Here is a 72,089-nt window from a genome sequence, read left to right on the forward strand (position 1 = left end):
GAATATTATAACTCTATTTCACTAGAAGTAAACAGAATATTCTTAAACAAATATAAGATATATTTTAGTTTCTCCTTTTTGAGATTTTAGGAGAATTCTTTTTTGTGTGTGTGTCTCCTGACCTTAATGTAAAGAAAATCTGTTTCTCTTTTTGAGCAATTGGTATGCTGTTAGCAGTGTTATGTAAAAAAATCAGTGAGAACACAATCAAGTTGGAAGAGACTTTAGTAATTTTGCAGAAAAGTTCTTCAATTTATATTTCAAATACCTAAGTTTTCTAAGATGTTACCTTCTGTATGCTCAGATTTTATTACTTAATTTTTTTATCCTAAAACATTTGTATATCTTACTTAACTACTTCAAATCATTTTTGTAATTATTATGTTAAATAAATACATTTACACGTGTAGGTATTATTAATAGTTTTCTTGGTGGTACTAATTGAACAAGGAAACAAAACACTGACAAAAGAGAATATTTCAGTCTGTTTGTAGTTTGCATATGTCAACTACAATTATATTTATATCTTCTACTGGCTTAAATAAATAGAATAAATAATATGTGCATACTTCTAAGCCTCTGGGAAAATTATACATTTTGATTTTGCATCTTTTTACATCATCAACATGTTTACTCAAATTGAAGAAACAATTTGTTTAAAGAGGTCTAAGTGAGGCAAACTATATTTTCTATGGGAAGTATCAAGTTTGAAGAAAGTAGTAACTTAAGAACTTATTAAAAATTATAGAAAGTAGTTCCTATATCTAACGGGCTTTTAATTGTATAATCAATCACATCAATGTAGCTAAAACCTGGTATCCCTGGTTCCATTTAGATTAGATAAAATAATTTTAAATCCAAGATTATAGATTCTCCCCTTAAGTACTTTTGTGACTGTTTTGATGTTAATTATCTACTTCACTCAGATAATTACAACCTAACTCGTTTGTACAAGATATGCTATAACTTTAACCTCAAGGAAGCTTAAGTGGTCCTTTTATTATGGCCAGGGAAGTTTGTTAAATGGCTTAATTGTATCAGAGAAAATCACTAGAATAGTATGTGAATTCATAACAAGTTAAATATTATCAGATGAGAGCAATAATTTAAAGGAAAAATTACATCAGCTTAAAATTTCTTCTTGCACTTTTCTAAAGCAACACTTGCCAAACTGGTAATCCTCAGATCACTAGGGCTGAGATATCATCCATTAAAACAATTCTTGTGGCCAAAATTTTGGGGAAAGTCAGGGAAATGACACGAAAATTAGTAATTTCTAATACGAATACATATAAAACAATAGAAATCACAGACTCAGAGACGATCTGCCTTTAAGAAAACTTACATTTTGTTTCTCTAACTTGTTTAGCTATTGAATTATTGCTTTTAACCTTCCCAATAACAAAGTTTTGTAAACTTTTTCTACAAGGGATGAGATAGTAAACATTTCAGGCTTTGTGGGCTATATGATCTTTGTAGTAACTACTTAACTCTGCTTTTGGATATTATATAAAAAAATGATTGTGGCTGTGTTTCGATAAAATTTTGCCAAAATATCTGGTGGCCTCGATTTGGCCTGTGTGCAGTAGTGTGCCAGTCCCCGCTAATATGATGCAGAGGTGCTTTGGAAATCTTTATTCTTAAGATCCTTCTTTTTTTCATACAGACCAATCTCTCTAAAAGTTAACTTTTAAGTTTCAAGCAAAGTTTCCTCTTTGCTGACCATCATTTTTGATAAGTATGTAACACCAAGGAAGGGCATGCTGGAGAGAATCACTTTTTACGGAGAAGTCAACTCTATTAATTGGTACTTATGGCCGACACACCAATATCAGTAGTGTCTGTGCTAGGTACTGCATGGCTAAGGAAAATGAATCACATACTCTTCCTGCCCTCGTGAGCTTTATGGTCTTCTGGGAGTGATGGTGATAATTTTGCAGGGGGCAGAGAATAGAATTAGCACTTATAAAAGAATATAATAAAATATGTGATATTAATATCACATGAGCAGTAAAATGTTTTCCAAGGAGATTAAAAGGAAAAAAAACTTTCATTATAGGTTATCAGGGAAGGCTTCATATAAGATATACTATTGTAAATAAACTTGGAAATATTATACCTAGACTTCAACAGACAGTGTTACAGAAAAGAAGATAATGAGAAAGCATTGTTGCTGGATTGAAGAGCATGAATAAGGGAAAGGTGGTGGCAATGGGAAAGCATGTTCCTTTTGCAGCAAATAGTCAAAGTGGCAGGATCATACAGTGTAAGACGGAAAAGTAAGTCTGCATCAGCAAGGTACTTAATTCAACAGAAATGCCAAGCCCCAGAGGATATTATCGTGGTAGAAACCAATTTATTATTCTATTAAGGGATACCCATTTATCCTCAGGCAAGAGTGATGCATACTTACATTGTCTGATGATGCTATTTATATTGTCTGTTCTAAGTTATGGCATAAAGCATACCTTACATGCTTTAAGTAGTTTTGAGAGTTTCAAGGGCCAAAAAAGGATTATCTGAATATTTTAGGGTTGAATGAATATAAGTACCAGTAAAATCTACAGTAACCCCACCCCCTCACAGGAGAACAAATCCCAAGTTTGGCAGTCGTTAGCACATTTTCAGCAGTGCAAACATGTCAGGGCTCAGGGCTACCACTTCTGATGGTCTTAATGTTTCCTTTGTGGTAGTAGGACTGGTACCGATTTTGCAGCCAGTGTGCCCAAACTTAAAGGAAGATGGGAGAGGCTGCTTCAAATGTCAGAAAGCCAGAAGCACCAACCAGATTTTCCCACTTATACTTTGTGGCCCATAAATGTATTTTGACAGCCACACCTTGCTGCAAGGGAATAAGGAAAACAAATATTTGTCTTTCTTCCCTTTCATCTAGGAAATTAAAGGATGTAAGAGGATTCAGAGAAGCTTTAAAGGTGTACACAGACAGCTGTAGGAATTTTTAAGTATTTTATAAGAATTTTCCAAAGATGATTTTAGCCAAAGTATATCATATTTATTTCCAAGATTAATAGCTATAAGCTAATACATTTATTGAGAGGGCAAAGAAAATTAAGCTGTTTTTTGAAATAGAGTGCATAAAGATATATTGGATCTAAGCAATACAACTGGAACCTATTAGACTGGGATGTGACAAAATATTCAAAGTTTTTCCATTTGAAATTTTATTAGTATCTTTTTAGATTTAATATTTATTGGTGTTTTTTATGAGTGGTGTATTATACCATGGAAATGATATAAAACTTTTGAGAATTTTCAGTGAGCAGATCTGATATATAATCCTGAGTATACCATTTACTAGCTATTTGGCTGTACTAAAGTCATTTAGCCACACAGGACATCAGCCTCCCTTTCATCATTTCTAAAATGAGGATAATAATAATTGCCCTTCACACTGTGTAGGTTTGTTGCAAGAGCCAAATGAGGTGATATTTTAAAAATTGCTTCATCAACAGCAAAACACTCTAAGACTTCTCTCTCTCTCTCTCTCTCTCTCTCTCTCTCTCTTTTCTCTCTCTCTCTCTCTCTCTCTCTCCTCCTTTGCTTCCTCCCTCCATCTTTCACATATGTTTTCAGATATAGCCCCCCACTCCCTGCCAAAACCCTTCAGATTATAAATGCCATCATAGAGATATATTCTGTGCCTCTCTGATAGTTTCTGTCACTCAGTTTTTTTTTTCTACTTATACCAAATTGAATCTCACTACTAGTTGCTGCTTCTTTACTGATTATATGTATTTCTCACTTTGAAAACTTTTCTCTCTGACTCTGAAAGCCTGTCAGATATAGTCAACTGTTATTCTGTTTTTCTGAACCTTGAATTCATATATCTAAATTAGGGATACTGGTACCGGAGTCACTTCTGTCTTGGAATATAATTAATGGCCAGAATGACTTTTGAGTTATTAAGGATGAGGAGGTTTCCCTTTACAAAGTAACTGAGGAGTTATGAACCTTTGAATGTATAAGGCTAATGATACTTCTTCCCCTCCCCAACTTACTCTAGTCTTACATCTGTATACACCTATCACATCAGTAAAATCCCGAAGAATTAGTATTTATATAACAGATCAGAAATCTGATGATGACTTCATTTTAAGATAGGCTTGCCTCATGATCTCAGTCTAACCTATCCACTTTAAATGTCTTGTATGCTTCCAAATTCATATCCATAGCATTCTCAACAAAGTCACTAATGTCCTTCCATTAGCCCAGCTTTGTCACATACCTACTTCTAAACCAACCCATTACGATGGATGTCGCTATTGATTTAGCTTGGTTTATAAACTCCAGCTCTGGAATAAGGTAACTCTTAGCATGCCCAGATCACAGAGACTGAATCTCTTGTAAACAGAAGGAAGGATGCCAGAATGACAATAAGTAATGTGCATTCTATTTCTATAATATGAAAATTAATTTTAAGTGTGCACATAGGTATATTTAATGTCTGCATTGTAAGTCCTGAATAGAGAATAAAGACAGATATTCTCCACGAGCATACGAAATAATTTTGTTGTCATGACCTATTATGTTGTACTAAATGAAGTTGCCACTTGGAGGGGTAAAAATGGTAAAAAATAAAAATAGTGACTTTGTACAGTTTAACCATATAGAAAGCAGCTTTAAAAGAAAACTGGGCATGGTTGTGTCAGCTGTTCCAAAGATCATAGTCATCAATGCATATAATATCTTCCAGTATTTAGCTAGTTTACTTAATATACCTTTATAACAATAAATCTCATTAATATTCTTAGAGATATGTTTTTCCTTAATGTATTCCAAAACTTTTAGCAAGAATGGAACTTGTTAAAGTTAGATATTCATTGGATACTTTATTGGAATGTTTGAGGCTCAAGGCTGACCTAAAGAATAATTATCTTTAAATATAAATCCAAGATAAAAATGATTTGGCTGTGTTTATAAATTGGAGTCAATTCCTGATAATTCATTTGTATATGCATGAAATGGACCCTTTTATTTCTGGGGAAGCATTTGCTCTCTTCATAGGTTTTCTGGGTTTGTTTGTTTTGGTTATCTATGCATGAGTCCTCTGTGGACTCCTCACAGTGAGTCAGTCCTAACTTTGGCTTGGTTAGCTGCTGAATCATTGTGAATGGGCCTTAGTGAAAAATATCTATATTCATATCCCTGTTAGAAATCAATCACATCTGATCTTCATTGATGACTACATATCAAAACTTGGTTTTACAAAATATTATTTAAGGCATTTTGCCTCTTCATTTCTACAGATGTAATATGTGCACTGTGGCATCAGCGCATGCCCTCAGGGAATTGGTGGGAATTGCTGCCATCTGTGGAATAGCTATGTGTGGAGTTCTTTAAGGAAAAAGCTCCAGTTATTCATGTCATTGATTCTACCAAAGGGAGATGGTTAAAAATGTTCATTCCAACATAACCTCTAAGGTCTTTGAAAAAGATGTTTCCTTTTTCCTACATGAGGCCTAAAATAGATTTTGTTTTTCTTTCTTTTTTCTTTTTTTTAAATTAAGTTTATTGGGGTACCATTGGTTAATACAATTATATAATTTTCAGGTGTACGTTATAATTCTACATCTGTATATTATATTGTGTGTTTATCATCCAAAGTTCAGATTCCTTTAGCTACTGTTTATTTGATCCCCTTTCCCCACTTCACCCTCCCCCAGTCCCCTATATTTGACCCCCTTTACCCTGTCTACTTCCCCCCACCTCCCCCAAACCCTACTCTCTGGTAACCACTAGTCTATAGTCCATGTCAATGAGTCTCTGTTTGTCCTGTTTATTTGTCGCTTTTAGGTTTATATCTCACATAGAAGCGATATTATGTGATTTTCAACTTTTTCAGTCTGGCTTATTTCGCTTAGTATGATTATTTCAAGGTTCATCCATGTCGTTGCAAATGGCAGTATTTCATCTCTTCTTGTGGTGGAGTAATATTCCATTGTATATATGTAGCACAGCTTCTTTAGCCAATCATCTATTGTAGGACACTTTGGATGGTTCCATGTCTTGGCCACTGTGAATAATGCTGCTATGAACATTGGTTTGCAAATATCTTTTCAGATATGGATTTTCAAGACTATGGGGTAAATACCCAGTAGAGGGATTGATGGATCATATGGTGGATCAATTTTTAGTTGTTTGAGGAACCTCCATACTGTTTTCCATAGTGGTTGTATAAATTCGCACTGCCACCAGCAATGTATGAGGGTTCCTTTTTCTCCGCATCCTCTCCAACATTTATTATTACTCGTTCTGTTGATTATAGCTATTCTAAAAGATGTGAGATGGTATCTCATTGTGGTTTTGATATGCATTTCCCTAATGGCTAGTGATGTTGAGCATCTTTTCATATATTTGTTGGTCATTTGTATGTCTTTTGAGAGAAGTGTCTGTTCAGGTCCTCTTTTTTGATTGGATTGTTTTTCGTTTTTGTTGTTATTGAGTCATATGAGTTCTTTGTATATCTTGGATATTAGGCACTTATTGAAGTATTGCTTGCAAATATATTTTCCCATTCGGATGGTTGTCTCTTTACCTTGTTGATGGTTTCTTTTGCCAAGCAGAAGCTTTTTAGTTTGATGTAGTCTCATTCATTTATTTTAGCTTTTACTTCCCTTGCTTTTGTGGACAAATTCATAAAATCTTCTTTAAGTCCAAGGTCCTAGAGTTTAGATCCTATGTTTTCTTCTTTGCATTTTATTGTTTTAGGTCTTATATTCAGGTTCTTAATCCATTTTAAGTTAATTTCGATGTGTGGTGATAGATAACAGTCTTGTTTCATTCTTTTGCAGGTGGTTTTCCAGTTTTCCCAACACCACTTATTGAAGAGACTTTCCTTTCTCCACTGTATGTTTTTGGCCTTGTTGTCAAAAATTATTTGCCCATATAAATATGGGTGTACTTCTGTACTCTTGATTCTGTTCAATGGTCTGTGTGTCTGTTTTTCTGCCAATACCTTGCCGTTTTGGTTACTGTCACTTTATAGTATAATTTAAAGGTGGGCAGAGTGATGCCTCTAGCCTTGTTCTTTTTTCTCAGGATGGCATTGGCAACTTGGGGTCTTTCATGCTTCGATACAAATCTGATGATTTTTTTGTTCTATTTCTTTAAAATTTGCCGATGGGATTTTGATGGGGATTGCATTAAATCTGTACAATGCTTTAGGTAATACGGTCATTTTAACTATATTGATTATTCCCATCCAAGAACATGGAATCTCTTTCCATTTCTTTGCATCTTCTTCAATTTCTTTTGATAGAGTCTTGTAGTTTTCATTATATAGGTCCTTCACATGTTTCTTTAAATTTATTCCTAGGTATTTTATTCTTTTTTGTTAAAATTGCAAAAGGAATTATTTTTTCTACTTCTTTTTCTGACGCTTCATTATTAGAGTATAGGAAAGCTATGGATTTTGGAATGTTAATTTTGTATCCAGAACCTTTACTAATTTGCTTATTGTTTCTAGTAGTGTTCTTGTGGAGTCTTTAGGGTTTTCTATATAGAGAATCATGTCATCTGCAAATAGTGACAGTTTGTCTTCTTTGTTTCCTATCTAGATGTCTTTTATATCTTTCTCTTGCCTGATTGCACTCGCTAGGACCTTCAATGTTATGTTGAATAACAATGGCGATAGTGGACAGCCTTGCCATGTTCTTAATCTTAGAGGGAAGGTTTTTAGTTTTTCATCATTAAGTATAATGTTAGCTGAGGGTGTGTCGCATATGGCCTTTATTATGTTAAGATACTTTCTTTCTATACCAATTTTGTTAAGTGTTGATCATAAATGGATGCTCTATCTTGTCAAAGGCTTTTTCTGCATCTATAGATATGATCATATGATTCTTATTTCTTAATTTTTTTATGTGGTGTATTACATTAATCAATTTGTATACATTGAACCATCCCTGTGTCCCTGGGATAAAGCCCACTTGATCGTGATGTAGAATCTTTTTAATATGTTGCTGTATTTGGTTTGCTAGTATCTTATTTAGAATTTCTGCATCTGTGTTCATGAGAGATATTGGTCTGTAGTTTTCTTTTTTGTGTTATCTTTCCCAGGTTTTGGTATCAGAGTAATACTAGCCTCATAAAATGAGTTGATAAGTATTTTCTCCTCTTCAATTTTTTGGAAGAGTTTGAGGAAAATAAGTATTAAATATTTGAATGTTTGGTAGAATTCACTGGTGAAGCCATCTGGTCCTAAACTTTTACTTTTTGGTAGGTTTTTGATGATTGTTTCAATTTCTATACTGCTGATAAGTCTGCTTAGATTTTCCAGTTCTTGATTCAGTCTAGTAAGATTGTATTTTTCTAAGTACTGGTCCATTTCTTCTAAGTTATTAAATTTGGTGTTTTATACTTTTTCATAGTATTCTTATATGATCTTTTGAATTTCTACTATGTTAGTTGAAATTTGCCCTCTTTCATCCCTAATTTTGTTTATTTGTGCCCTTTCTCTTTTTCTTTAGTGAGTCTAGCCAGGCAGTTGTCAATTTTATTAACTTTCTCAAAGAGCCAGCAGTTTGTTGCATTTATTTTTTGTTTTGTTTTGTTTTGTTTTCACTTTCAATTATTTCTGCTCTAATGTTGATGATTTCTTTCCTTCTGCTGACTTCAGGCTTCATTTATTCTTCCTTTAGTAATTTTTTAAGTGAAGCATAAAGTTATTTATTTGAGCTTGTTCTGGTTTTTGGAGATAGGCTTTTAATGATATCACTTTTCCTCTTATGACTGCTTTTGCCATGTCCCAAAGTTTTGAAATATATTGTACTATCATTATAATTTATTCCTATGTATCTCTTGATCTCTTTTTATTTTTTCCCTGACCTAGTTATTCTTCAGTAGCATGTTGTTTATTCTCCATGTTTTTGTGGTTCTTTCTGATTTCTTTTCACAGTTGATCTCTAGTTTCAAAGCATTATGATCAGAGAATACAATTGGTATGATTTCAACCCTCTTATATTTGTTGAGGCTGTCTCTGTGTCCCAGTATGTGTTTGATTCTTGAGAATGTTCCACGTGTACTAGAGGAAAATGTATAAGCAGCTGTTTTTGGATGAAAGGCTCTGTTTATGTCAATTATGTCCAGTTGGTCTAATGTATCATTTAAGGATGTTATTTCCTTACTGATTTTCTGTTTGGACGATCTATACATATCTGACAGTGAGGTATTTAGGTCTCCTACTATGATAGTGTTTTGGTCTGTTTCTCCCATTAGTTCTGTTAGTAATTGCTTTACGTATTTTGGGGCTCCCAGATTCAGAGCATAGATTTTAATAAGCGTTATGTCTTCTTGCTGCATGATTCCCTTTATCATTATGAAGTGTCCCTCCATATCTTTCTTTACCTTTTTTATTCTGAAATCCATTTCATCTGATATTAGTATCACTACTCTCACTTTTCTCTAAATTTCATTTGCTTGAAATATCATTTTCCACCCTTTCACTTTGAGTCTATATTTGTCTTTGGAGCTGAGATGTGTCCTCTGGAGGCAGCATATGGTTGGGTTTTGTTTTTTGATCTATTTTGCAACTTTTTGCCTTTTTATTGGTGAGTTCAATCTATTTACTTTTAGGGTGATTATTGATATATGAGGTCTTCTTATAGCCATTTTATCTTTTGCTTTCTGGTAGCTTGGTGTTTCCATTGCTTCCTTGTCCTTATGTTTCTGTTTCTTTATTTTGGTTGGCTTTTGTGGGTTTTGCCTCTGGTTCTTCTTGTTTTATGTTTTATATTTCAGTTATGCATTTTTGGTATGTGCTTACCTCATACACATACATACATACATACAGCCATCCATTTTCTTCTGCACTGGCCTTATCTCCATTCCCCTTTGCAAATTTATATCTTTGATTTCTCCCCTTTTCAGTTATTGTTATCTCAATTTGTCCTTATGTATGCTGAACGTTCATTACTATCTTGCCCTAGCAATTCTCTTATTATTTAAGCTTATAATGCCCTCTTCTCAGTAAGGATTACATTCTTCTGCTTCTATTTGCCTGAGAGCCACTTTACTCCTAATTATGGGTGTGTGTGTACACACACACACACACACACACACACACACACATACACATATATATATTTGATCATTTTGTTTTAGGTGACCTGTCCCCTTTCAGTATTTCCTATAATGCAGGCCTCGTAGTGGAGAATTCCTTCCATTTTTATATATCTTGAAAGGCCTTAATTTATCCTTCATATCTAAAGGATTGCTTAGCTGATACATTATTCTAGGCCAGTAATTCCTTTCACTTAATAGTTTAAATATTTTATTCCATTCCTTTCTTGTTTGTAAGTTCTGAAGATAATCTAATGGGTTTTCCTTTATAAGTTACCATTTTCTTCTCTCCCTGTGTGCCCTGAGAATTCTGTCTTTGTTGCTGATTTTTGATAACTTTAATACAATGTGTCTTGTTGAAGGCCTTTTGGGGTTGAGATAATTGGGTGTTCTTTTGACTTCTTGAATTCCAAGCTCCAGTTCATTTCTTAGATTTGGGGAATTCTTGTCAACTATTTGTCTGAAAATGCTTTCTAGTTCCTGCCCCTTTTCCTTGCCTTTGATAATGCCCATTATTCTTATGTTTCCTCTCCTGATGGTATCAGCTAGTTCTTGTATTTCTCTTTCATTATTTTTCATTTTTCAGTTTCTCTCTTCTTTCTTCTGATTTATTTCTAGATTTCTGTCTTCAATATTACTGATCCTTTTCTCCATTTGTTCAACTCTGTTTCTCAAGTTTACTATTTCATTACAGTATGTATTTATTTTTTAATCATCAGAAGGTCTATTCTGTTTTTTTTTTTTTTTTTCGAGGGTTTCAATCTCTTCGCTCTGCTCATCTAGTTGTTTTTTCAATCCCTGAAATTGTTGATATGACTCATTTCGGAACTCACTGAGTTTTTTCAGAAGTACCATCCTAAATTCTCTGTCATTTAAGTTACATATCTCTATGTCTCTAAGCTTATTTTCTAGAGACTTTTCTCTTTTCTTTCTGAAATTCCCTGTTACCTTGGTTGTTCATGGTGTTTAATGGACTATTTCTCTGCCTGGGCATTAATGGAAGTGTATTCTGCTGAATTTCCAGAAAGGTTTATTGTATAAAGTTCTCCTTTTAGCCTGCTACAAAGAAGGCGCTTTTCTTTTGGTTTCCAGTAGGTGGCATCTAAGACTTTTGGATCCCTGCTTTATATAAAGCCTTAAAAATGCCTTTTTATTTTCTGATAGATATTTAATCATGCTTGCTACCCTCAGTTTCTGTCCCTGTCATTGTCAGAGACAATCTCGGCAGAGTTTGCTCAGATTCCCCTGGGGCTCCATGGTGAGTCTTGGAGGGTATACAGGGAGGGGCCCTTTGGGTTGGGGGTTAGGAGCTGTGGCTCAGCTTTGGTTTTGTAGCCAGGCCGGTAAAAATCAACTGTTGTTTCTCTGCAGTCCTGTCTCGCTTCTTTGTTTTCTGCCCTGGTGACTGGGTCCCACCCCGGGCTGCGTGGAACTCAAAGCATCTCTAGGCAGGGCTGTTCAAGGAAGTTGCCACACCTTCTTCCCTCTCCCTCCTCCTGCAGGGAGCTCTACAGGCTGAGAGGCAGCTTCTTTATTTCTCCCAGTTCACCTGAGATTCTGAGCTATGGTAGCTCTTATGCGCAGATTCCACATTCAGATGTGCTGGTGTGCAGTTTGGGTGAGTTTTTGTTGAGTTTTACATGTTCGGTTTATTGTTATTTCAAGGGGAGAGATCTGAGGACATCTCTCACTCTGACATGTTTTTCCGACTCCAAATTTTGTGATTTTTTTTGATCAGTGGTCAAATACTAGTTGCTTTGAATCAGGAACTAAACATTTTAATCTTCTCTAATCCAAATTTTGCAAAAAAATGATATACGAATTTTTAATTATTTTAATTAAAATTATTTTGTGGTGAGAGCCTGTTTTTATTAGTTATTTTCAAATGTATCTCCAAAGTACCATTAGTCTCCTTATTTTCTTCATGATGCTCCATTCATATGCTTATATATGTATTTATGTAAATGTAGAATTTTATGCATACATACAAATGCACATAAAATTTCACAAATAGAAGTTTTAAAAATGGATTTCTTTTGATTAATAATACTTGTTTATGCTCTAATATATCTATCATTTATTTTTATCTAGAGTATTTCTGAATAACTTGAAATATCGAAGTTTGAAAAGTTTTCATAGTTATTAAAAAATCACATGTTAAATTAAAGAAAAATAGTAATGTCTTTATTTCTCATAGAAAAATGCTATTTTAATTTTAAAGTTACTTCTAACACCCTGAAAAATAAAATTAATATTTTTTACATACTTAAGTGCTATAAAACTTAAGTATGTGTTAACAATTCACTTTAACTCCTAGTGGTTTCAGAATTTTCTGAACATATATAAAAATAATATATTTTAAACTTAAGCCAGGAATTAGGCTGTATTAAAGGAAAATTTATATAGTAGCAACTCATATAATGAGCTTTTACATTGTAATTTCTCACACTTTGTGTATAAATTGAGTTATAAATTTAGTCATTTTCAGAACTTAAATCAATTTGAAATTGTTTGAATGTGTTTCTCTCCATAGAATTTGACAACTTCTGGTTTAAGTCCATAGTTACAGTTCTTGAGATGACTTGTTTGAGCAGAACCTGACTCCTATTTTTCAGAACGGGTTCATCTTGTCAGACAGAGGCAATCCTTAGGCTATAAAGAGGCAGAATCAAGGATATTGAGTCTAGATCTTCAAATCCTTAAACCTTAAGAACTAATGCCCATGTTGCTTTCACTACATGAAACTGTTTATGAAGAAGACAAATGAAAGCGGAGTGGTTCTTAATATAGTAAAACCTATTAAGATAATATGCAACTGAAGGGTAGGTAGCACAAGGCTATCGCTGGTTACTAGCACAGAAGTGCCTTTGAGAATTCATAAAAGACCCTCCCTGAGAAGACAAATTAGTCTCCTGCACCTGAATAATGATTTCAAAAGTTCAGTCTCTGTACAAGATCAATTTAGGGAGGCAAGCCCTTACTCCAGACTGGTGCAGTCCATGCCAAGGTGTACGGATTGATAATGGAAAGAACAGGCTGGATTTTAGCCTCCTATTGGGTAATCTTATTGGACACTGGAGGTCAAGGTACAATCTGGGTAGCCTTAGGACTGTCTCTCTGTTCAGGTCCTCAGTCTTGCTCTGTTTATCCAGACTAACATTGTTTCCACTGATAGAGACATTTCAGATATGAGTCATATGTGTGGGTAATTGGGTGGAGGAGCTCTGTTAAATGATATAACAAAGATAATCATCCTTTTAAAGTAAAATATTAAAAACCAGAATTTATTACTTTGGACTTTAACCCTATATTTTTATATTAAAAAAATCATTTTTTTAAAATCAGTATGTGCTTCTCTAAGCATAAGATTAAATATTTCTTTTGAAATTAAGAAATCGTGGTAAGAGGGAAGTTTATATGTACAACTACAAATAATTCAGGGAATGTATATAAGTATTACATGACTGTATATGTACGTGTATGTATGCAGAAACATATGTGCTCGCATACACGTATGTGTTTCTTTTTCTGAGTTTTTCCACTTAAAAAATGATACAGTAGAATCTTATAGAAGGCAAAATGGCATATGTAGTTTTATTTAATGGACAGATTCTTAGCTTTTTTCAAAACCACAGTCCACTTCTCTACTTCAGAAGGATGAAGAGGTAAATAGACTGCAAATATGAAATTGGGATTCCGAAGAGCCTCAGTTACTGTTCAAACATGTATTGCATTTGCTTTTCTTAGCTTAATATTCAACAGCTTCAAAATGTAACCTACAGCTCTTGGTTTTTCATTCCTGCTGTGTAAAACGTTAACAGCAATGCGTTCACTGCTTGTATTTTCTTTCTGACCAACTTAGTAAAACTTGAATACCAGGGATAGTTAACATTTATAAAATATATTTTCTTTTTTATTTCTATATGTCTACCATCAAGGAGTCACCTCATTTACATGAAATATCTTGACATTCTCAACTTTATATTTTCTTTTTTTAATTAAATTTATTAGGGTGACAGTTAATAAAATTATATAGCTTTCAAGTGTACAGTTCAATAATACATCATCTGCATATTGCATTGTGTGTTCACCACCCAAAGCCACATCTCCTTCTCTCACCATATATTTGACCCCCTACAACCTTTTCTACAAATCCCTTTTCCTTCTTTCCTGCTGGCACCTGCTAAACTGTTGCCTGTGTTTATGAGTTTGTTCATTTGTCTTATTTGTCGGTTTTAGTTGTATAACTCACATATAAGTGAAATCATATAGTTTTCAACTTTTTCTTTCTGACTTATTTCACTTAGCATGATCATCTCAAGATCCATCCATGTTGCGGCAAATGGTGGTATTTGATCTTTTCTTATGGCTCTGTGGCATTCCATTGTACGTATATACCACATCTTCTTTGTCCAATTATATATTGAATGAGACTTTGTTTCCATATCTTGGCCACCATAACTGATGCTGTAATGAATATAAGGGTACACATATTTTATAGAGAAATGTTTTCAAATTTTGAGGGTAGATACCCAGAAGAAGGATTGCTGGGTCATATGCTAATTCTATTCCTAATTTTCTGAGGAAACACTGTACTGTTTTCCATAGCAGCCATACCAATTTACATTTCCACCAGCAGTGTATGAGGGTTCCTTTTTCCTCACAACCTCTCTGACACTTGTTATTACTTATCTTATTGATAATAGCCATTCTTATGGGTGTGAGGCGGTATCTCAGTGTTGTTTTGATTTGCATTTTCCTAATAGCTAGTGAAGTTGAGCATCTTTTCATGTGTATGATGGCCATTTGTATATCTTTTTGGGAGAAGCATCTGTTCAGGTTCTCTGCCCATTTTTTAATTGAATTGTTTGTTTTTTGTTGTTGAGTTGTGTGAGTTTTTTATATATATTTTGAATATTAACTCCTTACTGGAGGTGTCGTTTGCAAATATCTTATCCCATTCATATGGTCGTATCTTTGTTTTGATGACAATTTCTTTTGCTGCACATCTTTTTAGTTTGATATAGTCCCATTCATTTATTTTTGCTTTTATTTCCCTTGCCTTTGAGGTAAAATTCTCATTTCACAAGATATAACATCTATTTATGATTAAAACACTTAATAAAATGGACATAGAAGGAACGTATCTCAACATAGTAAAGGCCATATATGACAAACTCACAGCTTTTATCATAATTAATGGTGAAAAATTGAAAACTTTTCCTCCAAGATCAGAATGAAGAAAATGATGCCCACACTCACCACTGTTATTCAACTTAGTATTATAAGACCTAGCCAGAGCAATCAGGCAAGAGAAAGAATTAAAAGGCATCCAAATTGGGAATGAAGAAGTCACATTGTTACCTTTTGCAGATGACATGATTTTTTATATAAAAAACCCTAAAGATTGTACAAAAAAAAAAACCTATTAGAAACAATAAACAAATATAGTAAAGTTAAACAATACAAAATCAATGTACAAAAATCCATTAATTCTTATAGAGTAACAATGAAATTTCAGAAATAGAAATTAAAAAAAACTATTTTGCAATTGCATCAAAAAGAATAAAATACATAAGAGTAAACTTAACAAAGGATGTAAAAGAACTATGCATTGAAAACTATAAGACATTATTAAAAGAAATTGAGCAAGACACAAAGAAATAGATATTTTTGGCCCATGGATTAGAAGAATTGACATAGTTAAAATAGCCATGTTATCCAAAGCAATATACATACATACAGATTTAATGCAATCCCCATCAAAATCTCAATGGCATTTTTTAATAAAATAGAGCAAAAAATATCAGATTTTTATGGAGCCACAAAGGCTCCAAATAGCCAAAGTAATCCTGAGGGAAAAAAGTAAAAAGCTAAAGATATCACACTCCCCGACTTCAAATTATACTACAAAGTGACAACAATCCAAACATCATGGTATTGACAAAAAAAAACAGACACACAGACCAATGGAACTGAAATAAACCCATATACGTATGGGCAAATAGTTTCTGACAAAGGAGACAAAAACTTGCAATGGAGAAAAGAAAGCCTCTTCAATAAATGGTCCTGGGAAAATTGAAAAGCCACATGTTAAAGAATGCAACTAGACTGTTATTTGTCACCATATACAAAAATTAACTCAAATTGGATCAAAGACCTAAATATTAGGCCTTTGCAACAATAAAATGCATAGAAGAAATCATTTTTACATTTAATACTGTCTTTTCGATGTTGTCTGTTATGTAAATTGGTAGTTAACAGAATATATAATTTACACCCTTGAGTCGTATGTCAAATATATAGCATTGAATCATTTGTGTGTGGCATACCTTTATGCAAATATGTTGTAACTATAAAATAAGGAGCAAAGTGTTTCTTTGAGAGTACTCTATATCTGTATTTTAGAATTTAAATGACTTAGTATTCATCTACTGTTTATCTTGACTTCCAAATGGTCATTAAATTTTTTGGTCATTTAAATTAGTATCAACTAGCTAAATTCACTGAAATGTATTTGAGCAATATTACCTATTTTTAAACTGCTCTATTTTATTTAAATCTATTATTTTTTAATTCTGAGATAATTAAAATCGAAAGCTAAAATGGACCCTGCATTTCTACCAGGAGATAACAAAGCTCGTATTGATAACAGACAAGTTTCCCTAACTTTTATTCTTATTTAGTTTTTAAAATGTAATCACTATTTATTTTAAAATTTGGTCATTAATTACACTTGAGCTTCAAGAATTCTTGCTGAGAACCTATTGTATATGTCTTAGTAATAACTTGTTAAGATAGGCTCTTTTATAAAGATTATTTCATGGTTCGTGTGTATGATATGACCTTTGAAGATGTGTTTAAGAAAAATAACGGCTGAACTAAAACCTTAAAAAGGGTTACTGTTTCTCTGCCCTTCAATTTACTGAAACGGATTTTCCAATAAAATGCTGAAATGCATTTTCCATAGTGAAGCTTTATACGCTACCAAATTTAAAGGCTGTAATTTACTTTTAATTGTAGATCTGAAAGGTTAAATTTTAATACTAATCTTAACCAGCTACTATAAAATTATGGGGTTGATCCTGCTGAGAAGGTCAGCTATTCCCTGGGTTGTAAATTGAAATGTTCTCCATTAATTTAAATGAGTTAATATGTTGATATATATCTCTTGAGTAATGGATGTATCCTGTAAGATCTAGTTCACCATTTCTGAAAAATGTTAATACTTTTATCAATGTGGTTTAATTTTTATTTGATTTATACGCCTTGTTTTTTGGGTTCACTTGTGACATCATCTTCTGGGTCAGTTCATAAATATTCTTCTTTCATTTTGACATAATCTGTTCATAGATAGACATTAACACAGCTCACCTCAAATTAAGTATTTTGTCATTCTTTTCCTAAAATGTAATAAATAGTTTTATTTGAGAAAATCATTGAAGCAGAAGAAACAGGGATATTCAAAAATATATTTATTATATAAAAAAGAAGTAACATTTTTATGACCCAGTCATTTATGCATTGATGTAACTCAAATTCAGATTTATAGATTACATTTAAAATGCATCAAATATTACCTGTTGAAAACTTTATTATATGAAAAAAAAAACAACTTAAACTCTATGTTTAGACATATAATTTTGTAGCTATATATTGTTTTCCCACCTGGGGAAATGTTTAGGGTAAAATAGAAAAAAATAATGAATACATTAAAAAGCCAGCTACTAACAACATCATGCAGTGTCTCTTCCTACAATTTTTTGTTTTTAAATTTAATGTTTATCTTGCATACAGTCAAATGCTTAGACCATAAGTGTACAGTTTATCATTTTTGATAATTGTATCACTTATATAACTCATGCCTCTATAAGATATAGAATATTACCATGTCAATTCTCTTGCCAGGTAACAACTACTGTGATTTTTTTCATATTATTTAAATTTTGTCTGTATTAAGATGACAAATACATGGAAACATATAGTATATATTCATTTGGGTATGAATTATTTCTCAGCATGTTTTTGAGATTCATTCATCTTGCTTTATGTATCAGTAATCCCTTACTTTTTATAACTGTATATTATTTCCATTATATCAATATAGTACCATAATTTGTTTACACTTTCTTATGTTGATGGATATTCTAGTTTTTCCAGTTCGAGACTATTGCAGATATTGCTGATGGACATTCATGAATAAATATTTAGATGGTTAATTAAAAAAATTTTTTTTTGAGTCATTGTATCATAAGGTAAGTGTATGTTTAAATTTATAAATATTATCCTATAAATTTGCAAAGAAGTTGTATTACTTTACATTCACATTAGAAGTATATGAGAGTTCAGGCTGCTGTAGATCCTTGCCAGCAAATTGATTTTGTCAGTCTTTTTTGATTTTAATTTTTTATTAAATTTATTGGGGTGAACTGGTTAATAAAATTATGTAGATTTTAATTGTACAATTTAATAATACATCATATGTATATTGCATTGTGTGCTCACCACCCAGTTACATTTCTTTCCATCACCATATATTTGACCCGCTTTACTACTGTCAGCCTCCTTGCATCCCCTCTTTTCCTCTGTTAACCACTAAAGTGTTGTTTGTGTCTTTGAGTTTTTGTTTGTTTGTCTTGTTTGTTGCTCTTAGTTTTATATCACACACATAAATGAAGTCATATGGCTCTCAACTTTTCTTTCTGACTAATTTTGCTTAGCACAATCCTCAACATCCATCCATGCTGTTGGAAATGGCAATATTTCATCTTTTCTTATGGCTGAGTAGTAGTCCATTGTATATATGTACCACATCTTCTTTATCCAATCACCTATCAAAGAGCACTTTGGTTGTTTCCTTGTCTTGGCCCCTTTGGATAATGCTGCTTTGAACATCAGTGTGCATATATCTTTACAGATAAATGTTTTTATTTGGGGGGGGGGGGGATGTAAATACCCAAAAGAGGGATTGCTGGGTCATATAGTAATTCTATTGAGGAATCTCCATACTGTTTTCCATAGTGGTTGAACCAATTTCCATTCCCACCAGCAATGCATGAGGGTTCCTTTTTCCCCACAACCTCTTCAGCATTTGCTATAACTTGTCTTGATGATAGCCATTCTAACAGGTGTGAGGTAAAAAGTTGCATAGCGAAAGAAACCGTCATCAAAACAAAGTGGCAACCTACTGAATAGGAGAAGATATTTGTAAACAATGTCTTTGATAAGGGGCTAATATCCAAACTATATAATGAACTCAACTCAACAACAAAAACAAACAATCCAATGAAAAAATGGGTGGAGGATCTGAATAGATACTTCTCCCAAAAAGACATACTAATGGCCAACAGATATATGAAAAGATTCTCAACTTCACTAGTTATTAGGAAAATGCAAATTAAAACCACAACAAAATAAAATCATCACGCCTGTTAAAATGGCTATCATCAACAGTCTTTTTAATTGTAGCCTTTCTAACAACTATATAGTATAATCACATTGTAGTTTTAATTTGCATTTTCTTGATGACTAAAAATGTTGACCATGTTTTCATGTGATTATTGATCATTATGTCTTCCTTTATGAAGTGTTTGTTAATGACCAGCCTGATTTTTAACTTTTTTCTTATTTATTATTGATTGGAATGTGTCAGGTATATAGTCCAGATGCAACTTATTGTCAGGTATATGTGCTAAAAGTATTTTCTCCCAGTATGTGTCTTACCTGTGCATATTTTCAAGTTTGATCCCTGTACAACTTACTTTTCTCCTGTATTTGCAAATTTTGGATCCCTTGGTAGTAACCTGGAGCCCCAGTCTCCAGCTTCTTAACTTACCTAGCCCCTTTCCCCATGCTTTGTTGGAGAAACCTTTCCTTATGCTCCAATCTGGAAAGTATTCCAGACAGAAAGTTAAGGTTATTTTGTGGCTCATCTTATTTGTTTCTTTTTTAAATGTTCACAATATATGCTGTTGCTATCTTTTGTCTAATATTGCAAAGTAGTCATCTGATTTTTTTCATGTTTTATATTTGTTTCTGGCAGACAAGTTAGTCTGGATGAGTTTCAACCTGATGACTAAAAGCAGACATTCCTCTTTATTTTTATATTAATATTTTCAAAATATTAATTTCAAAAGTAACTATATGAAGTAATGAATTCAGTATTTTTAAAGAGCTGTATTTACTTCAAAATGTACAAATTGTTCAACTACAAATTTAATTAACTATTGGTAATTAAGAAGGTTTTTATGTATTAATACTTGAGAATATATTAAAATAAGTTTCAATATCATGAAACTTATTTTAGGCATCAACAGATCAGAGGAAAAAAATTAATGTACTATAGAATCTATAGACCTGTACTGTGAATTAAATAGGAACATTCCAAATCATCTTTTGTTCAATTTCTATGACAGAAATATGCCAATAACTCTATAAGAGAAATTCAGTCTATTTGTGGATTCTCTGGTAGAATGATTTGCAAATATGTTTTAAATGTAGGCTTTATGACTCTGAGAAAAGTGTTATGATTTTAAACCACTCCATCATTTTTTGGAGTTAATTGATATCATCAGAATGCTTGATATTTAGAGTATGAAGGCTTTATTGATTCAGATTTGTCATAGAATAGAGCATAAATTCTGTATGTTGTATAACTGGAGCTGTTATATGAATTCTCTGTACAGAAAATGAATTTTATTAATATGAAAGTATTAAAAATAACATTTTCTATAGATAATTAAGTGAATATAGGAGCTGATTATAAGTGTATAATTATTATGTTATTGCTTTATGATCATAATTATATTTAAACACAAGGTCTTCTAGTTTTGAAACCATCGAACATAAATAATTTTTAAGATGACAAAATAGGTGATTTTTAAAAGATATTATGTCTTTGTTTTTCTTTCTGGACTTTGTTTTCTCAATGTAGCTTGAAAGAGTGACTGACTTTAAATCCCTTCTTAAAACGCTGCCTATATCATCTTGCTGCCTATATCATCTTTTAAGTAACAATACATATGTATACATTGGAATAATTGTTTATTTGTAGTTTTTTGAGCCAGTGATAAATTGCTGAGAAGATTTGCACATCTCATGTCATAACCTTAATATAAAATTTAGCAAAAATATGACTTTATTTTAATAATATAAAATATAAAATATATAGAAATAATAGTAAATGTTAGACTATTATATAATCTTTTTAAATACCTTTTGGGGTTTTAATTTACTTTTTCATGTGTTTGTTAGCATTCATATATCTTTTTTAGTGACATACCTATTCAAATATTGTGATAGTTAATAAACTCTCACACTATTTAATATGAATTAATACAAGTCTTAGTCTTCTTATAATTCAAATCTTGTTACAAATTACCACTGTGTTGCAGAATAGTGTAACAGAAATAAATACAGGGGTTAAATTGAGAAATTTTATATTCTTTTTTGCTCGAGCAACAAGATACCTAAATTCAGGCTGCCACTGAGAACCAAGACTCCTCCCCTTTCATTCTACCATTATTAGACTATAACTTTCTTCCTCAGATTCATAAGGTTGCTTCTGCACCACAGGGTATTACATGTGAATTTTAGGAATAAATGTGAAAGCAGAAAGGCTAACTCTTGTTGCCAGCTGAGCCCATTCTTTTAGTCAAAAGGGACTTCTGCTTGGAATTCATTGACCTGATGAGTCTTTTGGCTAAAGTAGTTACAAGCAAGTCTAGGCTATCAGTGCTGTTAAGCAAGTGAGTGGATACCATGAACAAAAGCAGTTATTTTAATAAGTACAGGGTTATTTTAATAAGTACAAATGGTGCAATGGATAATGGTTAGAAGATAGTGATATCTGTGATAAAGAGCCCCCAAAAAGAAAACTTTTCTGTGAATCCTTGCTGTATCAGTAAGTTACACAGAGAAAAGCTTAGATATTTTATTTAGTTTGCTAAGAGAAATGGAAAAGATTTTCCTGTTTATGGTTTTATGATTTATAACTATATTTCTATTCATCTTTGGTCAGTATGTTTTGTTTAGTCTATGTCTTTCCTTTTGCTGTCTGATGATAGAGTGACTTATAGTCTTATAATTTGTAAGACTATGTACTTATTTTTAAAGAATAGTTGATTTCTTATAAATCTCAGGTATAAACATCAGGGATGAAGGTCATAAATTAGGAAAACTGTATTTTCTGTCCCCATTTAGAAAATTATTAATATCTTGGTTGAACCAAATAAGCAAACAAACAATAAATAAGTAAATAACAAGCCCTATGTATCATAAAAAATCTTAATCTTAGCTTCTGAATCCAGGATAGCTAAAAGGTTATTTTTTGTTACGTATAAAAATAACATGTAAGCCATTTATTTATCCACATATCCAGGTCAGCTGGTTATATTTTGTCTCAATCACAATTCTTTAGCTAATTTAGTCAACTAGCATATCTTTTTTTGCTTATCCTTCCATTTAAATCACTGGTTCTGACTAATAAAACCTTTAATATGGCAACTTTCCCTAATTTAAATAGGAGATTAGTTTACTGTATCTGGCTCTAGATGGGTTCTAAGTTGTATGGCTACTGTTACCTATAGGACTCTTTTCTGAGAATCTTGATGCTTTTGGAAATGTGAATAAGATACGGAAGCTAGTGAAATTTAGGCTATTCTGCATATACTTGAGGTTAAAGGGACAGTAGAGCTGCTGTATTTAGGCCATTTAGTCTACTACGTGATTCCCTTTTTTTATATATATTCCTACAACTTTTAAAAATGTGATAAAAGGCAAAAAAATAAAATTGGATTTCTTTTGAAAACTATAAAAATAGGCCTGAGATTCCTGTTAAGGTGACATGATAGATGGAAGATTAAGACATAGATTAGGTTTAGTAGTCTATGTTTCTAGAAACAAATAGATTATGAGAAGGCTTCGCACAGACTACAGAACTGTATTTCTCTAACTCAGTTTACCTAACTCTCCAAGGAGCAATCCACTCACTCGCTGATACCCAAGTTATCCAATCCATTAAGAAGTCTCAGGGATAGTGCTAATATCAGACCAATGAGGAAAATAAAGTGATCCAGCTGCAATATGCAGTCAAAATACACAGTCCAATATACCCCTCCATCTTTATGCTTATTGTTACAAGACTGCATGCTTCCAACTATTGCTATATATGTGAAAAGTGTGTGTGTGTGTGTGTGTGTGTGTGTGTTGAAGGTCTTTTTTTCTAAGAGTATTTCTTGCTTAAAAATCTTTTTCTACAAGTGCCTTTTACTTTAGTGCATGTGATAATTTAAATACGGGAACAAATTAATTTAAAAAATCAAAGCAGTTTGGGAATTCATTTCAAAATAGATCTTTTTTATACATTTATAATTAGTAATAAGAGAAAAACAAATAGTTCAAGTATAAAAATTCTCACAGAAATTCAGATATGAGACTCTACATAGAATTAAAGTTTTAAACCTTTTCAGTTGAGCATTCCAAAATGAATGTTATTGACATAACAATATTAACTCTTTTCATTTTGACAATTTTGCGATTACTTTTAAATTTAATTTTTCTAATTTGTGCATTTAAAATTTGAATTTCTAACCATCTTTTCTGTGCTATATCAGTTATAGTACATGATAAATTATTTTAACAGAGATTCATAATTATAAAAGTTTAAGTAATATAGAAGTTTACTTCTTTCTTTTAAAATGGCCCAGAAGTCCATCATATAAGGCAAGTGGGATAAACTTTCCTCCATGAGGATATTGAGAGATCCAAATTCTTTGTATCCAGTAGCTTCACCCTATCCTTGATTTGTGCCATCCACATTGTGTACAGTGAGCTAATTAGCTCATGGAAAGGAAAAAGAAGAAACCCAATCATGGGTTTGAAAGAGGTGACCTAGAAGTTGCTTCAACATTACTTCCTTTCATGCCATGTTGGCTTGACTTAACCATATTGCCTAACCTAGCTACAAATGGGCTGGAAAATACAACCCATTTACTGGGTAGCTATGTTCCTTGCTAAAACTCAAGACGTTATTATACAAGTAATCTAGACTTCACAGAAGACCAGTTAACCACTCCACTCAAAATCTGTAACCATAGATAAATCCATTTAGAACTCATTACAAGCAAGCCTTGAGGACTTTAGAATCAAGTTATGTAGGGTTTAATTCTAGCAAACATGCACTAATGCAAATAGCTATTTATACTGGTGCACTCTCACTAATGTAACTCAGCTATTCTCTGTAGGTTATTAATAATAACAGCTATCATTTATTGAATATTCACAATGTACTAGACACTATGTATACATCAAGTATTTCATTAAAACTTCACAAACCCCTATGAGGTAAGTACAAATATTGTTACTGTGATTTCTGTACCATCAAAAATTGTAATGAATTTTCCTGGAAGGAACTCAATATGGATGGAGATAGAGCCAGGACAGGCAAAAAAAAAAAAAAAAAAAAAAAGTCCTTATACTTTTTACTCTACTGGTTCTTTAAGAAATTAAGTAATTTTTGGAAATATCTTGTAAAGTAATATAATGAAGGCATTGAAAATATTATTTAAAATATTTAGTAACCAAAAATTAAAGAAAAAGCAACAATAACTATTGTACAATTAATATATTGAATAAAATGTGTATGCTATATACATAGATTAAATGCATGAAAGAACGACATAAAATGTTTACAGTGCTTATTTCTTGGTACTAGACTTGAAAACGCATATTTTTTCTAGCTTATTTCATTCTGATGAAACTTTCATTTCTTATATTAACAATATAATCTTGTAAAATTGGGAAAAGTATAATAAATATCAAAAATAAATAAAATGATCTCTTGCTGACTTTTTACTTCTATAGATGTGTATTTAGAAATAATTACTTTTGCTGAATGTCTTTATTGCTGAATGAATCAAAGATGGGAAGAACTGTAAGAATTCTACACTTTTGAACAAAAATAAAATTAACTTGCAAAGCTGAAGGAAAAGGAAGGCATATATTTACTAGACAGTGAAAAATATTTTAAGATTTTCACTGACCTCATAACCTCTCATTGTCTTGGCTAGAGTAGGATTATTTTTGTAGTAGAATGGAGAAAAATAAGCAACTTTCTATTCGTTATCGTGAGATGTTTTTGTCAATATTGATTTTTCTGTTACATAATATGCCTCAAAAGTCATCTCTAGAATTTAAAGCAGTGAAATTGAAAGGATAGCATAGAATATTTCCAAACATAATCACTTATGATAACTCAGTCATGTTATTTTAGAATTACATAAGAATTAATTTGGATATATTTTATTGAGTAAAATTGGACCATGTAAAGAAATTAGAGAGGCAAGCTATAAAAAAGCAAATGTTTAAACATTTAAGAAATTTGCAAAACAAATTTCTGAAATTAAAACTAATTCTGCAAAGTACAAACTCTCTAATTAACCTTTTGAAGTACCTATGGATTCCAGTACATAAATTTAAGTATTCTATGAATAACACACTCATTTCAAAAATAACTTAAATCTGAGTGGAGCTCACTATGATCCTAAAATCATGGAAGATTCAGTCTCTCTCCATACAGCATTGAGTGAGGGTGCAGGAGTATTAGTTTGCAACAAAACATGAAATGTCTAGCCATTGGTCATTAGTTTTGTATATTGGTTACTGATTAACACACCAACAATCAGTTTGTTCACATCAAGGACTCTGCTGTATCCATGAAACATTTGAGCATGGGAATTATCATCATAGTAGGGACTGTTATTTACTCTCTAAAATTTATTCTCTCCTCTTTCATAATAATGTGATTTTAGCTGAGCACACTGCAACATTTCTAAGCATTACTTATATATGTATATATACATACCCACACACAATGGAATATGAAAGGAAGTAGTTTTAGGCCTGTATGTATAGAGTAATCATGATTTCTCAATAGCTAAAATTTTAATTGTTATTTCAATAGGAAACTTAGACAATTAGAAATGCTTTATATTGATTAGTATATTAATTTTTAAAATGTTGAAACTTAAACTTTGGACATAATTTATATAGTTTGAGTCCCATTTCTTTTGTTAAAAACTAAAACATACAACAAATACAAAAAATAAAACATACTGTTCTGGAATAGCAGATGCCTTCTAGTCCATGTCTCTACTGATCTAGAAGATATTTTACTTAGCTGCAATTGTACCATATTTGTCTACTTGTGTTCTGCTTTTTTATTCCCCATTTTACGTTATATTTTCTGTATGCTACATGGTCTTCATAATTGCCCATTTAACCAAAAAATGTTGACTGTACTTAGAAAATTTAATAAATCCATGCCAGTAACTATATTTAAATATCAACTTTTAAACATAAATAATGCTATAATGAACATACACATACTTATTGCCCTCTATATCTTGTATAATTTACCTAGAAGCATATTCCATTCACTGAACAAGTTGAATAGGGAGAATGCAATCAGAAAGCAATTTTTTTTCACATAACTGAAACATCTGCTTTTCTCTGTTCCTATGGATTTAAAAATCCATATTTTATCTGTTATTATTCTAACATTACTTAAGTTTCTCATGTATGTTTTAATAAAATATACTGATAAGCCTATTATTAATGTTTTAGTCTTTCTTCCAACTCATGGCATTTATCACCATCTAATCTTCCATCAGCACACTGAAGCTTGACACTTGTACTCTTAGAGAAAACGGTATTGGTTAATAGATCTGTTTTCAATTAACAACCAAGGTACCGTCCAGGCCTTTAAATTCACACTAACACGGAGTGTGCTGTTAATGGTCTGTGGCCTCTAAAAGACGGTTCTTTGGATACACCAGCAAGAGGTCACCATGGAATATATCTGATAAGAAATATCTCTCTAGGGAGCCAAAGAATGACTCAAAATCTATTGCAAAGGCATAGATTTGGTGCTCTCTAAGTTTAAAAGGAATCAGTCTATTTTACGGACTAGAGATTACTCTATGTGTTCTGTTCTTTAGCAAATGTGCTAGCATGTTCTATTTTCCCTCCATCGTTTTGTATTGAATTTTTTGGGGTCAGTTAAATCGATTAGTTAACTGTGATGAGCTAAATCCATGTTCATATTATCAGAAGAAATTCACAATGAAATCCTAGTCTTAGAGATAAATTTAATGGCAATATAGTTTATGGAATTTTCTCTTTCTGTGGAGTGAATTATTATATTTCTATTGTACTTTTCTAAGTTGCATTATAGTTGAATGGCTTTTAAAAAATTACATGAGATGTATGTTCTTGTTTGTCTCATTTTTCCTTATTATATAGTTTGTTGTATCTGTAATATCCATGTAGTTTAATTTTGTCTGACAACAAAAACCCTTACTCTGTCCTAGTTTTTGCATGTAAACATATTAATCAGGAATAGTTCTGACTTGTAGCATTTACTGATACACATGGTATAAAACTCTCACCCTGGGTGATTTCAAGTTATCAAGGTTTTAATAACCAGTTTGCAGAATTCCAGAAAATTTACCAGTTAGAGCTGTGAATCAGAACTCAACCTAGGCTCCTAGAATTTCTTCTTTATATCCTTCTGGAACTATCCTTTTAACAAAAATCATCCTCTCATAGATAGATTGTATTTAAAGGAGAAAATGGAAAACTGCTTTACATTATTCAGTATTAAATTTCCTGTCACATATGTAGATAAACACACACCAAAAAGAGGTCCTTATTCTTTACAGTAGAGCCATATTAGAGTTAAAAAAAAAAAATTAGTAGGCAATGGGACTTTTTTTATGAGCTTCAAAAAATAAAAATGCCTGCTGCTTGAAACTTAAGTTTTTCAGTGAGATGAACTAAAGAGAATTCATACACCCTGTATGTGGAGAATAGCAAACCGATACTAATACTAAACACTAAATACTAGGGCCTTTAAAAATATCCTGAAACAAAAACAAATGTGGACATTGTACCCATGATGTAAAACATCTTCATTATTAGTACTGTTTACTGAAGGAGAAAATAAATGCTTGGCAAGTGATAGAAAAAATGATATATAAATAATGACTTGTGATGTAGAAATAATGTCTTGCTAAGTGAACAAAAAAAAAAATGAGAAGTCAATGGGTAATATATTGATAGTTAAGATAGAGATAAGTGAATAGCCAAGGAAAAACTTTTTTTAATTTTCAAAGTATAAAATTAAAAACAATAAAAACCTCAATTTCAGCATAAAGAAAAAAACATTGACAACAATTGTTGAATTGATAATGCAAACTAAGAAAATAGAAAAAACATGTAGGTTTAAGTAGGTTTTAAAATGATTGGTAGCTATTTACAGTGAAGGTGAACATCATAAAATTTCATGATCTATAAAATCATATTAAAATACAAAATAGAGAAATTAAAACAGAAATTAAAAATAAAAAGCAGCTGAGACTTTACATAATAGTAAATTAAATGTATGAAAATGGTACATATAATTTTATAGTGTATTATATACCAAAAACATGAGTATTATTTAATATTGATAAATCTAGCCATATAAATAACCACATAAATACTTCTAAGAAAGGTAGTTCCTTTTTTATGAGTTGTCATGAATTATACTTTCCTTTGTCCCACCTCCTTTATTCCAGATCTTGATTTCCTGCTACTGTTACAGAAGGGGCGATCCTTTAAAGTTGTGGATCCGAGAGTATGCTAGTAATTGAATAAAAAGCACAAGGAAGGAATTATGTTTAAATATATATGTATCACCTGAGGTTTAAATGTTTCTAAAATATGTATTTAACCTTTAAAGGAAACCTACATTACATTAACTTAAAAAAAAAATTAGAAACCTTAAGGGACTCTAAAAGGATTTAGGTAGTGGCCTAAATCCTTTGCATAAAACTTTCTCCTTTGAAAGTATGCTGAAAAAAGCATGTAATAGATAAAAGCTCTTTATGTAGTACCATGTCAATTCATCATTGTATTTTCTATGTAAAGGCTCTTAATAAGTACTTATTAGGTATACGGTGAATTATTTTTTAGGAAATTGTATTGAATCTGTGTTCCTTGTCTGTTTACGTCATTAAAGACATCAAACATTGCTCAAGGGGTTGTAAATTGAGGAATGTGAATTTTACCTGGAAAGATATTGCAGAATATGTGAGGAAATAATTAATTCTCTTTGCTACTTGGGTTACATTTTACTTAGGATTTGTTCCTGAAGGAATTTGTGTGTATTCAATGCCATGAATAACTGAGAAGAGTTGCTAATGAGAAAGTTAATAATAATCATTTCATTCTTTCAGCAGTCAAATTTATTTGCCTTGTTTTTCTTGCACTTCCCACTTTATTTTATGGCTTAAAAAAGTAATTTTTTTCATGGACAAAAAAATTCACAATAGGAAAGTTTATGTATATTGTGGACATAGTTTTGTTATACAAAATTAATGTTACCAGTAGATATAATTAAGAATTACTCTAATTTTTCCCTGTCGTAATGTCACGAAGAGGATACCCTGATATATCCTTCAAAAGTTGATGCCTATTGTGGTCGAAACATTTTGCATCAGACAATTAATACACAAGGTGTATTTTAGGATCACAAGTCTTTATTGTTTTCCTATAATATTACCTGTTTAGTTCATATTTTGTAAGTAATTGTGTTTTAGAATCAAGAGCTTTTGATAGACAAGCCCAATTTCTCTAATCTACATTGAGTTTTCCCAAATGATTGCAGCCGTCCATAATAAACATTTTTCACGTGTGTGTTTTGGACAATCCTGAATTTGAAATATGAGGAAGCTATAAATGGATTCACTTAACACTTAATTAATGACCATTTATAGCAATTTTTTTTTTTTTTTTTTTTTTTCGCATAAGAGAAGACAGCATAAAATAGTTGTTAAGAATTCTTGAGGTTGAATCCTGGTTCTGCCACTTAATAACATGTGGCCTTCAGCAAATTAAACTCTAATTGTCTCAATTTCTTCATCTGGAAATGAGGATTATAGTACTATCTTCCTCAGAAGGTTTTCGTGAGTTTAAATTAGTTATTTAAGCCATTTTTAGTATACAATGAATCCTATATGCATATTTATTATATAATTATACAAACAGTATCAGTATAACATATATATAAAAGTCATGTAATAATTTTTTCCTCCAGTTCTTCCTCTCTGTAAGATCCTATGTCATGAATGACCATACAGCACCTCTCTTCTTTTCTTGGCACTTTCGTTTCTTCTTTCATCATCTTGTTCTGATTCTGAGAGTGATGTTGAATACTCTAGTCATATCTAGGATGTTGCAAGTACAGGTATTACCAAGAATTCCATTTATCTGCAAATAATCAAGGTCAGTTTAATTTTAAAAGTACAGAGCATCTCTATTTCAACTACAAAGTGTTCAACAACAGCTACTTTCTATTCAGGATAATATTCAGCAGAAAAACTTGAAATGTGACTCCAGCAACCTGTTATATCTCATTTCTGTTTTTGTAATTCTCCATTTCTGAAAAGTGGACTCATAAATGCTCCCCAGGTTTCACATTACAGAAAAGTAACTTTCTGGCAGTGTACTATAAGAAATATGTCTTTTGTTAGTTATCTATCCTTTAATTTATGGAATATTATATTTTCTCACTATAAAATCCCTGCTGGAGGGGATTAACCACTCAGAGGCTGCAACATTGCTTGATCTCAGCATGAGCTTCGATTTACAGTTTAATGGTTCAATGTTGGGCACTGTGCCTGGAGCTTAAGATCCAATTTTATATCCCAGTTCCCCAGAATCCTAGTTGTATAACTTCGAGCAGGTTACTCACCTTTTAGGCTTTAGATTTTTATCAGGCATATGATTTAAAAAACTCTTATCTCAGAGTGTTGTTGTTTGAATTAAATTGCATGTAATACTTAGCATAGTGACAGTGTATAGAAAAATAATTTATGCTATTATATTGTTCTAAATATTTTATATATTATATTATGATCTAAATATATTTTTTTAAATCAAAGAGTCACTGACTTTAGTACTGGGAAGGTCCTCAGTGGTAAAATATTTCCGTAGATACTAAAAATATTGAAGTACATTACAGCTTGTCAATATATATAAGCCATCACTTATAACTTTTAAAAGTTAAAAAACATAATTGTTAAGTGTAGTATAAACAGTTATTTTCCTCTTGCCAATACAAATTTTATTTTTCAGTGTTTTCTGGTATCTTTACAAAAGTTTTTCATTTGATTATTAGGCAAAATGTAAAACAGAAGAAATGTATTTATGATTGTAGTTTGTTATGCATTGTACTATAGTTAGAATCACCAGATAAAATATAGGATGTTCAGTTGAATTTAAATTTCACATAAACAATAAAATTTCTTAGGATAAATATATCTCCAGTATTGATTAAGGCTTTTATTTGCTAAATATGGCAGTCTTAACTGTAATATATACCCTACACTCCTTTATAGTTGAAGATGATCAAATATTTAATATTTTATATTTACATAATGTATAAAATAAATTTTTGTTTAGTAATATTTCTTTGGTACCACAGTCGATTCTCATTGTGTTATCTAAGTGTAAACTTCCTTTTACTAATAGCATCTCATATTCAAAGGATGCTTTGTTATTATTTAAAATTTGTATTTATCTATATTAAGTCATATATGTTATCAGTGAGTAATATCTACATTGGAGAAGAGAATGCTTTTTCCAGCTCCTAGCTATGTGTGTGCATGTGTGTGCATGTGTGTTTGTTTTGTTGTTTTCATATGTGACTCAACTTTATTTTGTTTATTTTTATTTCATAACATGTTTTCTAACTTAAATAGATTATGGATACATATAAATTCACAGTCATTTAAGCATATTTTCTAAAATAAGTCTTTGGTTTAAATTTATTTATTGGTGCATTCCCATGTGTGTTTTATAATTGATTTATTTGGTTTTCTTCTGAAGCCAATGTCAAATCATTTTCTTCTATGGAAACAGACAGTGAATTTAAAATATTTATTTTCTTAATACAGCTTTCTTCATATTTATTTTCTTACTACTATTACTACTACCACCACTACTACTATTATTACCACTATTACTACTACTACTACCATTATTACTGCTACTACTAATACGCTTGTCTAAATATGACATACATATTTTTCATTCACCATTGGTTTAGAATTTAGATTTCCTCTTTAAGATAAACCTGATATTAATATATTATAATGCCTTAAAGAATAGAAGATTTTCTTCCAGTTTCTATAAAAGTGAAATTAACTCTCATAGCCTCTCAATAGAAGTTGGTGTATAGGGTTCCTAGAGAACCCTGAGGAGACGCAGCTTTACTGTCTCTGGTTGTAAAGCTGCCCTGTCTATATTGATTATCAAAGGCGTTGATGGTATGTGTTAGGGGTGTGTTTATATGGAGGGAAGACTAGTTTGATGGTTTTGTCTGCATAATTTCTTTTGGAGCTAATATCAATACAAGGAAAATTAAGACAAAATTATTCTATACTGGTGGTATACGTTCAAATTTTATATCTATGCTTTTCCAGAGATAATATAAAACAACAAAAAATCATTTCTCTATACTTTTATAAATCATTTTAAAACATAATGCTCTAAGAATGGAAAGAGGTAGAATGACACAAAATTATTTTCATATATTAATATCAAATTACAACCAAGCAAACTGAAATCTTGTCACTGCCTTGCGTCTCTGGCATGCACTGACACTGACCCCTAGTGGTGAGTTTGTCTATCCATTGTGCATTTCTTTTTTTGGCAGGGGAGAAAGGAGGTAATGATTTGAATCACAATAAAGGAGTAATAAAAAAAATTAAGTAATTAAATGAGAAGATGAAACAAGAATTTTAAGAATTAAATTTTGTTTATGTCTCTTAGCATCCTTAGGAAACATGTAGTAGAATTGTTAAAAGTCCTGAATGAGTGAATTAGTCTGTATAGTACCTTTTACAAATAGCGTACAAACTCCTTATATTTAAATTATAGTTACCTTTCACAGAAGAAGGGAAATTTTAAAAAAATCAGTATTTGAAGCTGTCATTTTAGATGAGGTTATATTTGTTTTACTAATTATACCCTTGTAGTTTAACTCTCAAAAGATATGCACCACAGAGTGCCTAATCTACTTAAGTCATTAATCATAAGGATTTATTCATGTCAGATCTCTACTATAGCATTAGCATTTTTCAAAAGTGCATCACAAAACCTTTGGTATGGGGACATTATAGGAAATAGTGTCAAATGTTATTAACAAACTACACAGAATGAAAAACTAAGGATAGTTTTTCCCCCTTTCTGCTTTTCACTTTAATATTCAATATTATTGAATATTATTTTCAATATTCGAAATGCAACTTAAACAGTCATGTAAATAAAACATAGGCTCATTGGCTGTTTTTTTTCCCCACCTGAAGTATAACTGGAGGTCATTATGTTTTGAATGATTCTATTACAAAATCCTGACCTGCTATGACTAATTTTCAAGAAGTATTTTCATACTATTTTATTTTTAAAAACTATCCATTGCATTTAAAAGTTATGAGACCATAGTATAAAGAATTACTGGCATACATTATAAAAAATGTTCTGTACTATGATCTCAGCGATTGTTCTATGGAAAGCACCTCTGTGGGATGCTGTTAGGTGTTTCCATTATGACTACTGTAGTCAAAAAATAAGAGAAATATTAGATTTGAAATGCTTTTGTACTATAGATGCCTTAATCTCCGAGAAAGCGATAGAGAATTCAGTGTTTTCCAAATTAATCTAATACAGAATTTTTACATACAGTATATAGTCGAAATGATGTGGAAAATGCTGACCTCTAAGTTTCTTCAACTTGCCTGAATGTGTCCTTCTCTCTGATTTCCACATCATGTTTTTGTTAATGTGCATGTGCAGAAGTGTGTACGGTCAAATAGCTGAATGTGGTAATGGAATAAGGCAGATTTTTTTTTTCCCTCAAGCTCATGAAATGGGAAGATCTTTCCTTGAAGGTGAATCATTCTCATCTCCCGCAGCTTATTGGAAGGACATCTATATAACTTTAATGTGCCCCTTAAAGCTGCTACCTACAGTCACAACAATCTTACTCTGGTGTTAAAGATAGATTTAGCTCCAGGGCAAAGTCTGAGTGAGGATGTGATCCTATCCCTCTTCTCTGCTAGATCAGGAGCTAGCTTGAGCATAAGGCATTATTCTTTTCATTAAATGGCAACCAAAATATATGACTTTGTTATTGCAGAACTTCTCCCTAAACCTCTATCCTCTGCTAAAATGAATGTTGCATTTCTTGTTTTTATATATATTTCAAGGTGTATACCCCAGACTCTAGTAACCGGTAGGAAATTTAAAAGCTTGATGCTTTTCTATGACAACTATTGAAAGTTTCCTTTCCTGAATGTATTTTTTATATTTGAAATATTTTTCAAATTAGTTAAACCAAAATAAGTATTCAAAATAACCTCAACATTACTTATGCTTACAGAAATTATTAGTTATCTTTCTTTAAAATATTTAATGATTTTTCATACCTTCAGTAACAATTCAATATATTCTTACAATTTTACCCTCTAATAAATTATTCAATGTAAGATTTACTCCCCCTCCCCCATCAATGAGTTTATTAAAAGTTTAAACAGTTACTTCCAAAGTTGTAGTGTGAAAAAAAAATTATTATTTTTAGATAGCCAGAAACGTTAACTTTCTGAACAAACATGATTTCAGGAAATTGGTTCCTTAAAAGATGAGGGGCATTCTTTCTTGATGACATAAAAGTTTTGCCATGCAGGTATAGACGGAGCTCAGCTTATAGTTCTGTTCTACAGACTCTGCAGTAAAGTAAGATAACTCTGTGGCAAATTGTAAGTATGTTTTTGCTTTTGTTTTTAATCAGAATTTTTGCTAGACACTTGGAAAAATCAACATAATTTCAGGCATTAAGAAGAAAAAATATCTTTCATTTTATTTTATTTATTAAAGTAATTAATGTCTTTTAACTTATTGTTAATAATATAAAGTGACAAAAGAGTCAGTTTTAAATCTCTTAGGACTTCATCTGTTCCTCTTTTATAAATTATTTTTTGAGCTAGGTTCAAGTTTTTATGCAATCGATTTGAGTTGCAAAATAATATGCTTTCATATTTGAAAATTCAAATCATATGAAATAGAGATTCTTTGGCTTTGTGAAGAACTAAACTAGTGGGCATCATAAAAAGATATGAGGAAAACTGAAATTTCAGTAAAATAGCCTTATTCAAGGTTTTTAATCTATTTGCTCATGTTTCCCCAGGATATCTAATCAGAATAGAATAATCTTGTTCTAAATAATTTAAAGTGTTCTAATTCTCCTAAAATATGTCTTTCTCAAACACAAACTAAACAAATGCTTTAAGGTTTGCATGTAAATTCAAAAATATTTGTTTTAGGATTCTAATAATTTAAAATTCAAACTGATATGATTATTAACAAGTTGACTTCTAAATGGAAAGTGATCTCCTTTGAAAATTTCGATGAGTTCTTTGTTTTATACAGAATGCATTCATAGATGTATTCTTTAAGTTATGTGTGTTGTCATTATGTATTTAACACTCTAGACTCATATAACCTTAAATACATACCATCATAGATATGTAAATATATACAATCACAAACATGTGTATTCGTATATATAAGTATATACATATTTGGTCAATAATAATGAAATGTGTCATTACAATGAGCTAAAATAGCTCATATACATATATAGATACATATAAATCTTTTTGTAGATACATATAAATACATATAAATCCTAAATTTCATATAATTAATTCATGTATTTATTAGATTTTTAGAATTAGACATGGCAAATAGAATTACTCCTGGAATTTACTTATTTTTTCTGCAACTATAAGGTTACAGAAAAAAATAGACTGATAGACTCTGTGTTCTGATTTCCAGGGCTTCACATATCCTGTTGTGATCTACTTACATTTCCAGCTCAATCATCAATATCTTCTAGATCTGTCATGGCAGCACTGAAAATGCACTCTGTCTTTTCCCTTTGAGAGACATTGCCACCTGCTTTCATCTCCCCGATACCTGCTTATCATAACAGATTCTAACTGTTCTGTGACTTAGTCATGTCAATAATAATTCAAACAAGTCTACACCCTAAAGGATAAAAATGGCATTCTCTTAGTAAAACAATTTCCTATGAGTGGTTTCCAAACTGCGTAAACCATGCCTCCCCGTTTCTCCCTTCTGCTGCATCTCACTAAAAATGGCCCCTGACAACTTGGTATAACTCAGAATAACCTAGCTGACTTGTCAGTTAAACTTTTGACATTTCCTACTTCTGTACCTTTATTTGTATGTATGTTTATTCTTTCCCTTAAGTTATCCTTAAAGGCATAGATCAACAATTCTCTTAATTGTCTTCACCTATGGCTTCAGAATGTTAAACCAGTATGTTATATCACATGTAAATGAATTACGGATAATATTCTACTATTTTATAAATGAGGATATTAAAACTCAGAGAAGGGAAATAAAGACACTTATCTAAAGCCTCATACACATCATCCAAAATAATTTGTATTATTTCAATAAGTATATTTTAATGGAATTAGAACTCAAATAATTTACTCATGTATATTAAGTAGGACCCCAAGCAACATTTTAACTACTTGAGAAAATAACTTTTTGGTTGGCAAAACCTTCAATTTTGTAAATGATCTTAAACTAGCTAGAATAGTAGAACATTTCACTTCTGAACCATTTAAGAAGTTGCCACACAATGTCCCTTTACCCTAGTATATTTTAGAAGATATTTCCTATAAATAAGGACATTTCTAAACAATAAACAACCAACAAAATCAGAAAATTGAGTACTGATACATTACAACCATCTTAACATCAAACTTCTATTTATAAGATATGCCATTTATAAACGTGACCTTGTCTTGCATCCACTAAGGATGACAGGAAATTGAATGTCAGTCATTTTAGAGAAAGGTCTCTATATCTTCACGGACTACCATTTGAGTCTTGGACCTTTCAGCTGGCCTTAAAAAAATCTTGGTCTAAAACTTTTCACAGTGTTCTTTCTCCTGGCTTCAGCCTTTGAGGTTCTGACTGCTCTATCACATGATGGATTTAGGGCTAGTGTAGGTTCACTCAGTGGCAACTATATCCATAGAAAGAGGTAAAATAATTGAATTATATCAAAATGTGCAGAATTAGGAGTAAGATGGGGAAAGCAACCTACATTAATGAATGATACTATCTTCAGACCATGAAGAATTAACTTTATATCTTTTATTTACCTATAATTTTTTTCCTGATCATAGTTCTATGTAATCGACAAAAACTTAATACATTCTTACATGTACCTATTATTTTATATGTATTGTACAAATATTTAGAGAATTAAATTTTGAAATATTTTTTATCCAAAAACGGGTTAAATTACACTTCCAAATATGACAGTGATTACAGTGAACTAAGTACAGAGGAATGACCATTTCTTAGAGAGTTTTAGCTCTGATATTCTCCTAGATAGGTTAATTAAATTAGAACTTTTATCATCTTTAGTAATGCTTGGAGAAGATATCTTCCAGCTTCTTCTTTAAGAAAATAAAAAGAAGAATAACATATTAAATATACCCTTCTAAATTATAAGTTTGATGGATTATATATTTATATAACTAAGAGTATGTGAGTATTAATAGACAAGGCTAAAAATAGATTTCTTGACAAATGATATAAGAATTAATATTTGTTTATATGCATATAAGTATTCATTAATATATATGATTAACATATCTTTAGTCACATAAATAATTCCACTAAAATTGAAATAATCTGATTTTAATTCATATATTTGGTATAATTATTACATTATCAATCAACTGAATTTGTGTTATCTATAAATAGGAAAATGGTAGACTCTTCACCTGTAACTGCTTCTAAACTTTCTCTGACTGATTTTTCTTCCACATAATTTGACACTGTGTAAGGGAGAGCTCATAGATTTCTGATAATTTTTAACTGTAACAACAGTTTCACTTTTAAAAATTAAGACTAACTTTCAGGCATTCAGAAATCTAATTCAATCTAATTTAAAAGTTCAATCTTGCATTCATCTATTAATTCTATTCTTTGTCCTCATCCTGGAAGTGTTGAATATATTACATTACAAGGTCAGGGACTTTGCAAGTGTGACTAAGGATAAAGACAATGAGATGAGGGATTTATCCTGGAATATCAAGTGGGCCCACGAGCCCTTAAAAGTAGAGAACCTGTCTTAGCTGCCATCAGAGAGAGATGAGATGACAGAAGAAGGAGGAGATATGTGAAGTGTAGAATGGACTTGACCCACCCTTGCTGACTCTGAAGATAGAGGAAGGGAGGCCATGAGCCAAGGAATGTGCATGGCCGGTGGGACATAGGAATAGCAAGCAGATTCTTCTTTCCCACAGCCTGCAGAAAGGAATGTAGCCTTTTCAGCACCTTGATTGTAGCTCAGTGAGAACTCTGCCAGACTTCTAACTTACAGAACTTTAACATAATAAAGTTTTATTGCTTTAAGATGACCTGCTAATGACAATTTATTATGGTAACTATAGAAAACTAATATACCCAGTCTCTATGAGGAGTTTTATTGGATAGAAACATATTTTCACTTAATCAGGATGGCATAGTTGTTGCTGGAATGGTTTCTTATCTTTTAATGCCCTCTCTCTCTATTTTTTAGCACCTCTCTAGATATTGGTACTGCTAACCCTTGAACAACAGGAGTTTGAGCAGAGCAGGTCCACTTACACAACTGTGTCTTTGATCCACAGTTGGGAAACTAGATGTGTGGTGGTCCAATTTAAGTTATACATGGATTTTTGATTGTGCCACATCCACATTCCTTACTCGCATGTTATTTGAAGGTTAACTGCATTTATAATCAATTTTCCTTAGATTGGGGCTTTACCTCAAATGCTAAGACAATAGGAAATGTGTGTTCATGCGCGTGCGCGCGCGTGCACACACACACACACACACACACACCCACCCTTTATTATTTTTAGAATAAATAATTCTATTCTTATCCACTAATTTTTAAAACATTTATTACAAAGAAAATGTCATAAAACTTAAACTAAATTTATAATCATTAACAAACAAAAACTAATATATAAAACTAATCTATAAAAATAAAATGAAAGTTACTTTTGAGAATAGAGGAAAATCAGTAGAATACCAGAATATTTGTAAAATGTGATACAGAGAACACTGCATATCATTTTTATATACTGTACAACTCTAATCAGAAACACATTTCTAATTTTATAAGAATAATAAAATGTATTATCTTTGTATTCATATAAAGAGCTTAGAAAATAAAACAATCTCAAGAACCAAGAAAAACTAGTAACAAATAATAAATAAAAACGTGAATCAATTAGTTAAAAAGGTAAACACAGAACTGATTAATCTAAGAATTTATTCTTTGTTTAAAAATTAAAGTGGCACACCTCTAGTCTGATTAAACAAAAAAGGATCTTAAAGAATAAATAAGAGAGAACCATGCTTAAGGAGAAAATTTCTAAAAAAAAAAAAAAAAGAGTATGTCCTATATGTTAATTCATTTAAAACATAATAAGCAAATTGCTTATAAGTAAAATTGCAAAAAAATGTGACAAGTAAATTGTTTATAAGTAAAACTGAAAAAAATGTGACAAACATAAGTGAAAACTGATAAATCATAACAATTTTTTGTGTGTGTAAGAAGACTCATAGGTATAAGGTGACCTTTTTTTCTCCCACACCCATCAATAACAGTAACAGAAGTTAAATAACAAGCACAATATGATTGTTTTTAAAATCTATGATCAAATTATTCTTAGCCAATCTAAAACAATATATGCTTGAGAATAATCCAGAGAATTTTTAAGGTTAGGAATGAGAGGAAAAAACTGAAGAATAATAGAAAACTAAATAGTATAAACAATATAGAAACTGATTCACATATATTAACTGAGGTATAATTTTTATTAGCAGCAGTCTAAGAATTTATTATTTTTGTTATTTCACTTATTTAACCAATATTTTTGAGGTCTTATAAAAACTAGGACCTCTTCTAAGTGCTGAGCACAGAGGAATGGGAAAAAATAAGGCCCCTGCTCTCTTGGTACAGTGGTGAAACAGTTAATGAAGTGAAGTGAACAAATACATCAATAAGATCATTTATAGTCTTTTGAAGACAGTAAAACATAGAGATAGATATGATGGAGAGTGACTGAAAAGCACTGGAGTCGTTTTTTCTCCAAAGGTAAGTTTCTGTCAGTTGCAAGATTGATTTGAAAGCCTGTTAAAAATTCATCCAAAAATAAGCACGATGCTTATGAAGTCTCAAATGAGAATAATTTAGCACCTTTGTAATTTTCACTCACAGTTAAAATATGTTTGTTTACATTTGTTTTCCAGGTATAAATTGATACTATGAGAATTATCATAAAGCTTTGTTGATGAAGAGAATCAAATTGAATGAAAACGTATTACTATATTATGCTTGATTTACTTTTGACATCCTAGGTCTTTTGGATCACAATACTTTTGGAGAAAAACATGCTCTTAGCAGCTTTAGGTTTTATTTTAATATTGCTAGATGTCCACTCAGTGTAAAAGGCTCTATTTTAGGAAACAGAGCCCCAGTGCTTAGAAAACTAAGCACTTATTAATGGAGTAACACTGAACTTAATTTTTTTCCCCTCAAGTGTATAATGGAGATTATATTGTGTGTGTGTTTGTGTGAGCATATGGGTGATTTTCAATGTTGCATGGGAGTGCTTCTAAACATGGTATTTATGTGTCAGTAACATGTCTATAAAGTAGAGGCAGGCTATTCATTTGTCTATAGGATGTTAGGTAATCTACTAACTCTGTAAAAAGAGAAATCAGTCCATCAAGCCCTTTTGAAGGGTAAACCCAATCACCTAAACCTACATGATTACCATGTGTGTCATGTCCTAGAAAGAGTCAAAAAGAATTTGACAGAGTCTTTGCTTTCAAGAATTTTTCTATAACAATATTCTTACTGTATGTATTTATGGTACCTAGTGCTTCCTCAAAGTGCTCATCTACTTTGATCTCACAGCTGTAAAAACTTGGGAAGATAAGAACTATTACCTGTTCAAGGCATAACACCATATTGTATCACTTGATTCTGGATTACATCATCTAAAATATATGAAATTTAGAATATTTAATATCCTGACTTATTCCCAGCAAAACATGAAATATTCAAGCCAACAGCCTTTTGTGAAAAATGTCATATTTTTTCATCAGTTGTTTATCTTCTAATATCTTCGTAGTCTTAGAAACATGAATCTTTCTGAGTGTTAGATTACGAAGTATGTGTGAATGTGGCAATAATTTGGACAGTTTTATAAGGAGTTTGACTTGTAATGCTATCAAATGAAATAAACAAGTTGATTTGAACATTTTTAATGTGATTTATAGTGTTTATACATATCTGTTGGTTCAGCTTTTCTGTAAATCTGGTAATTAAATTTAGTAATACAAAAATATGCCCTCTTCAAAAGAAACACATACACACATCCATACACACATTTTACAGAAAAAAAAAAAAGCCATTCCATCTTGATTTTTTGGTGTCTTATAACTAGTCAGAGGTAAAAAGCACAATAAAATTTTGTTGTATCATGGTTTTAGTGTTGTGAAATTATATTCTCACTACTAACATGGCAAGGGACAGATATATTATTTCAGAATTGAAATGTGAGAGGAAAGGACAGAAGAATTAGGGATGTTCAGATGAACTATGGCATCACTAGAATAATGAGTTTCCTGGCTAGAGGAAAGAACTTTATTTATAAACATGCCTAGATCTCCTGAGTTTTAGCAAGTATTATTCAGAATATTATTAGGACCACCTAATAATATACTTTTTCACTTAATAAAAACATATACCTGCATGGTAAACCATAATTATTACAAGCAGGGACTTTGTAATCACAGAGCCCAGGTTTAAATTAGCAATTTCCCAAGTGTGCATATGGGCAACTGAAATAAACACTCTGAACCTTAGATATTGTAAACCCTATATGGGACTCCAAATCATGGGGTTCAGAATAGTTTGTATTTCATTGGGTTGTTTTGAGGATAAATGAGATGATACACATAAGTCTCATTATAGTGTCCACAAATATTTTCTATTATTATTTTTATTAAGCAAAATAAGCCATTAAATATTCTTAGTTCATCAGAAAGCTCTTAGCCTGCAAAATCTTATATCTGTGAGCTATTTTTGGCCCATAACTTTTTAATTATTTTATTTTACTTCCCTATTTCCTATTTTTCTTATCAAATTTATTTATTAAACTAATTTTTGTTTGCATTTATGTGCAAATATACTTAAATTCTGGGTATTTTCTAACCTTTCATAGTATACATTGCATATTTTTATTATAAAAAAAACAAAATCGAAGTTGGCTGTTTTATAGTATCAGCTCATTTGACTTTGAGTAGAAACCTGAACTACTTTTTTTTTTACATTTTATTTTATGGATGTGTAAATGTTATGTAGTTAGTCAGGCATGAGTGACAGGAGAGAAGGCCCAGCTCTGTAACCATAGAAACTTCCCTGAGACTTACCTTAAGGACCTCCCTGAAATACCTCCTTTTTAGGGTTATAAATTACCCCAAATCCTAGAATACAAAGGCCATAAAAGCTGTGGGCTAAACCAGCTACAGAAGTCAGTGCAGAAGGTACCACCCTAATCTGCCCACAATCTAATGCTCATTATGCCGTCATTATAATACTATGTTTATGCCTGGAAGTTCATGAACCTAATTATAACAAACTGAATTCTGGGTAAGCAAATGTGCAATAGACGAAGTATATAGCAGCCAACTGTCAGTCAAGGTAACCTCATAAACAGATCATCTAGGACCTCCCATTATGACCCCAACATAAACAGACCTTCCCACTTTTGCTTGGTTACAGTTCTCCTTACTGAAAACCCATTCCTCCCTTGGGGCATGCTCTGTCTTATCTCTTCACCTCCCAAATGCCACAGAGCTGCAGGCTTGCTTAGGCTTGCCTGTCTCCTTTTAAAATGTATTTTCAATAAATCTTCTAAATTGCTCCGACCTATAATTCTTTGCTGTGTCCATGGGGAAGAACCCAGGGACAACACACAACACCACTGTCCTCCCCCATTGCTGTTCAGATGATGCCAGATTTCACAACAGCCCAACAGTAACAGAAACTAAGTAAGGCATTGCTGTAGGTTATGCAGATAAGTGGGCAATAGTATGTGTAGGCCTTCAGATTTCAAATCCACAGCCTTTGTAATGTTAAAAACCCAGTCAGTTTAGGAAAAGTGCTATTTGAGTAATGATGTCAATAAATATTTTCATGCACCTTGTGCTCTGTTACTTCTCCTTGCACAGATTGATTAACTGAGACTATTTACTGCAGTAATGGTTGAAGAAATTGAAAAGAAAATTTCCCAAAATCTTGATATCTCTAGAAATCAAATGAGACTATTAGTGCTTCACTTTATGGGTATTCTATTATTTTTATTATTACATCAAGCTCTATGGTGATATAATATGTAATAGAGCTAAAGACTGGAACTATGGAGGAAAGAAATTCTAATTTTCTCAATTCTTTTTTCATTTTATTACACGACACTTCAAAAACATTTGCATTAAAGAATAAAATTTGAGCAATGGTTTCATGATATTATTTTTCTATTCTTTTATCTTTCTTATTAGAAACAATTGCAAAATATGGTAACTTTAAATTTATATACAATGTTATAATTGTGTAAACAAAAACATTAAATAATATTTATTAGGTGTTTATTGGATATCCAGCAACATTTATTATGTGCTAATGTGTGAATAGCTAAGCATTTTACATGCATGATCCTCTTAATCATCATTATAGTCCTGTTAAATATAGATTAGCATCAATATTACTATAAGCACAGAAAATTTGAGACCTAGACAGGTTTTTTATCATTCCCAAGGCACTCACGCAGATGATTGAGACATACTCTAGACTAAGCCTTTGATGTAATATTTAATATTTAGATTTTAACTGATTCATTTATTGTACATGTGACCTCTTCCTTCTTCATATCATGTATCTCATTTATCACAATTGGTGCAAAGTAAGCAACTCTAGTGGATTAAAATTCAAATAATAGCATACTATGATTCATTCTTTTGTCATATAATTTAGCACCTATTATCGTCTATGCATAGAATTAGATCAGTGGCAGATACGAAAATGGAATATAAATATCATCTTTGAGAAAAATATGTACACTAAAAATGACTGCAAAATATATAGTAGTTTCTTTACAATTATATGAATAGATGGAAAGATTTTCAAAGTATTACGGCCTCCTTTTATCATTGTGGCCACACTGCTGCCGTGAGCCACACCTTTCAAACTCCCCACACATTAACTCTTAAGACCTTTTTAACTTTGGGTGAATCCACTGTTGACTTTATTCCTTTATTCCAGTGACTGCTTTGTGGCAGTAGCCACAGAAAACAACCATTGGCTCCGGCTCTAGCACATACATGATTTCAGAGGGCAAGATGTAATTACCTCTTTCTGTAGATTTAGATGATTCAGGCCAGATTCAGCATAATAGGAAGCTAAACAAATTTGTGTTATGTGCATGTATATTGATGCAGTTCTATGTGTGTTTATGTTGGAATACATTTATATAGGATTCACTGGAACAAAGAGAGAGAATGTTAAGTAGATGGTTAAAGTTTGAAATAAAATAAAAAATAAGATTAAAGAAAATTGTTATTAAAGAGAAAAAATTACGGTCATGCACATTTAAACAAATGGAGATATCTATGTGTAGCTATACAGATATCTGGCATCATTTTAAATGATTTTCATAAATATTAACATATTTAGATTAATAAATTGTTATTGAAAAGTATAGAGCACAGAAGATATAAAATTAAGATATAATTAAGATAAAGGAGAGATGAGACCTAACTCAATAAAACAAAACATTTAAAACTTGATAATGTGATAATTGAAAAGACAAGAATCTATAGACAATGTGTTATAAAAATAAAGAAATGTTAAAAATGAAAAAATAATTTTAAAATGAAATAAAAATAAGAATAAAATGGGAGTTTAAGAAAAAGTTAATTTTAGTTATTTTGGCTTGAGTCATTTCAGGAGAATTGGAAAAGAAAGGGATAATTGAAGTTAATTAGGCCAGTGAACCAGGACAAAGCTTTGAATTACGCCCTGGATGGGAGAGAAGGGGAGAGAAGAAATGGAAATGAGCACGTAGGGACAGGGGAGTTGTTAGGAAGAGAAAGAGCAGGCCTTAGCCTGAGAACCTGCCTATGTTCCTTTCCATATTTCAGTCTTCGGTTTTTCCACAGTTCTGTTTAAGGTATACTGCCAGGGAGCTGTGAAAGAACATCAGGATCCAGATTATCCTTCAGATAAAAACAAATTTATAGCAAAGCATAAGAATATCTTGGCTGCATCAGTAACCTGAAAAATGTGAATAAAAATGATAAAAATTTAGGTTTATTTCCAAACAGTATTATAAAAATAAAAATATCAATTTTTTTTTTTTTTTTTTTTTTTTTTGGAGGGGGGCGTCGGTGCTTAAAAATTTTATGAAATGCTAGAATACAGAAATAATGGAGAGGGAACTGCAATCACTAAAGAAAAGATACAGCTCAAAAATTAACGATTAAAAGCTAAATCTGACAGATTAAAGACCAAATGGTAAATTAGAAGAGTGAAGAAAAGTGATCTGGGACTTTGATGGCCATAAGAATCTCTACAAGGCAGGTCTGTCTGATATCAGGACAAAGCACAATATAAAATCTGTTATTTTTTTGCTCATTTCCTTCTGATCCATTGTTTCTTCATTCATTCAACAATATATTAATTTAGCCTTAACTGATGAAGCACAGGTATAGAGTATGGTGAACAATACAAAGAAACATGAAAAACATGTTCTTGTATAAATATGATCATTTCACATTGTAATAAAAAGCAATAAAGCAAATAAAACAGAATCTTGTTGGGCTGGGCAGAGAAAGTAAAATTAGATTGTGAAGTCAGGAAAAGTTTCTGTGAACACCTACTTAAAGGATTAAGTGATGATTAAGAGTTAGTTGTGGAAATTTGGCATGGGGGGTAGGAGTTCATGGGAAGATGATAGAAAAAAATGCAAAGGCTTAGAAGCCGATCTGAGAAATAAAGAGGACTGTTTGGCTGGATTGTAATGATTGTCACAGATTATAATAAACTCAGAGGAAAGTGGGGTGAGTTAAGATCAGCTAAGTGACAAAGAATTGATACTCATAGTGTTTTGAAACCTATGAGTTAGAAATAGTTTTCTCTACAGTGACATTATTAAAACAAAACATATATTTACCAGCCTATATTTTATTTCTGAGCCATCCTCTTTTTCTGGAAGAAAAAGACTATGCAGCATACTCAATCAATAGTGTGTGCCTGTGATAAGCCGATGACCTTGTAGAAAGTACAATAACTTCTTTTTTCAAACAGCAAGAGTCAGTCTTACGTAACCCTGCTTTGTGGTCCAGTGAATATTATCCAGTGATTGGTCCTTCCCCAGGCACACTTTAATTGGGCACCTCACTTCCTACCTCTTAGTCACATATCCAATTAACTGAGCACTATAGTGCTCATCAACTAGTAGAAACTTTATTTTCCCCCTCATTGCTTATAGTGTTTAATTTTGTCCCCTCTTCTCTAAAGAACAGGAAGACAAAAATATAAATCATAGGTAAATCAACATACAAAAAACTTCTGGATAGAAACAATGGTTCTTCTTTTACTTGAAACTGTTGAACACCTTTATACTAGCTAACCTGTACTAGGCACCAACATTTTTCATGTGTTTTCTCATTTGGCCTTCATCAACTCTGGATCTGCTTGTATCATCATTAAGAAACTGAGGCTAAGAGTAATTAAAACCCTGTCAATTGATCAAACAGCTAATAATAGAATGAAAACTGAAATGCAAATAGTAGAAAGCCAATGGGATAGAGTCTATTGCTTATCATGTGAAAACTCAGCATTTTTGGTATTTATATTGTAGGTTTTGTTAATACACATGCATATGATTATAGCAGTTCTAGCAGTTCTCTTCCTTAACAAAGACATCTTTGTCCCTCACCTTATGTTAATGTTGAAGTCAAATACTTCCCATAAATACATTGAACTAGACAGTGGTTTCTCTTGTCAGAGGGTTTATTTGAATCCTACTCAGGTACTGTCTTGATGTTGCTCTACTTCTGTCAGTGCTGGGTTAGCATGTTTTTAGACAAGAGGAATTGAAAATGAAATGCTATGCAGTTGAGACCTGCACACCTTCTAGACCATCAGAGCACTGCTTTGTACTAAGATTTCTATCAGATGAACTGCTATAGTAGTATCTAATTAGGCTGGCAGTGAAATGTGAGCTTGAATAAAAAATCACATTGAAAACATTTTTTTTTTTTGTCCTGTAGATTATATAGTTTAGGAAAGTCTGGACTTTGTCAGCATTTATAATAAGATTATGATGCCCTTTAAAGAGTGTTGTTTGGATGCTAGGTTCTCACCATGTACCATTAGAGATTCGGATTCCTTATATCTCTCACCAACTTGGTAGTTTACATTTAACAAATGTCAAAATGTATATACAGCCCCCTTCCTAAAATGTTCAACTAGTATTTTTGCTACTGCATATCAAATTTCATTGTTTATCAGTTGAGACAAGTCTGAGAATACTACACTTTTTCTTTTAAATCACCGTTCATTTTTACAGTGACTTTTCTTTTTCCTTTAAAAAGTGTTTTGTTGTTGCTCTTACACTGGAAAATATCCTCACATTTATTTTTCCATTTGATCCTCCCTATCAATATAAATCTCTGAAGCAGCCTGGCTAAGGCAATAACCTATTTCTACAAATCCATGAAGATTATATGAAAGCAAATGAGCACTAGAACCTAAGTATGCTGGGTGTGTTCATACACATAAACCCCTCTCTCTATTCGTTAACAAAATGATCACACACAAGTGTAAGAAATAACCAAATAGAGTCAGGAAAAGCCTGAGTTTTGTCAGTAGCTGACTTGAGCAAATCATTTAACATGCCTATGAAAAATATTTCTCTTATTAGAAGGAGTTGGGGTCAGTGTTATACTTGTCTGTATGCTCTAAAATGACATGATTTTATTTCCAGGTGAGGTCAGACAATAACCCTACACTTTTGAAATGAAAGTAGTGGAAACTATTTAGGTCTCAAGAGGAAAACTCAGTACCTGGGACTCAGGGATAGGAAAGATATTTTAATTTAATACTCTTTTTGTGGACCATGTGTTTACTTCTTTAAGCTTTTTATAGTTTTCAAAGGCTCTCTTTTGGAGGAATGATTTATGTTTTTTCATTACTCTCACCTTTTTTTTCTTAAATATGCAAAAAGTATCAGGGCATTTAAAGGGCTAGTGATAATTACCACTTGTTTTATAATACCTTTTTCTATTAATATGCAAAATATATGTATTTTTATAATTACTCTGTATTGTACAATACTGATAAATCATTACTTGTAAAATAAAAATTTATCCGTTAGTCACCACTTTTCAACTTGGTAACATAATAAATATACTGTTCACTAATTAAAATATTATCCACACTCATGTTTCCTATTAGGGATATTAAGGAAAATAAGTTTTACACTAAATTTCTCTGAAAACTGAAATTATACTGGACTTTCAATATAAAATTGCAAACTCAAAAACTAAAAAAAAATGCAGCTTTAGAAGAGATTCCATTAGAAAATTAGGAGAATATTTTTTGGAGGATAGGAGAATTATATACAAAAAAAATTGTGATTGAAGTTTATATTTTCTAATTTTCTATGAATATTTCCTTAATCATGCCTCCAATATATCCCTACCTTTCTCAAAACCTTGATGCTAGTCACTCTTCCCCTTTGAATCCCAAAGAATATTGTATATGCAACCAATATAGCAGTTTCTAACTAGATTTTCATTGGTTATTACTTGTCCTTCTTCCCACCTGAATGTGAGTTTTCTAAAAGTAGAAATGATTCTGATTCATATAAAAAATATCTGAAATACAATCAATAATATATTAATTTAAAATGTAATATAATACAGTTAAGATATATAATCTAATGCAATTAATTCAGAATGATTAAAGTTTTTACATGTAAGCAACATTTGTGAAACATTCACAAAATTTTATTATTAAAAATCAATACAATGGATATTTTTGCTATACTTGTGACACTACACCCTATGGATAATAATGCTAAGTAATCAAATTTATTTGGACTTTATGTCTATTTCCCTTTACTACATATAAATCTTTTGTATGGATTTGTTAGAAAATAACATTTTAAAACATTTCGCCTATATTAATAATGCAACTAGCTTTACAAAGTTCAAAGACAATGGAGCTTGACACTTGATGAATATTTGTCATATAACATTTTGTTCCTTCATGTAATTTACTAAACCATTTCTAATTAATCATAAATATTCAACTGAAGCATGAGACTGTCTAGAAGGTAGAGGGAGAAAACAATGTTGCAAGCTGTCATGTTTTTACTAACAAGAGCAACATTGAATATAAATGAAATTGCAATCTTAAAAGAGCCATCTCTCTTTGCTTTCAACCTCATTGCTTTAAATTAATAATGTATTGAGATGTAATCTATATTATCCTAGTCATGTAAGACATCAGGAAATCACAGTAATGTGGTACTTTAGGAAGGTGATGAGGCCATGTGATAAAACTATATGAAAGAAATGACTTTATGCACTGCTTCTTCACATTCTCTTCACTTCTATAACTTTTTCAATTAAATTTCAACAAAATGTCAAATCCAAAGTGGTTTCGAATTCCTCATCTTCCTTTTGTAAAAGATTCATTTTGTGAGCTATGGGATCCACTTATTACAAATATGTTGCTGAGTCTGCAACTCCAATGCAGTCAGCAGTTTGGAAATTTTTTCAGATCTAGATCATTTAATATAAATTATTTCCTGCTTTTTCATAACCTTATTTTTAAGTGCTTGCCAAAATTAGTGTTGACTTTCTTCTTTTAGATTAGGCCGAATGTGAGATTTTATAAAATATATAATGAAGTTGAAATTTCTATTACCCAGAGTTTTAGAGGCCTGTTAAATTGAATTTTTATTACTGTTTTGTTCTCTGTTTAAAACAATAGTACATACCATTCATATATCTCCACGTGGATTTTGTGAAATTTTTGAGAGATTTTTTTTCTTTTTCATATATCTGAGCAGCCCTGAAGGTTCTTTATTTGGGCCGCTAGACAGAGTTCCTCACAGACAGATGACTCCTTCAACGGAGGGCAGACAGCTTCTTCGAAACCCTTTAATGGCAAAAATGAAAATGACCATCTATATGAGTACAGTGAAAGTCTGCAATTTAATTTGGGGTAGCTACAACCACAACAAGCAAATCCCTTTCTGTGGTTAGTGATATTAAAAAGAAGCTGGTAGAGTATGTGGACAAAGATTCCATATAAATATAAATACTTTGCAAATATTAAATTTACCATTTGATATAACAATGTAAAAGTCACCTGTATGGGAAAGGTGCATGCATATTTTGATGAGTCTGATCAGAGTGCCATATGTTACAATAATCTTATATATTTCTTTTTCAAAAAAAAAAAAACAGAAAAAATAATGATTTTATGGTTAGTGACAAGGTCCTTCAAGGCTGGCAGAGGGGAATTAATACCAGCATTTCCCTAGTTCCTCACTTTCAACTGAAATGAATGGAAGTTACTTTTTCTGCAATCTGAAAGTGCCCTGTCATTAGCTGTTCTTTATAGTAACATGTATTAATTTTGTCATTTATTCATTTGTATGTGCCATGTTAGCAGTTTTGCCCTCCAAGGAGTATATTTAAATAAAATAAAAAGATAAGTCATAAATGCCTCGTTACAAGGAGACTGTGAAACTGATAGATTCCTTCTGAAAGCATTAAAGGCTTCCCCTTATATTTCTGTGGCCTTCTTATAGTACTTTGGACATGAAATTTTTTATTTGATTTATTTTTATCCATGTTACGCACATTGACAGCAAAAAAGCATAGATTTTTTTAACAATGCATGACACATTCCTTAGAAATTATTTGTTTAATGTAATAAATAAATCAAGGACAAAATCAATGATAATGAAATCACCCTTAATGATGAAATGTATAAAATGTCGAGAAATTTATAATAGCAATTCATAGAATTAGAAAGATCCAAGTGTAGAATTATGTATGTGAAAAATAGTGAGCATTAGAGAAGGTATAACTATGTTCTAAATTGTATACTGCAATTATAGAGAAGTAGATCTTTGAGTGCAGGTCTCATGGGAATCTAACCTTTCAGAATGGCTCAGAGTTTAGAGAAAGTGGAGTTAGGCATTTCTGTGAATTGACATAATATGAAAAAATAATTTGGAGATAGTATGTTTTATATATAAGTTGCTAGACTAAAATAAATTAACTCATTTTGTGAAATTCTAGAAAATAAGTGGAGTCACAATTTGGAAAACCTTGAGTGTGTGTGCACGTGTGTGTGCGCGTGCGTGCGCGTGTGCATATGAACAAAGAAGAATGACCAATTAAAGAATAGCAAATTAAGATGTGCACTTATTTCAGACTAGAAAAATTAAACTTTTCTAGTTAGGTGAAAATTAAAGACAACAGGCTGGAATAATATAGTGTTTCTAGTAACTCTAGACAGCAGTGATGCCATCCCTACAGTTGTTCTGAGGAGATCATCAAATGTTTCTGGGCATTACCACATTCTTTAGGGAGTAAAATTTTCTTTCATGTCTCTATCCCTAAACAAGATATTGATGTCCCACATTATTGTACCTTATCTCTACATATTTTTCTAACTTATTGCAATACCATCTTTTACCGCCTCCCTTTTTTGCTTCCCCTCCAGAGCCTCCTGCCCCAGTGCTATTGAATCTTTAGTAGCAGAGCAACCATCTTTGACCTATACTCAGGCAAGAGGTTTCTTGGAGGTTTTTTCATTTTTTTTTTTTTTTATTGTTTTCATGTTAGCAGAGGTTACCGATGGGATTGTGAGAGAACAGAAAAATGAAATAGTAGAAAACAAAGAGATTAATACTTCCAGATATAATCCCACAATTCATCTATAAACACAAACAAACAAACAAACAAAAACAGGTGACTTCAAGATATAAGCATTGTGAAAACATTAAATAAGATTTTAATGAAGAAAGAGCAGGAATTTTTGTGGAAAGCTGTGGAAATTACATTGCTTCTATGCAAAATTCTACTCCTCTCTCACCCCAAAAGAAAAAGAATAAAAATTTAAAAATCTCTGTTCCCCCGAAATATATTCTAAAACTTTGTTAGAACAACAAATAATATTTCAGATCAACAGCAAAGAGGTGATAAACAAAGCCATGAAAATGAATGTGCTCCGAAGGGGAAAACAGGCAAGACAAACAGAAGGTTTAGAGTGGCATTTAATGCAAAACAAAACAAAGCACAAATTTTTAGCTTATACATATAGACCGACCACAAATTTAATTTTTATTTAAATTAAATATGGCTTCTCATAGTCTTCAGGGATCCAAATGCATTTAGTAAACTCATATTGAAACATTGGGAGGTAGACCACACTCAAGGTTTGTAAAATTATGTCAAAACATAGTTGACTTCTGCTCAGTTGCTGCCTTGACCTAATGCTTCATTTTCTCATCTAGCTAGTGCTTATGTATGAATTTTTTTAAATACATGGCTTCGAATTACTTAAATTAATGAAATCAATGTTTCTTACTTGTTTGTGTCAAAACAACTATCATTAGCACTAATGAGTTTTGAATTATTATGTGGCAGTGTGCCCTAGTGTCCTATGATTAAAACATGCTTCATATGTAAACAAACAAAATCTCTTTACTCTGTGTTTACAAAAAAAATCTCTTGAAATAAAATGTGTATCATTAACTTTTCCTCTGTTACATAATCTCTCAGTTTTGATGGCCATGATTTCACTGTTTCTTATATTCTAGTCTGTCCTCCAAAAACCACTTCATTAGTAATTTTCCTTAAACAACGTTTTCAGTTGTCATGTCCTACCAATATTTTTTATTTACTAGTTTCTATTTCGGGCTGCCCTAATTCTATTTTCAGAACCCTCCCCAAATAGACCATATGTTTCCAATATAATTTTACCCTGCTTATTTGAGCCAATATTGTCACCATCTCACAAACTCACCATGCTCGTTTCCTTCTGGAGAGATTTATAAGCATATTTTTCTTTGTTCTCTGGTCTCATCTTCGTGTTTATTAATCTTACCTTTTTTAAAGACATAAATTCATTTTTATCTCAAATACTCAAGGGTAGCCTTTGACTTACCACACTAGTTGTGATATCTTTGTCTCTAGTTTGTATCTGGCTAAAATATAGCCCAAAGGCCAAATTTAATAATGGATGGTCATACAGTATGAAATATTATTTCGGGTGTATTAGTTTAGCTTGTTCACCAGATGTTAAATTAAGTGCAACAATCTTAGATAAGGACCAGGGTTTTTATACTTTGGTATTCTATTTAGGGCCTAGGGAATGAGTGCTCACTATTTGCTCAGTTCCTGTGTTTATAATTTAAAAGAGAAAGAATGAAATATGGTTTCATCTTTTCTTTTCTGAATTTAAACATAATCAAAATTAATGTTAGAACAATACAGAATTAATCCAATTTTGTTTGTATTCTCAGACAAGAAGGCAGGTCTTTACACAAAGACTTGTTTAAGCAAAACACCAGGAACAATGAGCAAAAATAAAAATCCATGTTGTTCTTGTGTTTAGAATAGATTTACCTGCTGCCATTCTCAAACATCTGTGATTAGGAACACTCAAATAAAAAATAAAAAATAAAATTAAAAAAAAACAGTATATTTTACAAAATTGTAATGGTGTTAATATCAGAAAGTATCGGGTTTCTATTTTTTCCTTTCAATTTTGGAAGTAGGGTGTTAAATACAACCAATGTAATTTTAGTTTCCCTGAGAGTCAGAACCATTTCAATTAACTGTTGTATTTTTCTAAATAATTCACATATTTGTTTTAGCTGCAAAACTACCTGGAAATTTTCTTTAAAGAAAGAAGTAGATATGTTCTTTTTGTTGCTAAAATATTTGACAGTGTACTTGATAAGTATTTAGTAATATTTTCAATATGAATTGCTAGTGACTGCTTGCATGACTTACCTTTTTGTAAGGTTCAAGATGGTGAGAATGTATTGTGTTTATGTTAAGTAGTTAATATGTTAAATAGAAATATCTTTAATTGTATTGATTTCTATAGGATGATAGGCTTGGGGTTAGGGTTAAATAGTAATAAAACAAAACATGATTAAATATATTGTAAAATTTTTAATATCCAACACAAATGTTTAAATGTCAGTTTAATACTGTTAAAATAATATTTACCCAGTAATTAATATGATCAGGTAATCTGCTTTTTTTCCGATACTTTTGAATTTTTAATTTCAAATTCGTTATAAAAAGTACATAGTCACTACAGAGAATTATATTTAATTTTCCTTTACTGTTACAAAACAAAATTAAAATGAAACTATATGTTAAATTTTTGAAATATTTTCTTTATTTTAATATATTATTGTCTAAAAGTTCTTTTAACATGAGTACACATATATATGTTTAAACCACAAATTTCAAATGTATATAGTATGGTTTGATTCCTTTTCAATGGACAAAAAAATAGAAAAATAGCATTCTAATTTCTCTTATCCTTTCTTTCATCCTAATCATTTTCTAAATTTTTGTGATACAGCTGTCTCATATGTCACTGCACTGTAAAGTCTCAATCCTCCTTATACATTCAAAAATAAAAGGAGGAGGAACACTTGGGCCTACATTTCCAATTCAATCACATTAGAACCACCAAGAGAGTGTACCAACCACTTTTATTCTTATAGATTCTTGTCTGTTTTCTTTATATATGTACACAGCTTGGCTTTTTATAATATTCTTCAGTTATATATTAGATTTATATTGCTGCCATGACAAATAACTACCGATTTAATGGCTTTAAAGGGCACAGATTTATTATGTTACTGTTCTGTAAATCAGTCACTCAGTGTGGGTCTCACTGGGATAAAAATCAAGGTGTTGGCAGGGAGGACTGTGTTCTTTTCCATGTCTTTATTAATTCTGGTGTTGGCAGAATTCAGTTCCATGAGATTGTAGGAGTAAGGCCTCCTGTTTTCTTGATAGCTGTCAGTTGAGGTTAAACTTAGTTCATAGAGACCTCTTTGTGCTCCTTGCACATTGCCACCTACATCTCAGAACCAGCATTGGGGAATTAAATCCTTCCTCTGCTGGAATCTCTGACTCATTCTTCTTGTTTTCTTTCACTTTTAAAGACTCATGATTTGATCTGGCCCAACTGCATAATGCAAAATAATCTCCACATCTCAAAATTCTTAATATCATCCTATCTATAAAGTCCCTATTACCATCTAGTATATTCACAATTTTGGGGGTGTTAGGACATGGATATTATTGAGGTGATGTTATTTTGGCTACCATAGCTTATATTTTCTATTCAATAAAAATTTGTAGACATTGTTCCAATGTTTCGTATTGAATATTACTGTGACGATGTCTGAGAACAGCCTGAATTTTTTGTATCCTTAAAAGATTGTTCTTTCAATCAGCCTTCTTTATACTTGAGTTTACATAAGTTTAAAATGCTGGTCATATCTTAGTTATTTTATATAAAAATAAAGTCCTATCTATCTGCCGACCCATCTAACTTTTGAACATTATACGAAATTGTGCAACATTTCAGAAAAAAATTGTTTTTATTATATATTTGAATGTTTTATATGTCATTTATTACATTTTCTAATTTCAGAACACCATTATTTTTGTTTTGTATTGTCCTTATATTTTACCTTCTAACTCCTTTTTTTATCTCTGCATGTTGCTTTTACATTTAATGTGATTATGAAATTCTTTCTTTAGTTGCATAATTTATATTTCTATCATGATCATTCTATTCCTAATTTATTATTTCTTTATGGTGGCATTTTGATCAATGTGAATGCTTTCTCTATGATCATAATTTGTATTCAATTCTGTTCCTGTATCTTTTCTTTAAGCTTTAATTTTAGTGAACTCATTATTTTGTTACATTCTATATAGTACAAAGTATTCAAAGGAATTTTTTTTTGATTATATCTTCTTCAAATTTTAAGTTGTTCTATCTATTTTTATATATTTTATGAGTATATTTATTTGCACTTATTTACATATTTGCATGATGCCATCTTTTTCTTAAGTATGTTAAATTTGGTTTATTTTGTTTACATTCATTCTACTAAAATAACCTGGGTGAATTCTTCATTATACCTTTCCTACTATGAGGTACTTATAATGTGAAGATATGATTCTTTGCACCTTTATGTAAATTGGACAATCGCTAGGATGAGTATGGCTCATACACAGAGACACAGAGCTTTCTGCTTTTTCTTTCTTCAGTAATTCAGTTCAGAGTCACTTCGCTCTAATTAAAGATTTGTTTTAGTTTATCAAATTGTTGCAAGTACTGTTATGCTTATTCATTAAAACTTGTTCACACTTCCAAAACCTTTTGGTTTGAACCAAATGTTTCTGCAGAGCTCCATTTTACTTCATGTATAATAGCACTTACCACTATCTAATTACTGGCTAACCTCCTTAATTAGAGTACAACTTGATATTAGCGATCTTATAGTCTTAATCATCTTGTAGAAATTTACCTGACCTATAGAAAGAGCTTAAAAATAGCTGTTATATAGATTTTTGAAAAGTCATTAACTGACACTTTTCAGTCTCTAATAGGCTAAAAGTTAAAAAATTACTTCACAATAGGTATAAAATTAAATTTGACATTATAAACCTACTAATTTATAATGGTCTTTTCTTTTTTAGTTGCGGTTGAATTTCCAGAGAGAAGCCTCTCTTTCAAGGATTAAGATATTTAATTAAAAAAAAAAAAGTAATTCTTCATTTGGTTATTTTCTTTTATCAAATAAAAATTGATCCTCTAGTTAATTTTCTTAAAATTCAATCCAACAAAAATAAATGGTTGTGACTAGCAGCTAAAATAGTTTGAGAAGAGGCATTTTTTCAGGAGCCAGTTGAAATCGCCACAAAAATATGAAAATAGGGGAATGTCTTCATCATCGCTGAAACAGAGAAAGGACACCACCATTCACAACTCAGATATTGTAAAGATTTTATGTAAAATATCATACCGATAATAACAGTAATATAGAAGCCTATATAGCTGATAAAGTAAACATAGAGAACCTGGCAAAAATGACTTTTCTATTCATTTATTTCCATTCTTGATTTAGGATCAGAGGATTTTCACATTTGTGAAATTCTCTTCTTTAGGTAGATATGGTTTCCTGAAATAAGATTTTAGTAATCTCCACTCCTGGTCTGGAAATATGATTGCATTGACTTTCTTCTAAAACTCTACCTTAAAAAATTATAGATTGTATCAGCCAAAGCAGATAGATGTGCCACTCATCAATAGGGTTTATGTTTTAGAGTCCACCTGTCACAACTATCCCTTAGGATAGGAATGCCTTGAGAATCCATATTCTATCAGTTTCTCTTGTATCAGAAGAGAAAAGTTTTGGCTTACTGAGTGTTTTCCACCCAAGTCACACTTATTGAGAGTAGCTCAAAACCATTTGGTTAGCACAAACATGTTAGTAATTCTTGATTCTCCTTGACCTATACAAAATATTCACTGTTCCTCGTATGTTCAAAACATTACATTCTGAATAAAAATAGTTACTATGATTTCAGTTTTCTTATGAGGATGATGGACTTCCAATGAATATATTGGAAATATATATATAAAATATCTACAAAAAAATTCACCTTTGAGAAACAGGAAGCTTTTTATTATGCAATTATTGATCAAATTCAAAAAATGATGAATAAGTATATAGGTATATATTTGTAGTTATTTTTTCCTTTTTTGGAAAAGCAAATAGTGTGCACATTTGTAATTTGTGTGTGTGTGTGTGTGTGTGTGTGTGTGTGTGTGTGTGTCAATGGCTAGCTCAGGGGCCACAGATAATCAGTAAATTCAGAATAAATATTAGGTTATTGACAACCAGTCAAATGTTAAAATATATTTCATCTGGGTTATTTTTGTATATTTACAAAGTCACATCATAATTAATTTAATATTTATTTATGGGTTTTACTTTTTAATTTAAGCAGATAAAATAATAGGGGAATGAAATTCTGGAAACTATATTTATTAAATATCTGAGAAAGTCAATTTCATCATATATTCAAGATAATCACTATGACAAGGAGAAGGATCTTAAGTTCAAGATAACAGAAAATTATCTTTATTCTAAATAACTATTGGATATTGAGCTAAACTGTAATTATAAAACAAATGGCTAGGACAAACAATGTAACTCATAAAAGTCAGGAATAAAGATGAAAACTCCATAAGTCCTTTAGACATTTCACATGATTTAAAACTTTAGTAGTTGTCTTTTAATTTCAGATTCATGTCCTCAAAACTCCATTTTAAAGCCATTTTTCTATAACTTTCAAAGACATTTATGATTAATTTTTAAAATTAATTAGGAGATAATTAACAGTTCACAGACTTATATGAAGTGAAAAGATTAGGTCCTTTATACTATTTTTCTTCTTTCTACAAGGAAGGAATAATTATTTTCAACCAGCTTGAATTTCACCTTACAATTCTGTGAGGAAAAACATTAAGTCCACTTGTTCTATAAAGGTGAAAAAAGTCTAACCAATTATTCCTCTCCAACAGTGAAAGGTGAATGTTGATTCTTTACATGTTTCTGAAAATCAGACATCTGATCCATAAGATATAGAATTATTTTGGTGCATAGTCAATTGAAAAGCAACTTCCTCTAACTTTAGTTCCTGTGTAGATTAACATCGATAAACACAAATAAGCACTTTTTAAATATTATATGCAACATGAGTTTTATACAATTCACTTAAAATAGTAGACAATAATATTTCACCTAAAGTCAGAAACAATGCTTTTGCTGTTCGACTTCATTGTTTGCAGTTTATAGCTCTAAAACATATTATTTGAGAAGCACATGGAAAGTTAGAATTAACTACTGATTAATAGATCATCCAAGAACAAAGATTTCTTTTTAACTGGGTGCAAAGCAGGTCAAGGGTGTTTTAGTTATTTCCAGAATGCAAGGCTTGAGAAGAAGTGGCTGAGGAGATAAATACTATTACAAATCTTCCATATTCTGGTCCAGGATGAAAGTAGGATTGGACCAGAGGCTCGGAGTTCACCTATTCTTATATCTGAAGTGGATTAAATTTCTGTATCACAGAGTAGAACATTATATCCCATCCAAACCATAACTCTTGACATCCCTAGAGGAAGTTTTGCATTCTAATAAGATCTACCATACATTTTAGGTAATTTTTTCATGGTAAGTATAGAGATGTAAAAACAACAAAAAAATAATTATTAAGAGAATGAATATGACCATTATATTTATTCCATACATTTGTTGATACATCTATTAAATGATAGATTATAGCCAAATAACCATATTAAATATATTGGACATAAAAACACTAACTACTACCTGTGTTCAGTAGGTAAAGGGTTTTTTCTTCTATTTGATTTTATTGCCATACATGGCCAAAAGTACATTAAAAATTTTGTCTGCGATGTGTTTTTCTGTTCAACTATAATTTAAGTAATGCCTTTGACTATTTGCATAATTATTCATGCCTCTTTTACTGAATAAGCACTTATTGAATATCTGCTCTTTTTCAAGTATTCTATTAGATAAAAAGAATGCTAAAGTATGTAGACTTTTGCTCCTGGATTTTGTCCCAAAGAGCTTGTAATGTAGAAAAGAAAACAGACCATGGATAGCTATTCTATCACATGTGATGCCTAGTATAGTAGTATCATGAACATGTTGGAGGGGACAATGATCTTTATTTATATTGCAAGGGAAGTCTTTACAGAAGGAATAATATGAGCTGGGCCTTTAATCAATGAAAATTCCAAAGATAGGGAAGAGCCAGAGAGACGTTCCAGAAAATGGATCATTGTAAGTAAAGATACAAAAGTATATATCTAGCAAGTTTTTATTGGAGTGAGGAGTGGTGGTTGGGAAAGTAGCATGTAGTATACTAAAATTAGAGAATAAAATGCTAATTGTGTGCAGGAAGAATTCTATATGCACTTAATTCAATTATTTTTCTTTCATATCAACTAAGCATGGTTGAAACTAGGTTTAAATCAAGACCTCTGAGTTTCAAAAATAATCTTATAACATATCTTGATCATTATATTAAGATTCTCTTTGTTAGAATTAATTTATAATTTATAATAGATAGTCCCTATATATTCCATGTAAAGATATATAAAGACATTTCCTTTAAAAAAAAAAAAAAAAAAGCTTGCCACAAGTCATTGTGAGTTTAATTAAGAATTTAAATGTCAGATTGTTTTAGTAGTACAAAATTCACACATGTACTAAATGCACTAATAAATATGAACAAACATAATAGGTATAGTATGAGATTTAATTAAAAAGTGTGTTTACTGAAGTGACATATTACAGGTTTCAGAAAATATCATTTTGAATTTTCTGTAGAACTTATTTCTAATGTTTCCTTTTAGAAATAAAATGTAAATATGCCATTTTAATTAGTTGATTTTACAGTCTCCTCAACTTCTAATCATTGCAAATAGGAATTGATATGTTCAGTCTGTATCTCCAGTGCCTACATGAATTATGCCTAAAGATAAATGTCTTCCTAATGGTTGGTATATAATGAGTAGTCAGTAAATATTTGCTTGATAAATAGTAGATTATGGAGGAAATAAAAAAATATGCCAAAGTAATCTAAAGAGATTACCAAACATTTCTCAAATCCTTAAATCAGCTACAGAATCTGCAGTTGGTAACTTTAATACTGGCAGTGGCAGGGATGTACTACCTCACTATTTTATGAAATAGCATTCAAATCTTTCTGTTAAAAATGCTTTCTCACTCAGCAAAACTAATCTCTGTCTCCCATCTCTGTCCCTCCCCCGCCCGAAAAACAAACAAACCAAACCCAAACCAAAACAAAGACAGATCATTTGTATGTATTACAACCCTTCATTTTTGGTCATTGGGCATGTCTCTTGCAAAAAAGAAAAAAAAGTTTAAAAATGAATAATTTCTCTGTAAAACGTCTTTTCTGAGTTTGACCCCAAGTCCTAGTGTTGCCATTTTAGTGCCAATCTAAGTTAAAAGATTTTGACTTTCAGTGAGGTCTTTGAAACAACCAATTTTTGTACCAAAGCTCACTCTGCTTCCAGTTATATGAAATAATGAAATCTCTACATTTTACACTAATTTTGTCAGTGATTCTCTTTTCCTCCTGGAGTATTTTAGCTTATATAACATCTATTAAATTCAGTTTATTCAAATCATGAGTTCCTATTGAGGTTGCAAAATGCATACCAGTGTATTTTTGGACAAATCTTTAAACTTTTTTTTTTTTTTCTAATAAGGAAGATTGTGCTATATGTACCAATTCAGAATTCAGTATTTAAATAAAATACAAACTAAAAAAAATACACAAATATAAACAATTCTTAAAACTTCATCAATTTGTTTAAGGTGCAGAACCTCTGCTGAGCATTCTTATGTGCCTACTTTGAGTTATTTTATGCTGTTGAAAAAGAATCTACCTTTCTTTTAAAGGTACGATGTAAGTTAGATACTCCTCTAATTCTCCCTGGCCTTATCCTAACTTGTACCAATTAGCATATTTTTGCATTATTTTGGAAGTTTAAATTTATAATTTACCTCATTTTAACATTATTTTTCCATACACATTTATATAATTTTGTCTTTTTCAAATTCTGCAATCATTACGATTCTAATGTATCCATATGATTTGGTTCTATTACTTCTAATGGAGATACTATTCTATCTTTTTTGAAAAAGAATTTTCTTCATTGCAGCCTTTGGCAATTTGTGATTTATTTCAAACATTATTTATATATATACATATAAAAAAAACCCTAGATTTCTAATATGATGGTTCATTTTAAAATATAAATTTGAATACTATGCTATGTTTCTTAGGTGACTGGCCTTTTTTTCTTAAGAGTTTCTTTCATTCAAATGACTTTTTTTCTGTTTTTCTTAATGTGTGTGTGTGTGTTTTTTCCTGAGCTCAGAGTCCATGTCTTAAATCATAACTCAATTTGCTATGTTCTTTATATCCTTTGTGGCTCATTTTAATTGAAAAGTTTTGAATTCTGGGATTATTCTTCAAGATATTCCTCAACACAGTGGTTTAACTATAGAAATCTCTCAGAGAGGAAATGAAACAGACAGACGATTTGAGGAACTCGAAAGTCCTGCTCTCTGTATCAGCCCTCAGCCCTCTGGTACCATTTGCAATCCTGCACATGGTGAGAATGACTGCTCTGTGGTTCCCCTTCGCATTAAGTACAGCACTGCAAAATAAAAAGAGACACATGTTGGCACCCGTCTGCCAGTTTGCACCAGCTGCCTACATATTCAGTTTATATTTTTGGAAGGAAACTTAATTCCTTTGTGGCCAAAACATTATAAAATCTTAACTAGCTTGTCAGCCTAACTTCTGTAAGACAAAATATTTTAAGCTCACAATTTCTCAATCATCTTAAAATAATAATTGTGCAGAAAAGAATAAAATTTTACTTTAGATATGGACTTTTATTCGCTTGTTTGAAATCTTGTATGTAGTTAGGTCATCATTCTCCTGTTCTAGCATTACAAAAATTCAATTTTCTTTAGTGTTAATCATTATTAGCGATCTTCTCTATCCCAGAGCTAAATTCTTTTAGACGTCCCCAGGGGTGACAGCTGTTTCAGCTATTGTCATTCTTTGGCTAGTCCCTCATCTTTCCTCAAACACATTACCTTAACCACTGTCATCTCAAGAAAGGTGGCACAAATAAAGGGAAATGCTGGTGCAGCACTTATCTGAATTATACATACACAAAAAGAATGGGCAATAGGAGTAGGAGTAAAAGGCAATTACCACTTATGATTGAAGAACGTTATGTTATGGTGCTTACTAGGTTATTAGATTTCTCTCCTTGATATTTTTTAACAAAGTTTCCCCCATATCTCCAGTTACTCCTCTATTATTTTATCTCTATTTACTTCAGCTCAGCACAGAAGTATTATTTTTGAGTCTAGTATACATACAGAACAGTTAGTTATTCAAATATGCTTGCCTGCAGAATACTGTGCACTATTTATTAAACCTGATTTCCAGCACCACTCTAGATTTGCTGAAGCAAAATTTTTCAGTGAATAGGGCAAAAAAATTATATATAATATATAGACACTATTGTAGTAATTGAAGTATATAAAGGAAGCCCAATATCTTTATCCTCTTGATATTTTTTTCTAGGGATAGGGACAGGGACAGAAATTTTAGTTGGAATTCTTATTTAAAGGACTATTGGAGAGTAAGCATGCTGACCCAGAACTTAATTAGCCTATATGTTTAATGCTTTTTGTTTTTCTATTTCAAATTAAATATAGTGATTTTAATAAAGTCACAATAGGTAGTTAAACTTTCAAATGCTTAACATTTGTCTTTGCTATAAGTAAAAATGCTTTTTCAGGTGGTTTGTGTATCTAAGTGCATTTTGCTTCATTTGTTTTGAGCTTCGGAAATGTAATTGGATTTAGATATTACCTTTCTTCTAAGGCATTCATTTTTGTTCTCTCTCCTTACCTTTCCTTACTTTTTATTTTCTTTAGTATCTATCTAGTGGAATATACCATTTTTAGAATCATAAAGACTTTGGTCCAAGTTTGGTTTAACATTTTTAGCTGTATCTTTTGAGCAATTAACCTCTTTCAGTTGGCTTCCTCATCTATAAAATGAGGAAAATAATAGTACTACCTCCTAAGTTTAGCCTGAGGACTAATGAAAGAATAAATGGGAATGATGAGCCAAAAGTATGTCACCAAGTAAGTGATTAATAAATGAAGTCAATTATTTTTGTAAATATTGGCCTTTTCTTATAGATTTAAAGTAAAGTCCTTTACAGATTGAGTTTTTTTGAGGTTGAGTGTGTAGCCAGTTTTTATAATCATTGTGAAGTGTCAGACATCCTGCTTTTTCATCATTGACACCTAACGAAGCATCAAACATAAATGTATTCAATAATTATTTGTTGAAAGAACCAGTAAATTGAAATTATAGATGAAAATATTGAATAAAATACTATCCTATCTCAGCTTCTTGGATGATAAAGGTATTATGGTAAATGGCAAATTAAATTTATTTAATCAAGAGTTATAAACACGATGAATATATATTCTAGTGATAGTTAAAACATACTTTCTTAAAATAGAGTCCTATCATTTTATCATAACCATGATCTATGTATGTTGAATATATATAATGACCTGGGAGAGAAATCATGAAACTCTACTATGTAACATTTCTTAATTCATCTCTGAAGTCTCCTATCCACATTTCTCATTATGAATCTTACATATCTTTTCTACTTTTCATAAGCTCTTAATGACTACCCTACTCCATCTTCTCTTCATATGTCAAGAATTTCTATCTATCTAAGTTGGTGATGTCATGATAGAAGCCTCTGTATTTCTTTCTTGCCCTGACATATCTTTAGTTATGCTCTTTATCTTGGAAAATGAAATAGATGCTCTATTTAAATCAAGACACAATGACTCTGTTCAAATCAAGGTGCAATGACTCTGTTCTTAATCTCATTTACCATCTTCTAGAATCCTTCTCTACTAATACTTTCTTCTTTCCGTACTGAAGTCCTCTAGAAAGAAAGAAAGAAAAAGTAAAAAATTAAATGTAATCTTTATTGACCCTGAATTCCCATTATATTTGATTTGCACCTTTATTGTCTGAATCTTTCTATGTTATTTTGTAGAGCCCTTATAGGGGATATTTTAAACATCAGAAACATGAATTTTAAATTTTAATCGTTTATTGGATAAACTATTATATTCTTGAAATTCTTTAATAAAAGCATAAATAAGTCACAATAGGCTGCTATTAAATTCTAATCATATAATATTTGATAAAATATATATCTTCTAAAATGTATAAATAGGTGATACTAAACTATAATCTATACATTTTTTCATAATCAATATTTATTCCCCTAGGAATTATGTTTGATTATAAAATTAGAAACTCTAAGTTCTATAAGTTGCTGACTATAATAATTTTAAAAGGCATAAAGATTGATTTTTTTTATACAATTTTAAAGGAGGGCTCTAAATATATGAGATGAAATGTGCAATGAAAAAATAAGGTTGTTTTAAAATGGTCCCTGAACTGCGTAAGTAAATAAATAATTTCTTTCTATATATTTATTTATTTTCAGATTGTAAAACTAGCATGGCCTTTGTAGAAAATTTAGTAAATAGAAGGCACCCCAAAGAAGAAAGCAAAAGTCACCAGAAATTTCATGAGCCATATAAAACTACAGTGACATTTAAGTTTTTGTGATTGTCCATATCTTTCTTTATTTCTTCATCTTTCCATCTCTCTTTCTCTTTTGATGTTACTTTCTTGAAACACCCCCCCCACACACACACACACAAACACACACACACACAGATATACCCGGACATGGAACTATGGAACTATTAAAGTTGGAGTATGACTACAGCGTATCATGTGAAAAGTGGCATGTCAAGAGAATTTGGGAGTGAGGCTTTTATGCCTCCTAAAGAGTTTAGTTTTATTCCATGGACACTGGAGATTTAAGTAAAGGATGATATAATTTGATTTTACTGTCAAAGAGGTGTTTAAAAAATCCCATTTCGATTTTTGAAAAAGAAAAAAAAAAAAAAGATTTGCCACAGCCTGGGGAAGGAATTGAAGAGGAACAGCTGTGGCTCTTGGCAGGCAGCCAAAGCAAGAGGTTGTCACTGCAATCTCAAATAGAAATAATGAAAGCTCGGAACAAAGTACTCTGTAGCAACGAGGATGGCAGGAGGGAATCAAATTTGTAAATTTAAAAAGTTAGACCTGATAGGATTAGGTGCCAATTAGATGTGATTTGTAAGGAACATAAGGAAGAAAGTATAGTTACCAAATTTCTGGGATTAGTTGACCAAATAGATGATTATGCCATTTCTTAAGACAGACTACCTAGAGGAAGAAAGAGGAAGATGAGTTCATTTCTAAACCTGTTGAATTTGATGTGTCTGTGAGAGATATTATAAGTAATAATATCCAATACAGAGTTGGATAGATGGGCCTGTAGTTTATGTCTGAATCATAGAAAAAAACTACATATACACGTATACACACATACATACAGAGAATATTTTAGACTATGTTCATGAATGCAACTAACCATATAATATTTTTTTTCTTGTAAAAATATCTAAGTAATTGCCTTATTTCCTGGAAACAAATAAAATCTTCCATTTGAAATAATGAGATCTAAATAGTAGGAGAACCTATCATCTTAGCATTTGATTGTGTGTGTGTGTCCAAAGGGAAGGAAGTAGATAATAGTTTACCTAATTGTTTTAGTCTTAGATGTTCACATTACAAATATATTTTTCTGAGAATATCTTTCATGGCTACATGCTTATTTTGTTGTCATTATGAAATTTATTTATCTTTACATGTAAAAATGTAGTATTTAACATAAATGTGTTTGTGTTAAAATAAAATAAAGAATAACTTTAAAGTATTCTTAAATTCCTATTGGAATTTTATACATGCTTTTATTTGATTTGGATACCAGTTTCCTTCACAAAATTACTATGGTATACTTAGCTATCTGTTAGAAATCGATCAAAATTATAACCATTATTCACAATCAATTCTCACTTTAAGGTGAAAAATTTATTGTTAAAAGTGTAGATAATTTTTTCTAAGCTTCAAAGAATATTAAAATTCACAATTTAGTAATTTACCAAATAAAAAAAAAAATCTTAAGGTGTCCTTTTTTCTTGGTTAATGATTTTAAAATATGCCCTAAATGTACTTGATTTAAAATACTTTACTGTAATACAAGAATAATTATATCTGCACATATTTTTATTACATATAAATGTACTTTTATTAACAATTGGTAGTTTTCAAAAGCATTACAGATGTTTGATATACTTATAAAAATTATGCAGATTTACATAGATTATTGTATTTTCAGAAATTGAACATGACCCAACACACATATCAATAAACAAAACATTTATGTTATTTTGGAAAAAATATGATAGTTAAATTTGATATATATATTTTTTAATTTTTACATATTCTGCCACTATTTTTAAAGGAAATAATACTTCTTTCAGGGATAATCAAGGAAATTTCCCCTGAATAAAACCTGGAAATAGGTCAAATTCTAAAAGATGGTGTTGGAGAGAAATCTCCGGAATATATCCTATATTTTATCGCTGTGGTTTGCTTCTCTCAATCTCTTCTTATCTCCACTTCACCTTTGAAATTTATTCATCATGTTCAGTGATGTTGTGACGGAAAATAATAGGAATGTTAAAAAGATAGGGAGAGAAGCAATTTTGTGGGATTCCAAGTGTCCCTATAAATAGCATAAAATGCCTAACATTCCAGGTGCACCATTTCAAGGTTTTGAGGAGAAGAAAAATTCAGAAAGAGTTCAGAAAGATGAATTTAGTAGAATAGTATAAAACGGATTAAGCTGAACAAATGAGATTAGATATAAAAAATGCCAATTTAAAAACTTTTGAAATAATCTAAGGATCAAATGAAAAAAAAATGTGAATAAGAGAGGCAAATAAATCCTCTGGCTTGAGATCTGTGCTTCTCTTTTTCTTCCTTGTCTCTTTCTCTCCTATACCAATCTTATTTGAAGTCTAACCAATCTTATTTGAAGTCTAACCAATGCTTTCAAAGCTCCCCCGAAAAATTACCATCTATATTACAGTCAAAATTAAGTTTTCCTTCATTACCTAATATTTATGTCTCATTTTTGCACTTACTGTACTGTATATTTTAATTAATCTTTGTTACATGCCCAGATCCCCTTATCAGCTGTTTGAAGACAGGGATTATTTGTTATCTTTGTTCTCCTAGGCCATTTGCATGGTATATTTGATATGATAAGAGTTCAACATATTACTTACTCATATTACTTAATTAAATACTATAACATAAGATAGAATGGAGTAAGATTATGAAAGTAAGAAGAGAAGAAAGAAAGAAAAGGAGAAAGGAAGGGGAAAAAAGGAAGGAAAGAAGGTGGGAAGAGCCTGATTGGATTAAGGTACAAACCAATGAACAAGACTGGTGACATATCAAAATACATTTTTATTTTACTCTCAGCAATTCTTTAAAATTTGTTCATTAGGATATGACCATTTGATATCCTTAAATAATACTGGCAAACTTATTAATTTGCTTTAAGCCATCAAATAATAACCTTCTTGTGTTCTTTTTAGTAATGAACATGATTTTATTTGAAAATAAGAATGTTCAGTACTGTGTCCTAACTTTAAATAATCAAATCTAACAACATTAAATAGCTCTCCTTATACCTCCTCCACTACCAAATTGGAAGCTATCTCAGAGATGTGAAGTTAACATTTAGTCCTTATTTTTGCCTTTCTTGCTTGCTTCTATCCAAAATAACTGAAACTTCATCCCTTTTGGGTATGAATCAAGGGAAAAACAAGGGAAAAATGAATCAGGAATATTTCTTCTTTGCTGAAAGCTTTAAGATCTCTGGGTCTCAAAAAGGTTTGTATTAATTCTTTCTCTTTGTGGGACATTTTTGTGAATTATTTGGAGATTCTCATCACATGGACTTCTACAGCTATAACTATCATGATGCCAGTGTTGCATTCTCTTTCCTTACTGGATTTTCACCCTCGCATTTGGTTCATTAACGATCAATCCCACACAGACTCTCATTGTTGCAGTCTTTTATCTACCCAGAAAGTTTTGTTTGGAAATATTTAATTAAAAGAAATTCAGTCCTACTTTTTCTTTTGAAAGGTCCAATTTTGAAAATGTTCCCAAGAAAAGTGCAAAAACTCATGTTTACACTAGACTTGAATTACAAGGCAACAATCTGCTACCCTTTGGTTGAGTAGCATGACTTTCTCTAAGGAAATCGTCCACAAATTTCCACATCACTTTCTTGTCACCTCTATATAACTTTGAATTGTCTGGGCGTCCAAGAATAGTGGAGGAGGTTCTCTGACTTCTACTCATGCATTTGATGTTTATCTTGCAGTTATTTTTGTTCTTAATATCTTTTATTAGCATTATATTGAATCTCAGAGTAAGAATTAATCTACTCCAACATATTACAGATATTTTTATTCTAAGAGTATAAAACAGATTAATTTAGAGAAATGAGGAGATGTGCCAAGAATTATAGAATTTGAGGTGTAACCCTGCTTTAAGCTAACAAGTTAGCCAGCCATAGTTTCCTGAATGCTGGTAACAGATGCAATATTTCTAGGTCAGAGACTATGGCTGGTTTAACGCTCACTGTAGCAACAGTAATAGCATCAGAACTTTTGTGCTAGTCTCCCAAGCCCCAGTTTCCAAAGGGCATCATGAAGAGAACCAGATGACACTTGCTTGCATAGTGGATTATATTACTAGAGAGAAACACTGAGTTAAGGAAAGCCAAATCTTTTACAACTGGCAGAAGGCAAGACTGTCCTTTGTTCCAGAGGGAGATATTATTATTACTCTAATGGAAAGCAAGCATTTCTCCCTATTGTCACAGAGCTATTTGCTATGCAAACTAACCTGAAAATAAAAAATAGAAATGGGCAGTCAGTGTCTCATTTACAAGTCATGCAAACTGGAACAGGGCTATGGAGAATTTGCTCCTAAAAGATAAAGATGATTTGTAACAAAAATGTGAGTTACATTTTTGTGTTCATTTGAATTGGTAGTTAAATATCTAGATGTAAATTCTGTGTAAAACTTTGAAATTTTGGGATTAGAGTTTATTGCATTGACTTATTTATGTAATTTAACTTCAGTGGAAATTGATTTATTAGTCTTTAAGAAGAAGAAATTGATCCTTAGATAATATCTAACTTTAAAATGTCATGATTCTGTGTCAGTGGCAGATAATACAATCTTAATATAAAAGGAAGGTTTGGAACATTTATTTAAAAGTAATGGAGATTTTTGAAATATTTTTTTTTTGATTAAGAGAATAAAATTACCTATTGGCAATTGATAATATTGTGGTTTTTGATATGATACTCGGTAACTATTTTTCCTTAGTAAAGAAAACTATTAAATTATGCTATCCTTTTATTTTTTAAAACACACTAGATAAATCCATAGTGTTTTCAATATTTAGTCTATATTTTATCACTGATGTAAAATAAGTTGGAAATTCCACAAAGTCTAGCATCACTATCCAAAAAAATGTCTTAAGTGCTCTTGAAAAACAAATTATAATTATCATTTCTAATTGCGTTTTGAAAAAGGACTTAACTCCCAACTTTAAACTTGTTTCACTTTTTTAAAGATTGCTTTGAAATTGTGCTATACCTTCTCTTTCTCTCATCTCATCCTCGTTCAGACACATTTATTTACTTGCCCTTAGATTCTTGGAAAAGTTTCCAGTAACTGTTCTTCACAGATAAGCTATTTTTGCATGGATTTTTTTCAGCTTACAATATACTGCCAAAGAAATTTTAAAATATCCCTGGTTTTCAAACTTCAATGGCTAATGGATCAGTGAAAACCTGTAAATTTTCCATTTTTCTATGAAGTGCTCTATAGCACAACTTCCCCTCTCATCTGTCTTTTCTTGGTGTGTTTTGGAACCCAATCACTTAAGATTTTATCCTTTCTTATTTCAAATAAATTTCTTTTCACCTCAGGGATACTTCAAGATAAGTTACAAGTTTTCCAGTTTCTACTCGTACTGCTATTTTTAGAGTACAAACATAATTACTACAAAGATATTTCCTTTGACACTTATTTATTTTTATTTCGTAGACATTTTTTGGTCATTGCAAGTTATATTAGAGATTACAATAAATACCAGCTAGTTCAAAATGAAGAGTGTCAGCTGACCACCGATGTACAATTAAAGTTTGAGAGTTGTTATACCATTTTCTTCTTCCTCTATCAAATCACCGAACTATTGGTGTATAGACCACTGAGTTCTGATATACCTCAAATAAGCCTTTGAGGTACACTGTTCTGTTCTAACTTTGCTCTTAATGATTTCTATGTGTTATATTTTTATAATCTTTTCCAATGCCAAGCTACATGTTGAAGCTACTGAGTAATCTTTTGTTGATTATTGAATACTCCAGAAACATATTATTAGACAACTAATCTTGGCCATGATAGAGAATAGTCTGCTATGAACATGCTTATGATTTCCATATATGTATTTAAACACTCACATATTCTATTGTTAGTAACAAAATGTGTTCTTTATAGTAGAAAAGCTTCCAGTTATTATGTTAATAATCTTCTCTTCTGCAGTCTCGAGAGAATATTGAATTTAAGTCTATCCATAAAACATAGGAAAAAGATGTTAAATGTACATAGGCATGAGGATTCTTGATTATTTTTCAAAATTGCATTTCTGATAGTATCATCATTTAAGTTAAACTGCGTTAGGAGGACTAGAGGGAAAATGGAACTATGTGAAGGACTAGAATGAGATGTCAATGATTCTGGTCTAGAACATAGGTTCCCTTTTGTGTGGAAGATATTCTGTTTACCCCTTTGCTCTGTGTCTGACTTACAGAAACTGCATAAATGACTTTCGGAATTTAATTGAGTCAGCTAATAGAGAACACCAGCAGTCTTGAGAGAAGGAAGAAAGT

This window comes from Rousettus aegyptiacus, unplaced genomic scaffold, assembly GCF_014176215.1.
Source record: "Rousettus aegyptiacus isolate mRouAeg1 unplaced genomic scaffold, mRouAeg1.p scaffold_m13_p_6, whole genome shotgun sequence".
NCBI lineage: Eukaryota > Metazoa > Chordata > Mammalia > Chiroptera > Pteropodidae > Rousettus > Rousettus aegyptiacus.